The following is a 72,089-nucleotide window of genomic DNA, read 5'->3' as shown; positions in this document are numbered from 1 at the left end:
TTCTCAACCCATCGTTGCCTTTCACTTTCTTCAAGCTCTTCCTCCCGATCCGTCTGCCTCTCTCCGCTGGTCCTTTCTACCTTTCTTTCTCCTTGTGTCGTCCCCTCTCTTCTTGTGTCTCCTTTCTAATTATATCTATTTTGCTTCTCCCTCTTCCGCCCCTGCAGCCTCACCTATTTATCTGATAGCTTAGTATACTTTTTGAGCCTCAGGCGATTAGTTAAACCGATATAAACTATGGACTGTTCGCGTTTCCTACAGCAGGCGTGTCACCTAGCAGGCCGAGCTACATTGCGCTTTTAGAGTAAGGGCCAATATTAATTTGCATAGACTGTAGTAAATTAAAAGCACTTGGTTTTTCGGAGAAAGAAAATGCACATTTACCTTCAGTGCTACTTTGCGTTACCGCGGGGCGTCTATAGCTTCAACGAGCTAGCACGTGAGGAAGAAGTAGGTCTGCCGGAGCGAGGTAATGGCTAGGAAGATAATGGCAACCCTTTGATTGTGGCAAGCACTAACAGTAGTCGCGGCTCGCTGGGGGGGGGGGTTGTGCGGGGTGGAGGCTGGGGGAGGGGGAGTTTTAAAATAAATTAAAAAATCCTACCTGAGTAGGTCTGCACCGCCTCGGGTCCGTTGGCGCCTACAGCAACGGAACAGCCGCATCACTGCTGGCAAATGGGTGGCAACCCCACTCAGCCAATCCTGGCGCTGCCAGCAGCGCCAGGATTGACTTACTGCACGGTTACTCTCCGCCCGCCTGCCCATTAGGAGACCAAGGTTTGAGCCTTTGCTCAACCCTCGCTCTCCTAATGGGCATCCGCCAGCCTGTGCAGACACTAGTTCGCATGATTAGGCATGGCGGAAAAATTCGCCGACCTTCCCCAGTCATGCGCACTTCTGGTGCTGCCTTCTGCCCCTGGTCTGACAATCATGTCAGTCAACATGACGTTGGACCGCCCACCCCCTTCAGACTAGTTTACTTAAGTTCAGAGACGCCGAGGGAGCTGAGGGCGCGGGCGGCTTGTGGGGCAACGCCCCAGCGCCCTAATGGACGCACCTCCCCTGCATATCGATTCAGTGCTAAGTAGTTTTTGCCCATAAGGTGCATCTCTTGCAAGAGTACTTTGTCTGGCGAGTGACTCTACAAATATTGTAATACTATAGCATGTTTTATTTTGTCCCCCAGACGTTCCAGGAGAGGATCTTCAACTTTCTAGCGTGTTGTGTGGCCATCTGACAAACCTACAAGTCTCTGTCCCTCGATCCACCCCCACCCACCAATCGGGGCCCACCTCCCTGCGCGCAGCAGAGCCAGGCCTATGGTCTCAAGACACAGACCACTTTTGACGGAGCGCATGTTGTGAAGCGTGAACAATCAAACTTGAAACATAGTAAATACAAATCCCAATATCAACCCCGCCCCCCTGTTACCCACATCCCAAATAGCAGAGAGCCTGTTGCCCGAAAATAGACAACTGATGAAGGGCTGACTTGCACCACCACTCAGAAAACCCTCCCCACAAGCCCACAAACCCATGCCAAAGTAGGTATCATAGCTGAAGCACTCGAATCTACATCTCCTCGAACAATGTTCACCCTTAGATGTCCAGTGAAGCCGGTCTCACCCACCCCTCAGTAGATTTGGTCAATGCTGCCTTGTAGGAACAACAGTACCCCTTACTTACTTTCCGGGATTCGTCTCGTCATTAGCGGGGCTCCTGGAACAAGAGCTCCTGGATCATGACTCTGACCTCTCATCCCATGCATGCCAGGTCGGTGATTCTAGATTGTGGTATCTACTGCACCTCCACTTTGTTTCTCTGCGGTGACTGTGTGGCCAGGGGTGCCCCTCCCTCCAACCATTGATGAACCTCCGCAGGCTTTGTTATTGTTTATAACCTTGAGCTTGGATGGAAAAAGCATTATACATTTTAGTCCTTTCTCCCTGAGGACGCGTTTCACACCATTGAATGTACGTCTCTCCTGTTGCACCTTCAGGGTGAAGTCTGGAAAGAATTGTATGACTGAATTCTTGTAGGGAAGATCACCTCGCACTCTAGCCGCTTGTAGGATTGCGTCCCGGTCCCTTCAGAATCCGAAATATAATTGTGCGGGGAGGATCCCCGGACTTTGGCATGGGGATCGCTGCCCTGTGCTCTCTTTCTACCGTAAAGAAGGTTGATAACCTCTTAGGCTTAAGATGATTCAGAATAATATCATCTATGAAGAGATCCATGCTCGGACCGTCCTCCCCTTTCCGGTACCCCAACGACCATGATCTTGTTGTGTTGGGCCCTCCCTTCGTGGTCTTCCAGCTTAAGGGCCTTTGATTATGTTGGTTAGTCAATTTTGGTACGCGTTCTTCCGATGTACACGTTTTAGATTGAAGTTCTCCTATGTTTGTTTCCGCTGTGGTGACGCGCCCCAAGTTCTTGTGCATGTTTTCTCTCATCCGATTTATTGCAATGGTGGCCTTGTCTATCTTCATCTCCAGGGTTGTACCTAGAGTTTGGATGGCCGACATGATTGCTCCAAGGGATGGCTCAGTCGCCCCCTCTTTATCGCCGGTCGCCCCTTCGGTCGTCAATTGGCGTGGGATCGCATATTTGTCTAGTTTGTTGGATTGCACCAAGGGAGGGGCAGCTTTTGGCTTCGTCATGGCTGCAGTTACGCTGGTGGTCGATACCGTTGTCCAGTTTGACTCCAAAAGTTCCAACCAGCTCCCTGGGGACTATTGAGGGATCGCCCGCGCGCTAGAGTCTCACAGCTGGGCGCAACACGACGAGATCGTCTCAGTCCGTGGCAGATTATGGCTGGGGCAAGGACCCTCCCAGACCACAAGAGCTTCAGCGAACAATGGGGCCTCTCTCGTCTTCAGCTCCCAGGGGGAACCCCAGGGCGAGGATCACACTTACTGCTTGCTAGTTCCGTGACAACGTCCCCAGGTCACACCAACACACGACCCTTCTGGAGAACCGGTCACCTCAAGCTCAAGACTGTCCCCCACTGAGGGTCATGCAGAGGATATCAACGTGATATTCCTGCTTGGCGCACCATTTATTCCGAAGATAGAACGTCCCTGCCATGGGATGTCAAGGGTGTTGGCCTCTGACTGGGCCAGCACGTTACTAGTGTCATAATATTGCAGGCCTAGGGAAGCGCCACGCTTTTCCCTCCTGGTGCACAGCTCCCAGCCACCTGTTGACGCTGGTGCAGGCCTCCACTAGAACCAGCACTGCACTTCTGCAGTAACCATGCAACTCAGCGGTATAGGGCCAGCAGCACTTTAAATGGCAACCCAAGGCTCAGCAATCACGCCTCCTCGGGCCATCTCAGCTGGCAGCTTTCTCCCGCTCTGCCGATGCCATCCGCCGCTCTTGCTCCAGCCTTTCCTTCCGGGGGTTGCGCTGATGCGTCTCACCTCCTTGCAGCAGTCTCGTCGATCACGTGCATCCTCCCTGGGCACTTGGGAACGATCCGGTGGCAGGCCGCGGAAGTCTCTGCCCCCCCAGTGGGAGGCCAAAGGGTCATATATATAGGCCGGCGCTGAGCCCAGCACTCCAGTTCTCTGTTTTGCACTCCCCAGGCTGTGCGCACTGGGCCCAGGCACTCCAACTACGGGACAGTGCTATGGGGTCTGCGTGAGCCGTTTTGAAGCTCCAGCCACAGGATAAAGGACGGATCTTGCAGGCTTTTTGTTCGGGCTCGGGCAGAGCACTCAGACTACACTGCCATCTTGGCTGGTGCCAAGCCAGTCCCCCCATCATGCAGACTTTTAGGCGCTGGCAAGTGCACCCACCCAGCCCCAATATACAAAATCCTGTCTGGGAGGTGGTCACACCTCTCTGTGTCAGGATGCCTATTGTTCTGCCTTCCCCTGCTTGAGCTTGGCTCAGCAGCAGGAGGGCAGAAATGTGTCTCTGGTCGGTAGCAACCATTTTGTGCTGTCCTGGACAAGAAGGCTGGTACCGGGAACACTGAGAGCTTAACGGAGGGCTCTCCCGGTGGGTGGAATCATACCTCCGGAATGGTTACCAGTGTGGGAGTATAATTCCAACATGTTTGACACCAAACAATTTGCAGCCGTTTTCGAGAAGGTCATCACGCAGTCGCATAATGCCCCTCTATATTAGTATATGGCTGCTTCACTGGAAACCCGTGAGAATGGACCCTGGAGGGGTGTCCCGCTCATGCAGGGGCACCGTCTCACTTAGAACCAAGCACCCTGCCTTCAGGATTGTTAATTGGACAGAAACAATGGCTCGTATGGCTTAATAACCAAAAATATAATACACAAAGCCCAATGGCAATAACAACAAAGGGTTAACGTGACGTCAGAAAGGAAAGCTGCCCACACACATTAGAAATTTGATAAAAAAACATTGTTCTCTATATTTACAATGAAAAAGTCTTAGGTGAAAACAATTTCACAATATACATTCCAAACAAAATGACAGTTTCTTTAAACAATTCTGAAAAGTGTCCCAGTGAAAAACAGTGAACAAACCCACAAAACAAAATTATAACAACAAAGTGTAACATAAAACGGTTTCAATTATTCATTGTATGGGCGACCAAAAAAGAAATTAATGGGATACAATTCATCAACACTTATTTGTCATAAGTATTGAATAGTGGTTCGCCTCATAAATCTCGTCAACGACGTTTCGACCCTTAGCCTCTCCCTTATTATACTCATTCGCTTGTGCTTACAAATATTCGTTGGGCAATTGAGAAACAAAACACCGACTGTGGAGTTGTTTCCTCCTAACCCTCGCAGGGGTAAGTGACAACATTTTGCACCTCCACACCTTTGCAAGCACCCGTTGTTTTGCGATTACTAATTTGTTTATATTTTACATCCACAGCACCTGGCTGGGTACTCTGTGAGTTATTTTGGTTCACTATTAGCACGGTGACACTCTTTTTGATGTGTTAGTCAGCATTACCACTATTCAGGTAGAAAGGACAGTTTACTCCAACTAAATATAACACAAAATCTTCTTCTCTAAATAATATCGCATACTGACGGTATTTTTATTTAATTTCTAGGTGTCTCTATATTAAATTGTCCTGAAGAGACCCTCTATTGCAAATAGGGTTGAAACGTCGTTGACGAGATTTATGAGGCGAACTACTATTCAATACTTATGACAAATAAGTGTTGATGAATTGTATCCCTATAATTTCTTTTTTGGTCGCCCATACAATGAATAATTGAAACCGTTTTATGTTACACTTTGTTGTTATAATTTTGTTTTGTAGGTTTGTTCACTGTTTTTCACCGGGACACTTTTCAGAATTGTTCAAAGAAACTGTCATTTTGTTTGGAATGTATATTGTGAAATTGTTTTTACCTAAGACTTTTTCATTGTAAATATAAAGAACAATGTTTTTATATCAAATTTCTAATGTGTGTGGGCAGCTTTCCTTTCTGACGTCACGTTAACCCTTTGTTGTTATTGCCATTGGGCTTTGTGTATTATATTTTTGGTTATTAAGCCATGCGAGCCATTGTTTCTGTCCAATAATCAATACCCAGGCTCTGTATGAGTAGGGTCCCCTTGTTTTTTGTTGAATCATTCAGGATTGTTAAGGCCTGCTAAAGGGGTGACTAATAGGTTTTAAGTGCAGTGGCCCTAAAAAATATAGTAAACCTATATCTTTAGTAAGTGGTGCATGCACCAACTTACACAGGCTGCAATGGCAGGCCTATAGTTCCATTTTAAATGGTCTCTTATGGGTGGAATGCTGCAGCCAATGGGAGACCTCTGGGATACCTATGCCCTGGGTACATGGGTATCATATATTAGGGACGGACAAGGGTACCCCAGTATCCAATCTGGGGTGTACCTAACTACATACCACAACAGTTGAAGGAGAAAGCAGATAGACTGGGGTCCTGATTAGCAGGATCCCAGTCAGACTAGTCAAAAAGAGTGTCACATCAAGCAAAAAGTGGGTTTAGCCATAAGAAGCAGATCCTACCTTCCTACACAACCTCTCCAAACATAAGGAGATGATATTAACCTTGCCCAGTTGAATCTTCATTTTCTAAGTGGAAATATCCCGAGAGTCCATCTGCATTGGCATGGTTACTTCCAGGTCTCTGTTCCACTGTATAGTCCACCCCCTGTGGGGAAATAGACCACCTCAAAAGTTTGGGGCTTTCACCATTCATCTGTTTTAGCCATAAGAGGGGCTCATGGTCTGTCTGAACAATGAAGTGAGTGCCAATCAAGTATGGCTTCAACCTTCTTCAGGGCCCAGACCACAGCAAAGACTTCCCTCTCTATAGCTGACCAAAGTTTCTCTCTGGGGGTCAACCTTCTGCTGATAAAAGCTACTGGTTGATCCTGGCCCTCTGCATTTAGTTGAGACAGCACAGCCTCTACCCCCAACTCAGATGCATCTATTTGGACAATAAATTGTTTAGAGTAGTCATGACTCTGCAGAATGGGAGCAGTGCACATGGCCTGCTTGAGATCATCAAATGCCTTCTGACAGCTAACTTTCCTCTGAACTTTCTTTGGCATTTTCTCGGAGGTGAGATCATTCAAGGGAGTCACTATAGACCCATATCCTTTTACAAATCTCCTGTAATACCCAGTCAGGCCCAAGAAAGCTCTGACCTGAGTCTGGGTAGTTGGAGCTACCCAGTCCATTATGGTCTGGATGTTGCTCTGAAATGGTTGAACCTGGCCTCTACCCACAAGGTGGCCCAGGTACACAACCTGACTCTGCCCACTCTGGCACTTAGTAGCCTTGATAGTGAGGCTAGCTTTCTGCAGAGCCTCCAAAACATTCTTCAGGTGGACCAGGTGATCCTCCCAGGTCGAGCTAAAGACAGCTATATCATCAAGATATGCTGCACTATAGGCTTCGAGACCTGTGAGAACTTTTTTTCACCAGCCTTTGGATTGTGGCAGGTTAATTTTCCAAACCAAAGGGCATTACCATCACCGCAAATTGGTAATGCCCAATGCCCACTAGAGGTTGAAAATGCTGTTTTTGGTTTGGCATCCTCAACTAGTCTGATTTGCCAATATCCAGCAGTCAGATCGAATGTGCTTAAGAACTTGGCTGAGGCCTAAGTGTCAATGAGCTTATTTGCCTTGGGAATTGGGTGACCATCAATCCTAGTGACTGCATTGAGTCCCCTGTAGTCAGCACAAAACCTCATCTCTCTCTTACCACCCTGGGTGTAAGGTTTTGGTACCAAGACCACTGGACCCGCCCAAGGGCTATCTGAGGGCTCAATTACTCCAGACTCTAGCATCTTTTGGACCTTTGTCCTGATGCAATCTCTGGCACGGTCAGGCTGCCTGTAGGTTTTATTCTTAACAGGTAGACTCCCACCTGTGTCCACTTCATGGGTACACCAGGTGGTTTGACTGGGTGCCAAAAAAAACATTTGCCTGTATTGATTGAGGACCTTCCTGCAATCAATCTGCTGTTGATCATTGAGACTGCCTGTCAAGGCTACACCATCAACTGACCCACCATCAGGGTTTTGTGAGAAGAGATCAGGGAGAGGGTCCCTCTCTTCCTCCTATCCCTCATCAGTTGCCATGAGCAAGCCCATGTCAGCCCTGTATACAAAAGGTTTGAGCCTGTTCACATGGAGCACCCTGTGGGGGCTCCTGGGAGTGCCAAGGACCACCAGATAGGTGACCTCATCTTTTTGCTCAATTATAGTGTGGGGTCCACTCCATTTATCTTGGAGAGCTGCTGGGGCCACAGGCTACAACACCCACACCTTCTGGCTTGGCTGGTAAACAGTCAGGGAAGCATTTTGGTCATGCCAAGCTTTTTGCAATTCTTGGCTGGCCTCCAGGTTCTTACAGGCCTTCTTCATGTACTCAGCCATCCCTGAGGGGAGACCAAGCACATAGTCCACTATGTCTTGTTTGGGAGGTTTGAGTGGTAACTCTCATCCCCCCTTCACCAAACACAAGGGACCTCTAACTTGATGCCCAAACAAAAGTTCAAAAGGGCTGTAGCCAACCCCCTTCTGAGGGACCTCTCTGTAGGCAAAGAGAAGGCAGGGCAAAAGAACATCCCATTTCTGCCTGAGCTTTTCTGGGAGGCCCATGATCATGCCCTTGAGGGTTTGTTGAATCTCTCAACTAACCCTTTGCATTGTGTGTGATAGGGTGTGGTGAACTTGTAGTTGACACCACACTCCTTCCACATTGCAGTAATATAACTTGCCATAAAGTTTGTACCTAAGTCAGTTAAGACCTCCTTAGGGAAACCCACTTTGGAAAAAATTCCTGAGGTGGTCCTGGCCACCACAGGAGCTGTAGTGGTCCTAAGGGGAATTGCCTCTGGGTACCTAGTGGCATGGTCCACCACTACTAGAATATAGCTGTGCCCAGATGCTGTAGGAGGGTTCATGGGACCAATGATGTCAATCCCACTGCTGCCACCAATCTGGTATATGATGTCCATTAATGTAAGTGGGCACCTTGCAGAAGCCCAGATGACCCTTATGATGATTTAAGAGGTCTCCGACAACCTTAGAAAGCTATCCAAGTGATAGCTGTGGAAAGTAGCCATCAGGCTTATTCTTGAAGGAGTGTAAAGCAGTTTGTTTTATCAGAATGCAATCTTATAGTCTAGATTAAATGAAAAAGAACCACAAAAGGTATTTAGAAAAATATGTATTTTTTATATAATACTCTCTAGTATGTTCTAGTAGCTCCTACACGGAGATATTAACAAAGCCCACAATACTATATCAAATAAATCACAGTAAATAGCATTAATACACAGTGGGCCCCGGGGGGGGAGGGGGGAAACCAAACCATATACTAAGAAGGTGGTATAAGAACCACGACTCGAGTCAGGATGATGTCGAGAGGATGTAGAATAACAGGGACCCCAAGGAACCACCCAAGATGAGTAGATAGGGACCCCACAGAAGACGGAGGCAGTGTGAGAACACGACCACTGGCTCCATACAAACAATTGAGTTGCGGTTGGATTTTTAAAGATTAAGGACCCTTCCCAGTGGACCCTGAAGAAACCCCGTGGTAGACAGAAGGTTGGAGAGCCAGCCCACCGATGGATACTGTGGTACCCAAGTTACCTACCCCAGAGAAGCTGGGTGCATAGGTGGGAAGTGGCGTCGGAAGCCGCCGTCGAACCCAATGGAGTACTTCAGGAAAGTGCTGCTGCTGGAAGAGGAGAAAGTGTCCAAGGGAAATCAAACGTGGATTACTGATGAAGAGTACCTGAAAGCAGAGGGGACAGAGTGTGGATCACTTGGCAGTGACCAGGGGCCCGGTAGATGAATGCCCACCGATGTCGGATGCTTCAGGATAGATGGCAACAACCTTGACTCGGCAGCTGTGGGGACCAGGTGACGCTGAGGATGACCAGGAGCCAAATTCGAGCTGTCCCACGAAGGATGTTGAGTGCTGAGGCGTCGGTGTCTGGTGGGAGCACCAACAAGCCTTGGCAAAAGCAACCCTCGCAGGAAGTCAGGAAGTTGCAGGTAGAGGAGCAGCAAGGTTCAGGGGACTGACCACAAGCAGCGGAATTAGGGCAAGTCCATAGCAATCAGGGGAGCCCAAAGAAGATGTAGTTGACCCTCCACAGAACCCACAGGCTGGAGGCACTGGAGTTGCAGGAGGACCGTGGACAGGTTTACATAACAGCAGACCACGGAGCATCCCGTGTGATGTGAAGATCTTTGCAGGAGAATTTGCCAGAGGTGAGGGCTACTTGGAGCCCAATGCACTTGTCACTAAATTGCCAACAAGCATATGCAATTGCAAAAGTATGTGGTGCACAGGGGTTCGGTTAATGCAGCCACCACGAGGGATTCGGACCTCAAACTCGGTGAGAGGGCAGCTCGGGCCTCTGGAGATGTAGATAGCCACCACCTGTGTTGTTAAACCCTTTGGAGTTGGCAGGAGCTCGGGATCAGCAGACCGGTCAGCAGTGTTGAGGTGCCTGCGAATGCAGGAGAGTGCCTTCTTCACTCCAAGGGAGATTATTTTCAGGTGTCTTGGATGCTCCACAGGCCCGACATGGATCCTGTATGGTGCACAGGCAGACGAGACAGCAGACTAAAAGGGAGACAAAGTCAGGCCCAAACAAAGTCCAGCGAAGTCCAGAGTGCCAAGACGGCAGAAGTGCTGTGGTTTCCTTTCTGAATATTGTCCACGACGAATCTAGGGACCTACACCCAGGTAAGCCCTTAAGTACCCTAAGGAGCGGGTTGGAAAGATTATGGGGACCCTCCCAGGGTAGAGTCTGAACAGGGGGGAGGTTACTCCCATGTCCTTTATCCAGTTTCGCACCATTGCGTGGTTTGAACTGGACTATGCACAGGGACACCAAATGTGCGCCTCATGCAGACTTTCAGAAGCTGGCAAGCACACCCACCCAGCCCCAATACACTATGGGCCAGATAAACGACTCACCAATTTGCAAGTCGCAAATTGCGTCGCATTTGTAATTTGCAATTTGCGACTCACAAATTGTGATGCACACCAGTGTCTGAGACTCTGTTTGCAATTCCCAATGGGGTCGCATATTGCATGCCTCATGCATATTAATGAGGCTGTCTCAATTTGGGATCCCATTGGGAATGGCTGGCACTCCTAGGGATGGTGGCCTGCTAGGGTAAGCAGACCACCATGTCTGGGACTGCTTTTAAATAAAGTAGTTTTTTTTTTAATGCAGCCCGTTTTCATTTAAAAACGGGATGCATTTAAAAAATAAAAATTCAACTTTTTAGTTTAATTTTTTAAGGGCAGGCAGTGGTCCCTGACTCACAAAGGGGATGAGGTATCCTGGGGCCCCTTCCGGTTTGTGAGTGGTTTACCACCATTCTGTGAAGGGTTGTAAACTGTGACTATTTTGCGACTGGAATACATAGCTTTAGGAGTCGCTATTAGGAAGGGACAACCTTGGAACGCCCCATCCTAAAAGCGAGTCGGTAATCCTATTTTGTGAGTCGCAAAATGGGATTAGTACATGGGCCACACGTTTTACGTGGTCGCAAACGGGTCTAAGACCCATTTGCGCCCTCAAAAAACGTTAGTACATCTGGCCCTAAATCCTGTCTGGGAGGTTGTCACATATGATACACAATTGTCTATTGTCTTAGGTTTTAGCGGGTTTTCAAGTACGCCATTCCTGATCGTATGGGTAGCTCTTCTCTAGTGATAGGTGCACATATTCCTTATGGTATGGTTTGTAGATTACTGGTTAATTCAATATTGGAGGGATCTATCGGAGTGTGCGAACTCGTGTCATCATCATCCACACAACAGGTCTTCCATCCATACAACCTCAAAAGTAATCAGAATGACCTAGTATCATTCTAGATTCACAGGTTCATTTCCGATTCATAAGTGGAACTGACTCCATGGTATCTCATCATTAAGTCCCTGGATGTGCGTTCCCAGACGGAACACCCCCCGTTGTTCTTTCTCGAAAAGGCCATTTTCTCCTTCCAGTCGTTCAATTACTGTCCACTGTAGGTCCTCCACTCCATGTGTTTTGGTTAAGTAGTGGTTGGACATCTTCGTGGTGCTCCTCCCACATCTGATATTGCTTCTGTGTTCCCCAATACGTATTGTAACTGGTCTAGTGGTCATGCCTACATACTCCAAACCACAGGGGCAAGTGATCAGGTACACTACATTCTTGCTGTTACAGTTGGTAAAGCTTCTCTGGTCCCATTCATTGCCATTCCTGAATTTGATATGTGTACTTCTGCTTGTAAGATGACATGTGCTACAATTCCCGCATGGGTAATGTCCCTGTACCGGTGGTAGTATACCTTCTGGTATATTTCTTGGTATTTTTCTTGGTCTGGTCCGGACGAGCATGTCTTTCAAATTTCTACCCCTCCTGTGCGCGAACATTGGTTTCGCGATGTTAAGGTTGCAACTGTTCAAGAGGCGCCAGTGTTTGTTCACAATTTTTGTGATCTGATTGGAATGTGTGTTATATGTAGTAACACATATGGGACTCTCTTCAATTCGTGTGTCCACTCTATCTTCTAATAGGGCTTCCCTATTGTTATTTCTCTCCCTCTTCAAGGCCTTGTCAATTATCTTCTCTGGGTAGTTTTGTTTTACCAGTTTGGTACGTAAATCAATAGCCTGTTTCTTAAATTCTCGCAGCTCGGTACAGTTCCTTCGGAGGCGGAGCAATTGTCCGTAGGGTAGGTTCTCTCTCAAATGGCGAGGGTGAAAACTATTAAACAGGAGAAGACCGTTCTTTGCAGTTGCCTTGAAATGTGTCGTGGTCTTCAATGTACCTTCTTCAGGGTAGATATTGAGATCCAAAAATACCAAATTCTCACGTGATGTTGTATGTGTAAATTTGAGAAACTCATTCTGTTGGTTGAGCCATGACATGAAGGATTCTGTTGAATCAGTATCACCTTCCCATATTACCAGGACATCATCGATGTACCTCTTCCAGTCTTTGATATGTTGAAGGAAAGGGTTGATCTCATTCAGAATGCTGTTTTCTTCCAGATGGTGCACATAGAGGCCAGCCAGACTAGGAGCAAAGGTGCTTCCCATGCTGGTCCCGTGTCTTTGTTCATAAAATTTATCAGCGTACATGAAAAAGTTCTTGGTAAGTCCCAGTGAAATGCACTCCATCACTACATTGCGAGGTGTTTGGTAATCCCAACGCATGGAGAACAGTACTTCCTCAATAATGGCCATGGTTTCATCATGAGGGAGGCTGGTGTACAGACTCTCCACATCGAGTCCCATGAGGAGGTTCTTGGTGGGGTCAAACTCAATATCCTTCAGTAGTTGTAAAACTGCCTTGGTGTCCCGTAAGTAAGTACTTGTAGCTTGCACCAACGGGCGGAGGAATGCATCCGCGAATTTGGATAATGGTTCCAGGATAGAGTTTACCCCAGAAACTATTGGTCGTCCAGGGGGATGATCAAGATTTTTATGGATCTTAGGTATGGTGTAAAAATAGAGGACCCTGGGACACCTATTAATAAGGAACTCGGCCTCTTTTTTAGAGATCCAATCGTGGGCTATCGCCTCTTCCACCATTGAGGTAATTCTGACCCTGATTGATTCTGTGGGGTCATCGTGAAGAATACCATAGTTTCTACGATCTTCCAGGAGTTTTCTGCACTCACTGTCATAGTTCTCTGCTGTTTGTAGTACAATTGCTCCACCCTTATCCGCGGGTTTTATTACGATGTCTTGGTTCCTAGACAGTTGGCGTATTGCCTCTTTTTCTTCCCTAGATGTATTCTGGAAGGTCGCGTCATTTTGTACTGAAAACCCCTGTATTTCTTCCATCACTGCCTTCTCAAAGGCCAATAGTTCCACAGGGAGTGTGGAATCAGGAGGGACGAAGGTAGATTTATTACGTAGGTCTGTATCCTTATTGTCCATTTCTATTGGTTGGTCTTTGAAAAATACCTTCAGTTTCAGTTTGCGAATGAACTCGGTCATTTCTGTACATGTTTTGAATTTATCAAAACGGTTCGTAGGTACGAAACCCAATCCTTTCTCAAGGACCTTATTCTGTGTGGATGTCAGTGTCTGGTTGGTTAGATTCACCACCAAATTCACTTCCGGCTGGTTGTTGGTAGGGAGGGCGTGCTGCTGGTCATGTTCCTGGTTGAAACTCGAGGGATTTCGACTTCCGGTGTGGACCAATGGACGTTGTAGGCCCCTCTGTTCCGACCCCTTCGTGGTCCCTGGCGTGCCCCTAAAAAAGGCGGTGGGGGCTGGCAGTTGTAATCATACTCTTGTGGGGGTGGTACCCAATGTGGGAAAGGTCCCCCCATGGGCGGTGGGCCGTACAGGTAGGGGGGTACGATGGTGGTCCTTGATAGCCATTCCATCCCCTCCCTCTTGGGTAGAAAGGACGCTGACTCTGATTGTCCCTTCCCCTGTTGTAACGTCTGCCACTTCCCCTACTGGAATTGGAATTATCAGAGCCGGTATCTGAGGTGTCCCCGTCAGAGTTGTAATCCTGATTCTTTGTAACATAGTCATCCCGCGTATAAGGATATACACGTTCATGACTAAAGCGTGCCGTATCCTTTTTTAGCTTGTTGTACTTACTCTGTTTAAGAGTCATCTCAAACTCCGTGATTTCTTGATTCAGTTCCTCCAGGCGTTTTTTGAGGACACTGGGGTAAATATAGGCTTTGAGTCGTACTTCCAAGTTCTGGATGTTAATCTTCAGGTCTTGTGTGAGTCTAGTGGCTGTTTTTATGATGAGGACCAACCAGTCCCGAGTGCAATGCCATGATATTAGTGACCAGTCACGTTTGAAAACCTTGTCCTGTTGGAAAATGTAAGGTTCATTTCAGACTATCAAACCTTGGGGGCCGCATTGGCCCGTAAATATTCTGTCATAAGTAGTCCATGGAGAGCAGTTTTTATTTGAGTCTTTCTTAGATTGGCTAATTCATCCCAGTCTGCATTGTTTGGACCAGGGTCGGTGTTACTTAAACCCTCAAAGGGGTTGATAGCTGCCAAGATCCTCTCCACTTCATCCTCTGCAAAGGTCAGGCCAATGTTTTCTGCCATTATACGTGGTTGTAATGTTGGTGTAGTCTTGCTGAAATGATGTGTGTGCTTTAGGAGTGTATTTTAGAAAAAGAATAGTCGAGGGTAAATGATCCCTATCAAAATACATACACAATACTCTGAATAAAGTACTGGGACCAGAAATCCTGGAAAAAGGGGGGAAAAGAAACTCCCACTGCTGCGCGCTGTCTATAATTCGAAAAGAACAAAATGGGGAGTAGAGAGGTACCACTCAGCATGAGTGGTGGAGGTGGATACGTCCTCCCAAGCTTTAATCAATAAACATAATGATCCACCCACAAATATATGTGTATGCCAGAATCTCCCAGAAAAAGGTATAAGTCCCCACAGTGGTGGAGAATACACACGAGTTGTTAAAATAACCCTCACACACCAAAAGGGCCCTTGGTGTCATGCTTCATCATAGGGGTCTTCCCGCCCCTCTACGGGACGGGGCGTGCTACGACCTACGTATGCGTGGGAGCACTGTTGTTATGAGACAACTATGTGCTATGTAGGGGTGTGAGAGGAAGGGTCTGGAGTGAATGGAAAAGGTGGGATAAAAAATACCTGGCTCGTTGGTCTAAAAAACTTTAATATACCTTTGAGCTGGTATTCGTAAAAAGTGGGTGGGGAAGAGGTGTATATGCCTCAATGAGCTGTGCCTCCTATGTCTGCCGACATATTTCGAACCTCCCCAGGCTTCTTCTTTAGGACCTTAAGGATCCCTCCCTATACTCACAGTGGCGTGTGATAACGTGAAAAACTAGTTATAAGCAAAAGAAAATGTGTGTGACAGGAAAAATGCCTTCCTGAAAATATATGGTGCCTCAATAGGTCTTTATGCCCTCCCTTGACCTAGATCCAGACACTTCCGGTTCCGGGTCTCTAACGGCAGAGCTAGCAGGGACTTCGGCTAACGCCACACACAGGTGCATCCACTCAGCCTTCGCGCCACCGTCATTGAAAACGGAAGCTCCAATTGAATCCAGTATTTAAACCGTACCTCACACCCAACTCAGTTAAACCAACGGAGCCGATTGGGGAGGTTGTATTCAGCAGGGCAGTGTACCCGGGAGTCGTAAGTACGGCATAGCCAATAGGGAATGCTCTCTTTTCAAACAGGCAGACTTCGTGAATTTTTTGACCAACCACCGCTGGAAATACTTGTTTTTTCCTTTTTCTAGATAGCCTATCAGGCACTCCAACCACCCGTTCAACAGGCTCATGACGCATTTTATTTTGCGAAGTTCAAGTATGTTTACCTTTGATTTCCTATCACAAAAAAATGCCCACAATATAGACTTTGGATAGTATGGACCTAGGGATTGGTGTCTCATTTGCATAGAGTGTGTGCTTTATGTTTTATGTGTGTTTTGTTGAATGTCATTGTCTTTTCACTTGTCTTACGTCACGCTAAGACACGTTACAATATCTAATTAATGATAAAAGAAGATTATTATCTCACTTCTTTGCAGGCCACTGAATGCTCACGATGAATTGAACATCTAGCAACGAATACATGTTTTTATCTCCCCTTTTGTGTTTTTTTGCAGGTATATTGGCCATAAAGACCTATTGAGGCACCATATATTTTCATGAAGGTATTTTTCCTGTCACACACATTTTCTTTTGCTTATAACTAGTTTTTCACGTTATCACACGCCACTGTGAGTATAGGGAGGGATCCTTAAGGTCCTGAAGAAGAAGCCTGGGGAGCTTCGAAACATGTCGGCAGAGGGGAACAACCTTTACAACGCAACTTTTACAACGCACTACCTTTACAACCCATTTTTTACAACGCATAATCCATTACAACGCATGACATTACAACGCATGACACTACAACGCATTTTTAAAAACTACCTTTACAACGCATTCCATTACAACGCATACTACCATTACAACGCATACCATTACAACGCATAATATTACACTACACTATCCAACACTTACCCTACTGTTGCACCCCCTGGAGTTAGAATAGTAATTTTTACCCCTATACTATCCAACACTTACCCTACTGATGCACCCCCTGGAGTTAGAATAGTAATTTTTACCCCTATACTATCCAACACTTACCCTACTGTTGCACCCCCTGGAGTTAGAATAGTAATTTTTACCCCTATACTATCCAACACTTACCCTACTGTTGCACCCCCTGGAGTTAGAATAGTAATTTTTACCCCTATACTATCCAACACTTACCCTACTGATGCACCCCCTGGAGTTAGAATAGTAATTTTTACCCCTATACTATCCAACACTTACCCTACTGTTGCACCCCCTGGAGTTAGAATAGTAATTTTTACCCCTATACTATCCAACACTTACCCTACTGTTGCACCCCCTGGAGTTAGAATAGTAATTTTTACCCCTATACTATCCAACACTTACCCTACTGTTGCACCCCCTGGAGTTAGAATAGTAATTTTTACCCCTATACTATCCAACACTTACCCTACTGTTGCACCCCCTGGAGTTAGAATAGTAATTTTTACCCCTATACTATCCAACACTTACCCTACTGTTGCACCCCCTGGAGTTAGAATAGTAATGTTTACCTCTACACTATCCAACACTTACCCTACTGTTGCACCCCCTGGAGTTAGAATAGTAATTTTTACCCCTACACTATCCAACACTTACCCTACTGTTGCACCCCCTGGAGTTAGAATAGTAATTTTTACCCCTATACTATCCAACACTTCCCCTACTGTTGCACCCCCTGGAGTTAGAATAGTAATTTTTACCCCTACACTATCCAACACTTACCCTACTGTTGCACCCCCTGGAGTTAGAATAGTAATTTTTACCCCTACACTATCCAACACTTACCCTACTGTTGCACCCCCTGGAGTTAGAATAGTAATTTTTACCCCTATACTATCCAACACTTACCCCACTGTTGCACCCCCTGGAGTTAGAATAGTAATTTTTACCCCTATACTATCCAACACTTACCCTACTGTTGCACCCCCTGGAGTTAGAAAAGTAACTTTTACCCCTATACTATCTAATACTTACCTTAAATGTAATTTAATATTATGCGTTGTAATGGTATGCGTTGGAAAGGTAGTATGCGTTGTAATGGAAATGCGTTGTAAAGGTATTTTTTAAAAATGCGTTGTAGTGTCATGCGTTGTAATGTCATGCGTTGTAATGGATTATGCGTTGTAAAAAATGCGTTGTAAGTGCATGCGTTGTAAAAGTGTGCGTTGTAACATCATACATCCGTCGGCAGACATAGGTGGCACAGGTCATTGAGGCATATACACCTCTCTCCCCCCCCCACTTTTTACGAATACCAGCTCAAAGGTATATTAAAGTTTTTTAGACCAACGAGCCAGGTATTTTTTATCCCACCTTTTCCATTCACTCCAGACCCTTCCTCTCACACCCCTGCATAACACATAGTTGTCTCATAACAACAGTGCTCCCACGCATACGTAGGTCGTAGCACGCCCCGTCCCGTCGAGGGGCGGGAAGACCCCTATGATGAAGCATGACACCAAGGGCCCTTTTGGTGTGTGAGGGGTATTTTAACAACTAGTGTGTATTCTCCACCACTGTGGGGACTTATACCTTTTTCTGGGAGATTCTGGCATACACATATATTTGTGGGTGGATCATTATGTTTATTGATAGTCAGAAACAGTGTCACATGAAGAAAAAACAGGGGTAACCATAAGAAGCAGATCCTACTTTCCTACATATGTATTTGCTCCTTTCCTTAGTGTGTGTTCCAGTCAAACTAGACCTAGCTTCAAAGAGTAGCAGAGCTCTTTCAAAAGAATCTCATATTCTCACAGTGACATCTGACATTTGAGGCACAGAATCCTCTTATCTGTAAGTGGAGTCTGTTTGAGACCAGATAGCAGGAAACTAGAATGGCCCTGATCAACACAATTGCATTATTTGGTAATATACCCAGTAATACTCATAGAACAGATATGAGTAATTCTTGAATGCAGCATTATACTAGGGCCACACATGATCTACAAAAGGTCCCATCTGAAATGGGTAATTGAATTCAGAAATCGATGTTACTTCGCCGATTTCCGCATGATATTCCAGAGTTGAGGAATATTTAAGTTTGACCGGATAGAATTGTCCCCAGGATCAACTGCAGGAATACCACGTGAGTTGTTATGGTGTGTGGTATTACAACATCCTGTATACAAACGATTGGGCAGAAAATCCTGTTTCCATCCAAAACCATTTGGAAAATGGACCTATATGATGTGGTTAACATGTAATTGGGGCAGTAATTTTATTTTTACGTGACTATTTTTATACAACTGGAAAGGCATCGAAATAAAGTGATTTCCCGAAACTCAGGCCTCCTGTGTGCTCACCCTATGACTTGTGTGAAAAATCACCTGACTTCAAGGTCAGCAACTTGGCTTGGCTTCTGAGCACTAGACATCTCAAGACCTTCAGATAAAACTTCGCCCCCTTTAGTATCTGTGATTTTTGAGAGGCCTTTGTTAGCAGGGTCTTAAAGGGAAAAGAGTGGTACACACTAATTGTAAATTCTTCGATTTATGTATAAATTGCTCTTAAAAGTGTCACAATCGTGCTTTCAGTTACTTTAAAGCACTATATTGTCATCTGCCATTGCTTCCAAACTGCAAGAATCCTTCGGTCCCTCGGGATACCTCAGTGTAGGACACATGTTCCAGGCGTATCCTCTGTGTGTTCATCTTTTCCAATGAATGTGTCGCACCGCGTGCACTTCAAAGTGGTTGCAGTAAACGGTCTATTAATGCTCCTTGCATGCAAATGAATCGATAAGAAGAGAGGGCAGTGCTTTAATGAAATAAGATCACAGAAATAAAACAATTAAAGTAAATGCTTAGCATTCCCTGCCCGCTTTATCTTGATTCATAATTTGATGAGAACTGGATATGCTGAACAAGGCCTGAATATTAATTAATCACACCTATATTAATTAGAGGGAGAGTCTGACCTTCAAACAAAACCGCATATTTAGCAGTTTACTCTTAGAAATGAAACACCCACTAGGGTTTGTATAAAGGCTCAAACATACAGCCATGGCACCAGCCCCCTCCACCCTCCACTCTCCTCCTCAGTGCCTCTCTACAGGGTGAGCAGTCCTTCTGGAGCAGCATGTCTTACCTCCATCATAGTGCTGGTTCCAGCCGGGCTTCAACAGCTGGTGGTGGGGCCAGCTTTGGAGGCTTCCAAGGCAGTGTTGGAGGAGGCGTAAGTTTCCAAGGGGTCTTTAAGAATGAAGTTATCGGGAGCCAACCCAGCAACGAGGGCCTCCTATATGCTGGGGAGAAGCAGACCATGCAAAACCTCAATGACCGTCTTGCTAGCTACCTGGAGAAAGTCAAACAACTGGAATGTGCCAACCTGGAGCTTGAGAACAAAATCAAGGACTGGTATGCAAAGCACCCCGCGCCAGTGGCTCGCGACTACAGCAAATATTATGCCATAATCGCAGAGCTGGAAAAAAAGGTAGGAAAATGATCAACCATTATAAACTTGGCCTCAGGATGTACATGATTATGTCATTCCTTGCTAGTGATGGTATGTGTAATGCAGAAATTGACTGTTACTTTCTAAGTGTATGGAGCGGAGGGTTTGTCTCTCATAGTCTCGGGTAGGGTTTACACAGAGAACAGGACTCTTTCTTCTCTTGATGTGTAAAGAAGGGCGCTCTTTGTCCGTATTTCATCACTGCAGTTACTTGCCAACACGCCCTATTTATGAACCCACAACGTCCTTGAATGAAACTGTGACCAATCTCTAGTAAACACCGGATTATTAAAAGTTCCCATGCTGTCTGAAAGACTGCTTCCCTGCTGTAAATATCTGTAGTTCCTTTTGTGATCATCAGAGATAAATTACAGGCAAATCCGTTCTCGAGGTGGCTGTTAGGTCATCGATTGGGCCGTTCAGCCATGTTTTGTGGGTACCACGTGATTCCATGCTGTCTGAGGCTTTATTTTAGCACATGTTGATTTAATGCACACTTGAAATTGGAACCGGCGATAATTATCGCTAAGCGCACTTAGCGCTAGGATAATTATCGCCAGATAGCGTTGATTTTTATCGCTGAGATAGCGTGCTATTAGCAACGCTTATCTCAATAGCGATAAAAATCCTCACGCTAAGTGGCTAACGTGAGATTATCGCTGGAAACCCAACGATAATCTCACGTTAGCTTGTTGATAGGGACAGACAAACTTAGCCATGATATCCACCTTACATAGGATATCATGGCTTAGTCAGAAAAATACCAGACGTAAAAAAGCAGCGTTAACCTAGGTTAGCGCTGCTTTTTTTGTCTCTAACAGGGTTAGCGATATTCTAGATAATAAGAGAAATGTCGCTTATCGACATTTCTCCTATTATTTTACTCTGGAACGCCCCCTTTGCATCTCATTAGAGATTCAAGGGGAAGCGTAGAGTAAAAGGGTGCTAACATGCGAATTTGCATGTTAGCACCCTGTTGTTGATAGGGTGCTAGTTTTATCTCTGCTTTTTTGTCTTTTAAAGCCAAAAAAGCAGAGATAAAGCCCTTGTTGATATGCCCCTTAGTTTTCTTAAATACGGTCATTTCAATGATATTGGTTGTGTAAAGGGATCAGAGGAGACAATGTCGCATTGCGACCAGAGCGGCCGACTTTGGAAATGAAAACCAGGTTCGAGTCCCAGCATTAGCTCAACATCCTATGATAGATATCTGGGCCAATAATGTCATCTCCCGGAGCCTAAACGATGCATGTGATCTTGTGCAATGTAACTGGTGCTCATTTAAAGCGCTCGCATACATTCGGGTCGAGCTTGCGTCCTCGAGCAATATAAAACTGCAACAATAGCTGAAAGATGGTTTTCTAAGTTATGAAGCCACAGGGTGTCTCTATGGATAGTGCAAGATGGTGCCTGGAATATTAATTACAAGAGGGAACGGGGGAACTGGATACTATGTGCATGCACCAGATGTCTGTGCAGATACTCACTGAACCGCCAGAAATGCTCAATCAAAAGTGTAAATGTCAATCATTATTTTTTTAGAAGAATTATTGACTTTTGTTTTTGAAGGTCAGAATATTTCCCCTTTTGGAAATGACGCTCCACCCGCTGCACCATGACCTTCCACTGTGACCATCTGTTGTCTTCCAGATCATTGCCGCATCTATTGATAATGCCAGGATCGTCCTGCAAATCGACAATGCCAGACTGGCTGCTGAAGACTTCAAACTTAAGTAAGTCTGCCATTTCCCCCATCAGGGGCAATGACTTAGCAACGAGACAGAGTCATCCAAATGCTAAAATACCCTTGACTGTCTTCACCTTCCTTTCCTCACCGCCAATTCATCCGCACAGCCTTGCCTAGAGTCGACTAGATCACTGGATCACTTTCATTCGGTGTTGCAATACTTGCTCGCCCCTTCATAAGGATATCACCATTACCACATGGACTCTTTCTAACATTGCCGGGCACACCAGGACCACCGCTTGTCAATAAAAGGATAAACAAGTATCCAAGAAGCACTGATCCCTCTCATAAATACCTCTTAAATCTTGAAATCTTAGGGCCTGATTTAGACCCTCACTGATGGACCACATTCCATCAGGGTGGGTGGGGACATCTCCTCCACCCCCTTGACCATGACCTTGTGAGTCACAGAGAATTTGGCTCGTCAGACAAGGTCTCTCAAACATTCAAATGTACCTCTCTTTTTCCACTCTTTACCTCACCCTTTTGCCTCACAAAGGTCACTTAATTTCTGCATGTCTTCTTATCTCAGTGACTACTTTCCACCTCACCCACCTTCTTCATTATATCCCCACCTAATACCCATTCAAATACATTTCAGAACAATAAATAGAGCAATTATGTTTACTTTGAACCTATATATTTTCTTTAAAATGAATTGTCTTTAAATTACATTTTCTTGTCTTTCCACTTGTGAAATAATCCTTCTTCAAGAGATAAGTACAAGATTAGGGTTCGCTCACTGAAACTACACACAGGTGGATTACATGCTTGAATTATTCTCAATAACTGCGATCACTTCAAAATATATACCGATGACTCCTATGTGGATAGTGTGGATGGAATGCATTGCACCGACTGCACTGGATAGCTATGCTGTGCTGCCCAATTATATACTCATGTGGAGAGTGTGGATGGAATGCATTGCACCGACTGCCGTGGTTAGCTATGCTGTGCTGCCCAATTATATACTCATGTGGAGAGTGTGGATGGAATGCATTGCACCGACTGCCATGGATAGCTATGCTGTGCTGCCCAATTATATACTCATGTGGAGAGTGTGGATGGAATGCATTGCACCGATTTCCGTGGATAGCTATGCTGTGCTGCACAATTATATACTCATGTGGAGAGTGTGGATGGAATGCATTGCACCGACTTCACCGGATAGCTATGCAGTGCTGCACAATTATATACTCATGTGGAGAGTGTGGATGGAATGCATTGCACCGACTTCACCGGATAGCTATGCTGTGCTGCACAATTATATACTCATGTGGAGAGTGTGGATGGAATGCATTGCACCGACTGCCATGGATAGCTATGCTGTGCTGCCCAATTATATACTCATGTGGAGAGTGTGAAAGGAATGCATTGCACCGACTGCCGTGGTTAGCTATGCTGTGCTGCCCAATTATATACTCATGTGGAGAGTGTGGATGGAATGCATTGCACCGACTTCCGTGGATAGCTATGCTGTGCTGCACAATTATATACTCATGTGGAGAGTGTGGATGGAATGCATTGCACCGACTTCACCGGATAGCTATGCAGTGCTGCACAATTATATACTCATGTGGAGAGTGTGGATGGAATGCATTGCACCGACTTCACCGGATAGCTATGCTGTGCTGCACAATTATATACTCATGTGGAGAGTGTGGATGGAATGCATTGCACCGACTGCCATGGATAGCTATGCTGTGCTGCCCAATTATATACTCATGTGGAGAGTGTGGAAGGAATGCATTGCACCGACTGCCATGGATAGCTATGCTGTGCTGCCCAATTATATACTCATGTGGAGAGTGTGGATGGAATGCATTGCACCGACTTCCGTGGATAGCTATGCTGTGCTGCACAATTATATACTCATGTGGAGAGTGTGGATGGAATGCATTGCACCGACTTCACCGGATAGCTATGCAGTGCTGCACAATTATATACTCATGTGGAGAGTGTGGATGGAATGCATTGCACCGACTGCCATGGATAGCTATGCTGTGCTGCCCAATTATATACTCATGTGGAGAGTGTGGATGGAATGCATTGCACCGATTTCCGTGGATAGCTATGCTGTGCTGCACAATTATATACTCATGTGGAGAGTGTGGATGGAATGCATTGCACCGACTTCACCGGATAGCTATGCAGTGCTGCACAATTATATACTCATGTGGAGAGTGTGGATGGAATGCATTGCACCGACTTCACCGGATAGCTATGCTGTGCTGCACAATTATATACTCATGTGGAGAGTGTGGATGGAATGCATTGCACCGACTGCCATGGATAGCTATGCTGTGCTGCCCAATTATATACTCATGTGGAGAGTGTGAAAGGAATGCATTGCACCGACTGCCGTGGTTAGCTATGCTGTGCTGCCCAATTATATACTCATGTGGAGAGTGTGGATGGAATGCATTGCACCGACTTCCGTGGATAGCTATGCTGTGCTGCACAATTATATACTCATGTGGAGAGTGTGGATGGAATGCATTGCACCAACTTCACCGGATAGCTATGCAGTGCTGCACAATTATATACTCATGTGGAGAGTGTGGATGGAATGCATTGCACCGACTTCACCGGATAGCTATGCTGTGCTGCACAATTATATACTCATGTGGAGAGTGTGGATGGAATGCATTGCACCGACTGCCATGGATAGCTATGCTGTGCTGCCCAATTATATACTCATGTGGAGAGTGTGGAAGGAATGCATTGCACCGACTGCCATGGATAGCTATGCTGTGCTGCCCAATTATATACTCATGTGGAGAGTGTGGATGGAATGCATTGCACCGACTTCCGTGGATAGCTATGCTGTGCTGCACAATTATATACTCATGTGGAGAGTGTGGATGGAATGCATTGCACCGACTTCACCGGATAGCTATGCAGTGCTGCACAATTATATACTCATGTGGAGAGTGTGGATGGAATGCATTGCACCGACTTCACCGGATAGCTATGCTGTGCTCCACAATTATATACTCATGTGGAGAGTGTGGATGGAATGCATTGCACCGACTGCCGTGGTTAGCTATGCTGTGCTGCACAATTATATACTCATGTGGAGAGTGTGGATGGAATGCATTGCACCGACTTCACCGGATAGCTATGCTGTGCTGCACAATTATATACTCATGTGGAGAGTGTGGATGGAATGCATTGGACCGACTGCCGTGGTTAGCTATGCTGTGCTGCACAATTATATACTCATGTGGAGAGTATGGATGGAATGCATTGCACCGACTTCACCGGATAGCTATGCTGTGCTGCACAATTATATACTCATTTGGAAAGTGTGTGTGGAATGCATTGCACCGACTGCCGTGGTTAGCTATGCTGTGCTGCACAATTATATACTCATGTGGAGAGTGTGGATGGAATGCATTGCACCGACTTCTGTGGATAGCTATGCTGTGCTGCACAATTATATACTCATGTGGAGAGTGTGGATGGAATGCATTGCACCGGCTTCACTGGATAGCTATGCTGTGCTGCACAATTATATACTCATGTGGAGAGTGTGGATCGAATGCGTTGCACCGACTTCACTGGATAGCTATGCTGTGCTGCACAATTATATACTCATGTGGAGAGTGTGGATGGAATGCATTGCACCGACTGCCTTGGTTAGCTATGCTGTGCTGCACAATTATATACTCATGTGGAGAGTGTGGATGGAATGCATTGCACCGACTTCACCGGATAGCTATGCTGTGCTGCACAATTATATACTCATGTGGAGAGTGTGGATGGAATGCATTGCACCGACTGCCGTGGTTAGCTATGCTGTGCTGCACAATTATATACTCATGTGGAGAGTGTGGATGGAATGCATTGCACCGACTGCTGTGGTTAGCTATGCTGTGCTGCACAATTATATACTCATGTGGAGAGTGTGGATGGAATGCATTGCACCGACTTCACCGGATAGCTATGCTGTGCTGCACAATTATATACTCATGTGCAGAGTGTGGATGGAATGCATTGCACCGACTGCCGTGGTTAGCTATGCTGTGCTGCACAATTATATACTCATGTGGAGAGTGTGGATGGAATGCATTGCACCGACTTCACCGGATAGCTATGCTGTGCTGCACAATTATATACTCATGTGGAGAATGTGGATGGAATGCATTGCACCGACTGCCGTGGTTAGCTATGCTGTGCTGCACAATTATATACTCATGTGGAGAGTGTGGATGGAATGCATTGCACCGACTGCCGTGGTTAGCTATGCTGTGCTGCACAATTATATACTCATGTGGAGAGTGTGGATGGAATGCATTGCACCGACTTCACCGGATAGCTATGCTGTGCTGCACAATTATATACTCATGTGGAGAGTGTGGATGGAATGCATTGCACCGACTGCCGTGGTTAGCTATGCTGTGCTGCACAATTATATACTCATGTGGAGAGTGTGGATGGAATGCATTGCACCGACTGCCGTGGTTAGCTATGCTGTGCTGCACAATTATATACTCATGTGGAGAGTGTGGATGGAATGTATTGCACTGACGTACGTGGTTAGCTATGCTGTGCTGCACAAGTATATACTCATGTGGAGAGCGTGGATGGAATGTATTGCACTGACGTACGTGGTTAGCTATGCTGTGCTGCCCAATTAAAAACTCATGTGGAGAGTGTGGATGGAATGCATTGCACCGACTGCCGTGGTTAGCTATGCTGTGCTGCACAATTATATACTCATGTGGAGAGTGTGGATGGAATGCATTGCACCGACTACCGTGGATAGCTATGCTGTGCTGCACAATTATATACTCATGTGGAGAGTGTGGATGGAATGCATTGCACCGACTGCCGTGGATAGCTATGCTATGCTGCACAATTATATACTCATGTGGAGAGTGTGGATGGAATGCATTGCACCGACTGCCGTGGATAGCTATGCTGTGCTGCACAATTATATACTCATGTGGATAGTGTGGAAGGAATGCATTGCACCGACTTCACTGGATAGCTATGCTGTGCTGCACAATTATATACTCATGTGGAGAGTGTGGATGGAATGCATTGCACCGGCTTCACTGGATAGCTATGCTGTGCTGCACAATTATATACTCATGTGGAGAGTGTGGATGGAATGCATTGCACCGACTGCCATGGATAGCTATGCTGTGCTGCACAATTATATACTCATGTGGAGAGTGTGGATGGAATGCATTGCACCGACTTCACCGGATAGCTATGCTGTGCTGCACAATTATATACTCATGTGGAGAGTGTGGATGGAATGCATTGCACCGACTGCCGTGGTTAGCAATGCTGTGCTGCACAATTATATACTCATGTGGAGAGTATGGATGGAATGCATTGCACCGACTTCCGTGAATAGCTATGCTGTGCTGCACAATTATATACTCATGTGGAGAGTGTGGATGGAATGCATTGCACTGACTTCACTGGATAGCTATGCTGTGCTGCACAATTATATACTCATGTGGAGAGTGTGGATGGAATGCATTGCACCGACTGCCTTGGTTAGCTATGCTGTGCTGCACAATTATATACTCATGTGGAGAGTGTGGATGGAATGCATTGCACCGACTTCACCGGATAGCTATGCTGTGCTGCACAATTATATACTCATGTGGAGAGTGTGGATGGAATGCATTGCACCGACTGCCGTGGTTAGCTATGCTGTGCTGCACAATTATATACTCATGTGGAGAGTGTGGATGGAATGCATTGCACCGACTGCTGTGGTTAGCTATGCTGTGCTGCACAATTATATACTCATGTGGAGAGTGTGGATGGAATGCATTGCACCGACTTCACCGGATAGCTATGCTGTGCTGCACAATTATATACTCATGTGCAGAGTGTGGATGGAATGCATTGCACCGACTGCCGTGGTTAGCTATGCTGTGCTGCACAATTATATACTCATGTGGAGAGTGTGGATGGAATGCATTGCACCGACTTCACCGGATAGCTATGCTGTGCTGCACAATTATATACTCATGTGGAGAGTGTGGATGGAATGCATTGCACCGACTTCACCGGATAGCTATGCTGTGCTGCACAATTATATACTCATGTGGAGAGTGTGGATGGAATGCATTGCACCGACTGCCGTGGTTAGCAATGCTGTGCTGCACAATTATATACTCATGTGGAGAGTATGGATGGAATGCATTGCACCGACTTCCGTGAATAGCTATGCTGTGCTGCACAATTATATACTCATGTGGAGAGTGTGGATGGAATGCATTGCACCGACTTCACTGGATAGCTATGCTGTGCTGCACAATTATATACTCATGTGGAGAGTGTGGATGGAATGCATTGCACCGACTACCTTGGTTAGCTATGCTGTGCTGCACAATTATATACTCATGTGGAGAGTGTGGATGGAATGCATTGCACCGACTTCACCGGATAGCTATGCTGTGCTGCACAATTATATACTCATGTGGAGAGTGTGGATGGAATGCATTGCACCGACTGCCGTGGTTAGCTATGCTGTGCTTCACAATTATATACTCATGTGGAGAGTGTGGATGGAATGCATTGCACCGACTGCTGTGGTTAGCTATGCTGTGCTGCACAATTATATACTCATGTGGAGAGTGTGGATGGAATGCATTGCACCGACTTCACCGGATAGCTATGCTGTGCTGCACAATTATATACTCATGTGCAGAGTGTGGATGGAATGCATTGCACCGACTGCCGTGGTTAGCTATGCTGTGCTGCACAATTATATACTCATGTGGAGAGTGTGGATGGAATGCATTGCACCGACTTCACCGGATAGCTATGCTGTGCTGCACAATTATATACTCATGTGGAGAGTGTGGATGGAATGCATTGCACCGACTGCCGTGGTTAGCTATGCTGTGCTGCACAATTATATACTCATGTGGAGAGTGTGGATGGAATGCATTGCACCGACTGCCGTGGTTAGCTATGCTGTGCTGCACAATTATATACTCATGTGGAGAGTGTGGATGGAATGCATTGCACCGACTTCACCGGATAGCTATGCTGTGCTGCACAATTATATACTCATGTGGAGAGTGTGGATGGAATGCATTGCACCGACTGCCGTGGTTAGCTATGCTGTGCTGCACAATTATATACTCATGTGGAGAGTGTGGATGGAATGCATTGCACCGACTGCCGTGGTTAGCTATGCTGTGCTGCACAATTATATACTCATGTGGAGAGTGTGGATGGAATGTATTGCACTGATGTACGTGGTTAGCTATGCTGTGCTGCACAAGTATATACTCATGTGGAGAGTGTGGATGGAATGTATTGCACTGATGTACGTGGTTAGCTATGCTGTGCTGCCCAATTAAAAACTCATGTGGAGAGTGTGGATGGAATGCATTGCACCGACTGCCGTGGTTAGCTATGCTGTGCTGCACAATTATATACTCATGTGGAGAGTGTGGATGGAATGCATTGCACTGACTACCGTGGATAGCTATGCTGTGCTGCACAATTATATACTCATGTGGAGAGTGTGGATGGAATGCATTGCACCGACTGCCGTGGATAGCTATGCTGTGCTGCACAATTATATACTCATGTGGAGAGTGTGGATGGAATGCATTGCACCGACTGCCGTGGATAGCTATGCTGTGCTGCACAATTATATACTCATGTGGATAGTGTGGAAGGAATGCATTGCACCGACTTCACTGGATAGCTATGCTGTGCTGCACAATTATATACTCATGTGGAGAGTGTGGATGGAATGCATTGCACCGGCTTCACTGGATAGCTATGCTGTGCTGCACAATTATATACTCATGTGGAGAGTGTGGATGGAATGCATTGCACCGACTGCCATGGATAGCTATGCTGTGCTGCACAATTATATACTCATGTGGAGAGTGTGGATGGAATGCATTGCACCGACTTCACCGGATAGCTATGCTGTGCTGCACAATTATATACTCATGTGGAGAGTGTGGATGGAATGCATTGCACCGACTGCCGTGGTTAGCAATGCTGTGCTGCACAATTATATACTCATGTGGAGAGTATGGATGGAATGCATTGCACCGACTTCCGTGAATAGCTATGCTGTGCTGCACAATTATATACTCATGTGGAGAGTGTGGATGGAATGCATTGCACCGACTTCACCGGATAGCTATGCTGTGCTGCACAATTATATACTCATGTGGAGAGTGTGGATGGAATGCATTGCACCGACTGCCGTGGTTAGCTATGCTGTGCTGCACAATTATATACTCATGTGGAGAGTATGGATGGAATGCATTGCACCGACTTCCGTGAATAGCTATGCTGTGCTGCACAATTATATACTCATGTGGAGAGTGTGGATGGAATGCATTGCACCGGCTTCACTGGATAGCTATGCTGTGCTGCACAATTATATACTCATGTGGAGAGTGTGGATGGAATGCATTGCACCGACTTCACTGGATAGCTATGCAGTGCTGCACAATTATATACTCATGTGGAGAGTGTGGATGGAATGCATTGCACCGACTTCACCGGATAGCTATGCTGTGCTGCACAATTATATACTCATGTGGAGAGTGTGGATGGAATGCATTGCACCGACTGCCGTGGTTAGCTATGCTGTGCTGCCCAATTATATACTCATGTGGAGAGTATGGATGGAATGCATTGCACCGACTTCCGTGAATAGCTATGCTGTGCTGCACAATTATATACTCATGTGGAGAGTGTAGATGGAATGCATTGCACCGACTTCACCGGATAGCTATGCTGTGCTGCACAATTATATACTCATGTGGAGAGTGTGGATGGAATGCATTGCACCGACTGCCGTGGTTAGCTATGCTGTGCTGCACAATTATATACTCATGTGGAGAGTATGGATGGAATGCATTGCACCGACTTCCGTGGATAGCTATGCTGTGCTGCACAATTATATACTCATGTGGAGAGTGTGGATGGAATGCATTGCACCGACTGCCGTGGTTAGCTATGCTGTGCTGCCCAATTATATACTCATGTGGAGAGTAGGGATGGAATGCATTGCACCGACTTCCGTGAATAGCTATGCTGTGCTGCACAATTATATACTCATGTGGAGAGTGTAGATGGAATGCATTGCACCGGCTTCACTGGATAGCTATGCTGTGCTGCACAATTATATACTCATGTGGAGAGTGTGGATGGAATGCATTGCACCGACTTCCGTGGATAGCTATGCTGTGCTGCACAATTATATACTCATGTGGAGAGTGTGGATGGAATGCATTGCACCGACTTCCGTGGATAGCTATGCTGTGCTGCACAATTATATACTCATGTGGAGAGTGTGGATGGAATGCATTGCACCGACTGCCGTGGTTAGCTATGCTGTGCTGCACAATTATATACTCATGTGGAGAGTGTGGATGGAATGCATTGCACCGACTGCCGTGGTTAGCTATGCTGTGCTGCACAATTATATACTCATGTGGAGAGTGTGGATGGAATGCATTGCACCGACTGCCGTGGTTAGCTATGCTGTGCTGCCCAATTATATACTCATGTGGAGAGTATGGATGGAATGCATTGCACCGACTTCCGTGAATAGCTATGCTGTGCTGCACAATTCTTTGCTGTAGGGAGGTCTTCTGAACGGGAAAGAGTTTCCTCGTGGTTAAGATTTGAAGAATATCACAACTCAGTTACCTTGATTCTTTCGCATTAACGATGTCCCTTTTACTGTCAGATGAGTAGCACAGCATTCAGACCCTTAACCCTTTAGAATAACGATCGGAAGAATCCTAAATGCTCAGACTTTTCCCTGCATATTTGGAATTCAGGCCACATAGCGCCCACTACAAACTCCATCCTTCTAGGAGATATCAGCAGGCGCTAGCTAGTAAGCAATGCAATGTGAATGGTTTCTTTCCTATTTGGTCTTTTCTTAGCTAACAGAAAATATCAGAAGTGCAAAAACCATACGATCCGTCTAAACCGTGTTCTTGTATTTGCTGCAGCAATGGTCATATTTGACTAGGGTGGTGGGAGGTCTGTAAGACACTAATCTCGCATTCAAAGTCCAAAACAAACTGAAGGATATTTAAAGAGAAATTACATATTTCTTCAATGAAGACATTTCTTTGTTATAGATGTCTTCCACAATATTGTACTTGTACATCTTTTATAAAAGCACGCAGACTTAGTTGCACCTTTAAGTGTCACAGGGCTTCTGGCAATGTGCTGTCGCAAACTTTCATTAACGCGCTTGGACCCTCAGATGTTAGAACTTGCTGCTTCAGATGTGTTTTTCCTTGGCTGTTATTCACCTCTCGTTACTTTCTTTTCCAGGTATGAGAATGAGCTGTCCCTGCGCCAGAGCGTGGAGGCGGACACCAACGGGTTGCGCAAGGTGCTCGATGAGTTGATCATTGCCAAGTGTGACCTTGAGGGAGAGGTGGAGAACCTGACGGAGGAGCTGGCTTGCCTCAAGAGGAACCACGAAGAAGTAAGAGCAATGTGGCATGAAAGTGCTGGTATTGACATAGATGGAATCCTATAACGTGTTACACGCCTTTGAAACGCGCTTTCTGATTTATTAAAGTTGTCTTAGAGTTGTGTCCGACAATTTACCTACGGCCATTGCACTGACATGCAGCTTATCGTCTACGGTTTGCATGGCACGTCAGAAACACCTAAGCAGTGGAAAGCATCCCATCTTTTCTCCTAGTCTTGCTCTAAGAAGAATATATATTGTGGTGCTCTCCGGAAAATTAGCTGTGGCAGCACTGTTGTTTCTTAACCTGTTGCATTCCTAGACAGGTTTCAGGTGTTTAATGTTAGGTTAGTTGATGGTGGAGAGAGGATATCTTTAGAGGATGGACTAACATTGACCTGAATATTCCAATCATTTTTGGAAGCCAGGGAAAGAATCAGATGGACAAACAAGGAAGTGTAAATGCATTACATTGGAAAATATTAATATATATGATTCAGGTGTCAACAGCATGGGGACTCAGGACTGAGTGATTTGGGCACTTCAGACAGGAGTGCTCAGCAATGGAGTGGAAACTCATTCATTTGAACTCAGAGCCCTGGTTACTGAACCACGACTGTTTGCGAGGGCACGTGTCATTCTTCTTCTTAGGCGATGTCTTCTTTCTGTCAGCTATGTATCCTTATAATTGAGCTCATCCCCTGCCATGTATTTTTTGAGTAATCCACATTGCCTTTTTTCTGCTGGACCATATATCTTTCACACAAGACAACAAATCTTTATTTTAGCTAGTCTAGATTTCCATTTTTTGCGATACCACAGTGTGTTCTTCTTGGTAGACCACATTGCCTTCCTAGTAGGATATTTCCTTCTGCTAGACAAGATCACATTTTCCTGTTAAACCTTTCCTCCTAAGCCACATCTGCTTCATTTTGTCTGGATACATCTCCTCTGAGCGAATCGTCTTCATGTTAGGATAGATCTCCTTCCTATACCATATCTCCGTTTTCCAGACCACAGCTCCCTCTCCCAATGATAGACCATATCTGCTACATTCCGTTTGTTCACATTTCCTACGGGTAGATGAAATCTCTCTTTGATAGATATACATTCCTGCTAGATCATAACCCCTCCAAGCCACATTTTTTTCATACTAGACCATAGATCCTCCCGGCCTGTGACAGGTCTTTTTATTCACGACTATACTGTTTTCTAATACAGCATCAGTTTTTCACTTACACTGTGTAGCCTTCTCTCAGACCACACATTCATATACGCTCCAATAATAACCAGTCTTTAAAGCACTTCAAACTAGGCGGTGCTATTACTAGTAGATACCATTTCCAAATGTAATGATACTCAATTGAGTAACTTCAAAAGAGTGAAACACAGAGTTGGGACTGTGAAGGATTTAGAACCTGTGACTTTCAAGCTATGCCAGATCTCAGCAGCAATCAATTAACCCAACCAATCTGCCTGGGACTAGACTGGGTCTCCTTACCAGCACAACTCAAAACCTTCTCGCCAACCAACACCACTTCCCATATCTAGACTACAACCTGCCTGCAATTGTGTCTATTAAATCAAACACAACAATTCATCTGCTGCTGTCAAAGAACTAAAAATATGCACTGAGGATAATGCCCAAGGTGGCACTTAAAATAACAAAAGCAGTGTTATAATTTAAAAGTGTATCTACTGATATCCCCTTTGGAGACGTAGATGCAACTATAAAGTACATCAACGGGGCTTTGCTGATAGTGGTGTTTGATGTGTGATGATACGCAGTAGCCAACGAGGTTATGATTTGTTTAGTGAAAGTGACCAAGCATGTGAATTAGTAGTGGCAGGAGGAATAACAGCTGCAACCACTAACATAACCTTTGGTACCTCTGGCACTGCTCCTGGCATCACTGTCAGGGATCACAGGAGACTGGGAGAAACAAAGTAAATATAGTTCAAAGAGCCATACTTCTGCTTGTAATGTACAATCATTGATCCTTGTCTCCCACCTCACAAGCCAATCAGAAGCGCTTGAGGGGCCAAGGCAGGGCCACTGGTCAAACCTGAGCTGGTACTGGGATCACATGATGCATGATGTCACTTCTGCTGCCTCTGCTCTGGAAATTTGGTGAACTGACTTATACAAAAGCAACGATAACAAGAGCAGAAAAAGGCACCCTTGTATTCTTGCCTATGGTGAACCCTTAATAATGCCCATGACATACTGCTACTCTTCCTGCAGGAAATGAAGGGACTCCTGGGAGCTGAAGGGCACCTCAGCGTAGAGATGAATGCCGTGCCAGGCATCAACCTGCTGAAGCTCCTCGGCGACATGCGAGGCCAGTACGAGGAGATGGCAGACAAGAATCGCCGGGATGCCGAAGCAAAGTTCCTGGAAGCGGTGAGGAAGGAATGAATGTCCTGTGGGCTGTGGGATAAGAAGGACTGAATTATGGAAAACCGAGATATTTTCAAAGAAACTATTGCCCCCTGAAATACCCATAAGGCTGTTCCGAAGTCAGTCTCATCCCAGACCCTACATAATATGTCACTGACTATGGCTTATCACCCACACAGAGTCCCCACAGATCAGTCTGGGAGGAAGTGCGTTTTAAATGTGCAATTTGCATATATTTTTCTCCTGACTGTAAAGACATAGACTATTTAAAAAGACAGGAATGGAATATGCCCGAGTAATTTCCTGTGGCTGGGATAAATTCAAGAAGTCCATCCCTTTTTGTAGTGTCTAAATATGTGACTTTACTCATTGCCATGCTGTCTCTTAGAGCACTGCCCTCAAACAAGAGATCTCCGCTGGGGCTGAGGAGGTCCAGACGAGCAAGAGAGAGATCTATGACTTGAAGCGCTCCCTGCAAGCCTTGGAAATTGATCTGCAGGCATCTCTCATAATGGTAAGTTGTCTCAATGACTCCAGTTCTTTCTACATGGACCTCGCTGGTGAGAAATCTTTCCAAGCATGTTAGATCCCCCATTCCCTGGGGAAGGTCTTGAAGAACCCACGACCATGCTGGAAACACCACTTATATAGCACATAGGTCTCTCTCCTTAGTGTGAATACACTTATATAACTGCCAAGATTCCTAGGTCCACGCGTCGGTATCTGTCCCAGTCCAGTTTATTTCTTCGTTTTCTAGAACTCGTAGTATTGGTTTTTCAATGGGATAAAATATACCTAAAGCCCCGGAATGCAAAGACTAAATCTGGACTCGAGCAGCCGGTCAGGCATGGACTCACGAAACTTGTAAGAGCGGCATTTATTTATATTAGTCAGTCTCTGTAGCTGAATGGGCTTGAATTCTACTGTTGGTAATCTCAGAAAGAAGGAATATAAATGTGACTTTTGAAGTGTGTGTTGACCCTTCAATCTGAATGTTACTCATAGTCACTTACTATTGAGTCTTCCCTTTAGCAGCGCCAAGAGGCACTTTGGTTTCTAATGCATTCCTTGGAAGTTATCTTTGCCACATTCCTTGTGTATGGAAGTCAAGTTCATCTATAAACTACCATGGGCAATACTCATATATTTTTACTTAATCTCAGAAATGTCACAGATTAATACAAATACCATCTGGGTGGGCAGGAGGCGTTGACAGTGTTGAGGGCCCTTGCTAAGGCAGAGAGAGTGGAGCTGGAGAAGGGTTGCACATTCAGTGGGGAGGCTTTAACATACACACAGCTGCATCCGCAGCTTGGAGTGGTGGTAGTAAGTGCACTGCGTACATACCATGAACCAGTATGAAGACTATTCCAAGGCTGCAGTCACAATGGGAACGAAAAGAAAGCATGAAGCATGTGGGCGTCGTCCCAGCATCTCCCCTCTAATAATTCCTCCATGCAGCCTTAAAGGCATACTGGACCCCTCTTGGCATGAATGAGAGAGGATGCCCCGACACTGCTAACAAATCCTGCATGTGCTTAGTTGGCAAATGCCTATTTTCTGATAAAAATGCAAAGAAAGGCTTGGTAAAGTGTCACACGTAAATGGACTTGACCGCAGTATATTATTCTGGACTTGGGGGAAGGGATGTAGGCTAGAGCCATTTTTCATCACTTTTGGCCCATTGAAAGCTAGAACACATTCCGTCACGTTGTTTCAGGTGTACCTCTTGTCTTTATTAAACACAGAAAAAATCTCTTGAAGCCAACTTGGCAGAAACAGAAGGGACCTACTGTGCCCAGCTGGCACACCTTCAAGAGAAGATCAGTCATATAGAGGAGGAACTTGAAGGAATCAAGGACGAGATGGAGGACAACATGGCAGAGTACGAGCAACTCCTGGACATCAAGAGCCGGCTGGAGAGGGAGATCGAGACCTACCGGTGCCTGCTGGAGGGTCAGGGCAGGTAAGACGATGGCAAGTCCTGAACACCTACACTTTAGCAATACTTAGGTTCCGAGCAAAGTTCTTCACCTGGGGTACCACTGCAGTGAAGAAAGGAGCCCTAAATTACCCAAAGAAGTAACATTGGTAACCCTTTGGTAAACCCTCACTTGAAACCTATCTTGTCAGCAGACATCAAGCATTGCGTATAGAATTAAACGACACTCTTAGTCATGTGTATGTAATATGCATGTCATTTCCTTTCAGTTTCAAAGTCGACCAAAAGGCCAAGAGTCATGGCACTCAGTCATCAAGAGGTAAGCGTCCCTCTTTCTGTTAGCTTTGTTATAAGGCTCGTAAATCACAGTGGTGGGTTCTTGCGCCCTTCTCCCATGTGTCTGTTTGAAGTCCATTGCACGCGCCTTTAGAGGGACTGTCTCAGCAGGGCTAGGTAAGCTAACTATGGGCACTATTAATCATGTGTGTCACCAGCCTTATTCCGGGTGGGACCTTTAACAGGCATAATGTGATTACCTTGGATGCCCCTTAGAGATGGGACTTTATTTCAATTATCTTTATTTCAATGTTGGGTGTCTCGTGTCTGTTAACTTTTTAATTCTTCTTCTATTTGACTAGAACCAATGTGCACACAGCTGTGGCACATCATGAGGCATCAAGTTTTACTGAAGTCCATATGTTCGGTTTATTTGTGTTTTTCTTTCCTAGGTATTAATCATGAGCGGCATCCACCATACAGCTGTTGCCATACTGAGGGTACACAAGTTGCTGTTCCGCCCTGATTGAGAAAGAGGGTATTTTATCTCATTGACACTGTTCACGTGCACTTCACTTACCTGAATTATGAATTTTTATGGTCCTGAAGAAGCGCTAATGACCCTGGTTGGGCGAGATAAGCGCGAAACATGTCGACCTATGACACCCAGGTATAGTGAGCCTTTGGGGCAATGTTTTTATTGAGCGGTTTTCGGACTGCGAAGGGTACAACAGTTACATTGCCGCTGCATGTTGACCCTTTTACTCGTTATCTATTTTGAACGCCCATTCTCTTTTTCACCCTCATTTGAACCCACTCCCCACACACCCTCATGCACCATCCGGCAGTCCTAAAAGATCTCCGACAAAGCGACCCTTCAGGGGACCCGTAGGGAATTGCAGCGCCGGCCCTACGAGGAGCAACTGCCCGATGATGAAGCATGACACCTCTTGGGGTGTGTGAGGGCATCAGAGGACAAAAAGTTTTTTTCCCCTCACTTGTGGGTACCTCTTACCTAAGGTTTCTTTGTTCACATCTTTTTCTGTTAAATGCACGGGTGACTTTTTGCACCCGTAAGTATGGGTGACTTTTTGCATCCTGCTTTAGGAACAGTGTCCTTCGTTGGTTAAAATGTATGCATCAGGAGCATGGACACTGGACCTTTAATAGCTCCTAGGTCCCCCCCTCTTTTTTGTTTTACATATATTGCACGGCGGTTCAGCCGAGGGACCTTACTATCCTTGTCTGTCCTTTCCTTTCTCAGACACATGAGTACCCGTTTATTGACACTGGGAGTGGTTGTCCCACTCCTCCTTGACTTCCTTGTGACAACTGAGATTTCGCCCCCGTATCTTTAACTGAGATCAATAAGGCTAGTGGCCTTAGGGTAATTCAGAGGTTACTACCCAGGTCTGTCTCAGGTTTATTTTCATTTAATATTACCGGTGTTATTGGGTCTCTGGTACTTCTAATTTAAATATAGTTGTCTGGTGTTTTTGGCAATAATCTTATTTACAATTGCTTTAATGCTTGTTCATTTTTATACAAAAATTGGGAGCATACACCTCCCTATCACCAGCCCCTTTTACCAAAATGACGCGGTGCCATCATATTTCCATTAACGGCATACGCTATGTAAGGGGAGGTGCTAGAGGAACATAGCCATCAGCAGCTATATGCCAATTATTTTTGCGCGCATGTACTGGGGATTAGTTTCCCCGTGTTATGCACATGCGCACCCTGTTTTCTGTCACAGCGCATGCGCTATCGGTCAGAATTCCGGAGGTCGATTCGGCACAAGAAATCTCTCAGACCCCTTTAATTTACTATTACCAATCCCGGCACCTCATTACCTGTTTCTGCTACAGCGCATGCGGCTTGTCAGAATTCCGGAGGCCAAGCCGGAAAAGGAAACCACCCTTCCCTCTCCATTAAATTACCACTAGTCCCGGCACCTTATTACCGGCGAACGTAATGGAGGGGTAGGTGTGGAGGAGGTAGCCCGCGTTTCGACGCGTAAGTAGATGAACTATGTTACTGGCTTTTCTGAGCCAATTAGCTCAGCGTTACTTGTACCCGGGACCTTCACCCCTCATTTTAATTCAGTTTATTTTTGGTTTGCTTGTTTTTTCAGCCCGACCATGTGCGGGCTTCCATTGCACGCTCCTTTAGAGGGACTGTCTCAGCAGGGCTAGGTAAGCTAACTATGGGCACTATTAATCATGTGTGTCACCAGCCTTATTCCGGGTGGGACCTTTAACAGGCATAATGTGATTACCTTGGATGCCCCTTAGAGATGGGACTTTATTTCAATTATCTTTATTTCAATGTTGGGTGTCTTGTGTGTCTGTTAACTTTTTAATTCTTCTTCTATTTGACTAGAACCAATGTGCACACAGCTGTGGCACATCATGAGGCATCAAGTTTTACTGAAGTCCATATGTTCGGTTTATTTGTGTTTTTCTTTCCTAGGTATTAATCATGAGCGGCATCCACCATACAGCTGTTGCCATACTGAGGGTACACAAGTTGCTGTTCCGCCCTGATTGAGAAAGAGGGTATTTTATCTCATTGACACTGTTCACGTGCACTTCACTTACCTGAATTATGAATTTTTATGGTCCTGAAGAAGCGCTAATGACCCTGGTTGGGCGAGATAAGCGCGAAACATGTCGACCTATGACACCCAGGCATAGTGAGCCTTTGGGGCAATGTTTTTATTGAGCAGTTTTCGGACTGCGAAGGGTACAACAGTTACATTGCCGCTGCATGTGGACCCTTTTACTCGTTATCTATTTTGAATGCACATTCTCTTTTTCACCCTCATTTGAACCCACTCCCCACACACCCTCATGCACCATCCGGCAGTCCTAAAAGATCTCCGACAAAGCGACCCTTCGGGGGACCCGTAGGGAATTGCAGCGCCGGCCCTACGAGGAGCAACTGCCCGATGATGAAGCATGACACCTCTTGGGGTGTGTGAGGGCATCAGAGGACAAAAAGTTTTTTTCCCCTCACTTGTGGGTACCTCTTACCTAAGGTTTCTTTGTTCACATCTTTTTCTGTTAAATGCACGGGTGACTTTTTGCACCCGTAAGTATGGGTGACTTTTTACATCCTGCTTTAGGAACAGTGTCCTTCGTTGGTTAATATGTAATATGCATGTCATTTCCTTTCAGTTTCAAAGTCGACCAAAAGGCCAAGAGTCATGGCTCTCAGTCATCAAGAGGTAAGCGTCCCTCTTTCTGTTAGCTTTGTTATAAGGCTCGTAAATCACAGTGGTGGGTTCTTGCGCCCTTCTCCCATGTGTCTGTTTGAAGTACTGTCTAGTATAATAAACCCTAGACACCAAGTGGTTCCTATGGGACATATCGTTTCAAGTTGGTAACAGTAGTGCATGTCATGCCACCAGATAAGGGGAGCGCTGGCCTTTGAAAGATTCTAACCTCCACTGCTCAACTTCTCTGTGTGGATTATTAAGAACAGAGATGACTGTGCTCAGCAGGTCCAATACGATGAGGGATTTAAAGGTGGAGTTAAGCCCATCACATTTCTAGGGCATGACATGCCCCACAAAACAAAACACTAGAAACATCTTTTTAGTTTTAGTTTTTCCAGTGTAACTACTGGCACCTTTTTCCAACTTAAAAAGCTAAAGTTAACATTGGTGGCGGCCATCTTGTTCTCTCTTTCCTTTGCTCTGATGGCGCTAACGAGGTGTGTGTGTGGGCGTGAGTGCTCCATATTAAGTATCAGAATAAATGTGCTTCACCTGTACTTGAGATGTGACAGTGAACACCAAGGATGGAGAAGGATGAAAGTAATACAATGACTGTAATTACACTGGGATTTCGTTTTATGTGCCATTCAATGCCCCATAAATATGTCAGGTTCATTTCTTCTTTAAAGCATGAACATTTCTTTTACATGAACCATAAGTGACACTTAAAACAGGATTTGCATTATATTTCTGCCTGATTAAAAATAACCCTTTTAGCAATGATAATTGCTTTTTTCGACATAAATTATTGAATTAGTCTCAACTTCCAAATGTTTGTAATGAAGCACACCTAGTTATCCGGAGCACTGGACTCCATACATCTGATGTGGTGGGGGCCCCACGCTATCTCAACTTCATTTGTCATATACAAGGTACCTCCTCCCTCAAGCACACACTCACTCCTGATGCCACTGAGTGGCTTCGCTGTGGGATGAATGTGGAGATGACCTTTAGGCTACCTACGACTCCTACGTTGACTGGGTTATGTAAAGACGGTCATCTAAGTCTAGGCATGTTAGAGCCAGAGAGGTCAGGATGGCCCATCAGGAGAACCTTCTCACAAGTCACTTGCATCACTGTTAACGTGTTCTCCTGCACCATTATTAACATGTTAAGATGAGGGGCTCTCATTATAAGTAGAACATTCCCACATGGTGCTTGCACCAACTAGAGCATTAACATAAGTCACCAATCAGAATACTTCCATGAGACACATACACCAAATTTAGGGCCTTATTTAGATCTTGACGGTCGAGGGACTCCATCACAGCGGTGACTGATATCCGCCTACTGAATATCCTATAGGATATATTAGGATTTATATTTCAGTGGACGGGATATCCCTCGAAGTTGTGACGGAGTAACCCGTCCGTCGATATCTAAATCAGGCCCTTAGTCTTAACGTGATGCACATGCACCAGCGACAATGGTCACATGGCAACCATGCACTAACTAGTCTATTCTCATGAGGTACATGCACCACGCAGACTCTTCACATGAGGCACTTGCACTAGCTAGTCTATTCTCATGAGGCGCATGCACCACGCAGACTCTTCACATGAGGCACCTGCACTAACTAGTCTATTCTCATGAGGCGCATGCACCACGCAGACTCTTCACATGAGGCACTTGCACTAACTAGTCTATTCTCATGAGGCATGTGCACCACGCAGACTCTTCACATGAGGCACTTGCACTAGCTAGTCTAGTCTCATGAGGCGCATGCACCACGCAGACTCTTCGCATGAGGCACTTGCACTAACTAGTCTATTCTCATGAGGCGCATGCACCACGTAGACTCTTCACATGAGGCACCTGTACTAACTAGTCTATTCTCAAGAGGCGCATGCACCACGCAGACTCTTCACATGAGGCACCTGCACTAACTAGTCTATTCTCATGAGACACATGCACCACGCAGACTCTTCACATGAGGCACTTGCACTGACTAGTCTATTCTCATGAGGCATGTGCACCACGCAGACTCTTCACATGAGGCACTTGCACTAGCTAGTCTAGTCTCATGAGGCGCATGCACCACGCAGACTCTTCACATGAGGCACTTGCACTAACTAGTCTATTCTCATGAGGCGCATGCACCACGTAGACTCTTCACATGAGGCACCTGTACTAACTAGTCTATTCTCAAGAGGCGCATGCACCACGCAGACTCTTCACATGAGGCACCTGCACTAACTAGTCTATTCTCATGAGACACATGCACCACGCAGACTCTTCACATGAGGCACTTGCACTAACTAGTCTATTCTCATGAGACACATGCACCACGCAGACTCTTCACATGAGGCACTTGCACTAACTAGTCTATTCTCACGAGGCGCTTGCACCACGCAGACTCTTCACATGAGGCACTTGCACTAACTAGTCTATTATCACAAGGCGCATTATCACAAGGCGCATGCACCACGCAGACTCTTCACATGAAGCACTTGCACTAACTAGACTATTATCATGAGGCGCAAGCACCACGCAGACTCTTCACATGAGGCACTTGCACTAGCTAGTCTATTCTCATGAGGTGCATGCACCACGCAGACTCTTCACATGAGGCACTTGCACTAGCTAGTCTATTCTCATGAGGCGCATGCACCACGCAGACTCTTCACATGAGGCACCTGCACTAACTAGTCTATTCTCATGAGGCGCATGCACCACGCAGACTCTTCTAATGAGGCACTTGCACTAGCTAGTCTATTCTCATGAGGCGCATGCACCACGCAGACTCTTCACATGAGGCACCTGCACTAACTAGTCTATTCTCATGAGGCGCATGCACCACGCAGACTCTTCACATGAGGCACTTGCACTAACTAGTCTATTCTCATGAGGCATGTGCACCACGCAGACTCTTCACATGAGGCACTTGCACTAGCTAGTCTAGTCTCATGAGGCGCATGCACCACGCAGACTCTTCACATGAGGCACTTGCACTAACTAGTCTATTCTCATGAGACGCATGCACCACGTAGACTCTTCACATGAGGCACCTGTACTAACTAGTCTATTCTCAAGAGGCGCATGCACCACGCAGACTCTTCACATGAGGCACCTGCACTAACTAGTCTATTCTCATGAGACACATGCACCACGCAGACTCTTCACATGAGGCACTTGCACTAACTAGTCTATTCTCATGAGACACATGCACCACGCAGACTCTTCACATGAGGCACTTGCACTAACTAGTCTATTCTCATGAGGCGCATGCACCACGCAGACTCTTCACATGAGGCACCTGCACTAACTAGTCTATTCTCATGAGGCGCATGCACCACGCAGACTCTTCACATGAGGCACTTGCACTAACTAGTCTATTCTCATGAGGCATGTGCACCACGCAGACTCTTCACATGAGGCACTTGCACTAGCTAGTCTAGTCTCATGAGGCGCATGCACCACGCAGACTCTTCACATGAGGCACTTGCACTAACTAGTCTATTCTCATGAGGCGCATGCACCACGTAGACTCTTCACATGAGGCACCTGTACTAACTAGTCTATTCTCAAGAGGCGCATGCACCACGCAGACTCTTCACATGAGGCACCTGCACTAACTAGTCTATTCTCATGAGACACATGCACCACGCAGACTCTTCACATGAGGCACTTGCACTAACTAGTCTATTCTCATGAGACACATGCACCACGCAGACTCTTCACATGAGGCACTTGCACTAACTAGTCTATTCTCACGAGGCGCTTGCACCACGCAGACTCTTCACATGAGGCACTTACACTAACTAGTCTATTATCACAAGGCGCATTATCACAAGGCGCATGCACCACGCAGACTCTTCACATGAAGCACTTGCACTAACTAGACTATTATCATGAGGCGCAAGCACCACGCAGACTCTTCACATGAGGCACTTGCACTAGCTAGTCTATTCTCATGAGGTGCATGCACCACGCAGACTCTTCACATGAGGCACTTGCACTACCTAGTCTATTCTCATGAGGCGCATGCACCACGCAGACTCTTCACATGAGGCACCTGCACTAACTAGTCTATTCTCATGAGGAGCATGCACCACGCAGACTCTTCTAATGAGGCACTTGCACTAGCTAGTCTATTCTCATGAGGCGCATGCACCACGCAGACTCTTCACATGAGGCACCTGCACTAACTAGTCTATTCTCATGAGGCGCATGCACCACGCAGACTCTTAACATGAGGCACTTGCACTAACTAGTCTATTCTCATGAGGCATGTGCACCACGCAGACTCTTCACATGAGGCACTTGCACTAGCTAGTCTAGTCTCATGAGGCGCATGCACCACGCAGACTCTTCACATGAGGCACTTGCACTAACTAGTCTATTCTCATGAGGTGCATGCACCACGTAGACTCTTCACATGAGGCACCTGTACTAACTAGTCTATTCTCAAGAGGCGCATGCACCACGCAGACTCTTCACATGAGGCACCTGCACTAACTAGTCTATTCTCATGAGACACATGCACCACGCAGACTCTTCACATGAGGCACTTGCACTAACTAGTCTATTCTCATGAGACACATGCACCACGCAGACTCTTCACATGAGGCACTTGCACTAACTAGTCTATTCTCATGAGGCGCATGCACCACGCAGACTCTTCACATGAGGCACCTGCACTAACTAGTCTATTCTCATGAGGCGCATGCACCACGCAGACTCTTCACATGAGGCAGTTGCACTAACTAGTCTATTCTCATGAGGCATGTGCACCACGCAGACTCTTCACATGAGGCACTTGCACTAGCTAGTCTAGTCTCATGAGGCGCATGCACCACGCAGACTCTTCACATGAGGCACTTGCACTAACTAGTCTATTCTCATGAGGCGCATGCACCACGTAGACTCTTCACATGAGGCACCTGTACTAACTAGTCTATCTCAAGAGGCGCATGCACCACGCAGACTCTTCACATGAGGCACCTGCACTAACTAGTCTATTCTCATGAGACACATGCACCACGCAGACTCTTCACATGAGGCACTTGCACTAACTAGTCTATTCTCACGAGGCGCTTGCACCACGCAGACTCTTCACATGAGGCACTTGCACTAACTAGTCTATTCTCATGAGACACATGCACCACGCAGACTCTTCACATGAGGCACTTGCACTAACTAGTCTATTATCACAAGGCGCATTATCACAAGGCGCATGCACCACGCAGACTCTTCACATGAAGCACTTGCACTAACTAGACTATTATCATGAGGCGCAAGCACCACGCAGACTCTTCACATGAGGCACTTGCACTAGCTAGTCTATTCTCATGAGGTGCATGCACCACGCAGACTCTTCACATGAGGCACTTGCACTAGCTAGTCTATTCTCATGAGGCGCATGCACCACGCAGACTCTTCACATGAGGCACCTGCACTAACTAGTCTATTCTCATGAGGCGCATGCACCACGCAGACTCTTCACATGAGGCACTTGCACTAACTAGTCTATTCTCATGAGGCACATGCACCACGCAGACTCTTCACATGAGGCACTTGCACTAACTAGTCTATTCTCATGAGACACATTTACCATGCAGACTCTTCACATGAGGCACTTGCACTAACTAGTCTATTCTCATGAGGCACGTGCACCACGCAGACTCTTCACATGAGGCACTTGCACTAACTAGCCTATTCTCATGAGGCGCATGCACCACGCAGACTCTTCACATGAGGCACCTGCACTAACTAGTCTATTCTCATGAGACACATGCACCACGCAGACTCTTCACATGAGGCACTTGCACTAACTAGTCTATTCTCATGAGACACATGCACCACGCAGACTCTTCACATGAGGCACTTGCACTAACTAGTCTATTCTCATGAGGCACGTGCACCACGCAGACTCTTCACATGAGGCACCTGCACTAACTAGTCTATTCTCATGAGGCGCATGCACCACGCAGACTCTTCACATGAGGCACTTGCACTAACTAGTCTATTCTCATGAGGCACGTGCACCATGCAGACTCTTCACATGAGGCACTTGCACTAACTAGTCTATTCTCATGAGGCGCATGCACCACGCAGACTCTTCACATGAGGCACCTGTACTAACTAGTGTATACTTATGAGGCACGTCCAGCATGCAGACTCTTCACATGAGGCACTTGCACTAACTAGTCTATTCTCATGAGACACATGCACCATGCAGACTCTTCACATGAGGCACTTGCACTAACTAGTCTATTCTCATGAGGCACGTGCACCACGCAGACTCTTCACATGAGGCACTTGCACTAACTAGCCTATTCTCATGAGGCGCATGCACCACGCAGACTCTTCACATGAGGCACCTGCACTAACTAGTCTATTCTCATGAGACACATGCACCACGCAGACTCTTCACATGAGGCACTTGCACTAACTAGTCTATTCTCATGAGACACATGCACCACGCAGACTCTTCACATGAGGCACTTGCACTAACTAGTATATTCTCATGAGGCACGTGCACCACGCAGACTCTTCATATGAGGCACCTGCACTAACTAGTCTATTCTCATGAGGCGCATGCACCACGCAGACTCTTCACATGAGGCACTTGCACTAACTAGTCTATTCTCATGAGGCACGTGCACCATGCAGACTCTTCACATGAGGCACTTGCACTAACTAGTCTATTCTCATGAGGCACATGCACCACGCAGACTCTTCACATGAGGCACTTGCACTAACTAGTCTATTCTCACGAGGCGCTTGCACCACGCAGACTCTTCACATGAGGCACTTGCACTAACTAGTCTATTCTCATGAGACACATGCACCACGCAGACTCTTCACATGAGGCACTTGCACTAACTAGTCTATTATCACAAGGCGCATCCACCACGCAGACTCTTCACATGAAGCACTTGCACTAACTAGTCTATTATCATGAGGCGCAAGCACCACGCAGACTCTTCACATGAGGCACCTGCACTAACTAGTCTATTCTCATGAGACACATGCACCACGCAGACTCTTCACATGAGGCACTTGCACTAACTAGTCTATTCTCATGAGACACATGCACCACGCAGACTCTTCACATGAGGCACTTGCACTAACTAGTCTATTCTCACGAGGCGCTTGCACCACGCAGACTCTTCACATGAGGCACTTGCACTAACTAGTCTATTATCACAAGGCACATTATCACAAGGCGCATGCACCACGCAGACTCTTCACATGAAGCACTTGCACTAACTAGACTATTATCATGAGGCGCAAGCACCACGCAGACTCTTCACATGAGGCACTTGCACTAGCTAGTCTATTCTCATGAGATGCATGCACCACGCAGACTCTTCACATGAGGCACTTGCACTAGCTAGTCTATTCTCATGAGGCGCATGCACCACGCAGACTCTTCACATGAGGCACCTGCACTAACTAGTCTATTCTCATGAGGAGCATGCACCACGCAGACTCTTCTAATGAGGCACTTGCACTAGCTAGTCTATTCTCATGAGGCGCATGCACCACGCAGACTCTTCACATGAGGCACCTGCACTAACTAGTCTATTCTCATGAGGCGCATGCACCACGCAGACTCTTCACATGAGGCACTTGCACTAACTAGTCTATTCTCATGAGGCATGTGCACCACGCAGACTCTTCACATGAGGCACTTGCACTAGCTAGTCTAGTCTCATGAGGCGCATGCACCACGCAGACTCTTCACATGAGGCACTTGCACTAACTAGTCTATTCTCATGAGGCGCATGCACCACGTAGACTCTTCACATGAGGCACCTGTACTAACTAGTCTATTCTCAAGAGGCGCATGCACCACGCAGACTCTTCACATGAGGCACCTGCACTAACTAGTCTATTCTCATGAGACACATGCACCACGCAGACTCTTCACATGAGGCACTTGCACTAACTAGTCTATTCTCATGAGACACATGCACCACACAGACTCTTCACATGAGGCACTTGCACTAACTAGTCTATTCTCATGAGGCGCATGCACCACGCAGACTCTTCACATGAGGCACCTGCACTAACTAGTCTATTCTCATGAGGCGCATGCACCACGCAGACTCTTCACATGAGGCAGTTGCACTAACTAGTCTATTCTCATGAGGCATGTGCACCACGCAGACTCTTCACATGAGGCACTTGCACTAGCTAGTCTAGTCTCATGAGGCGCATGCACCACGCAGACTCTTCACATGAGGCACTTGCACTAACTAGTCTATTCTCATGAGGCGCATGCACCACGTAGACTCTTCACATGAGGCACCTGTACTAACTAGTCTATTCTCAAGAGGCGCATGCACCACGCAGACTCTTCACATGAGGCACCTGCACTAACTAGTCTATTCTCATGAGACACATGCACCACGCAGACTCTTCACATGAGGCACTTGCACTAACTAGTCTATTCTCATGAGACACATGCACCACGCAGACTCTTCACATGAGGCACTTGCACTAACTAGTCTATTCTCACGAGGCGCTTGCACCACGCAGACTCTTCACATGAGGCACTTGCACTAACTAGTCTATTCTCATGAGACACATGCACCACGCAGACTCTTCACATGAGGCACTTGCACTAACTAGTCTATTATCACAAGGCGCATTATCACAAGGCGCATGCACCACGCAGACTCTTCACATGAAGCACTTGCACTAACTAGACTATTATCATGAGGCGCAAGCACCACGCAGACTCTTCACATGAGGCACTTGCACTAGCTAGTCTATTCTCATGAGGTGCATGCACCACGCAGACTCTTCACATGAGGCACTTGCACTAGCTAGTCTATTCTCATGAGGCGCATGCACCACGCAGACTCTTCACATGAGGCACCTGCACTAACTAGTCTATTCTCATGAGGCGCATGCACCACGCAGACTCTTCACATGAGGCACTTGCACTAACTAGTCTATTCTCATGAGGCACATGCACCACGCAGACTCTTCACATGAGGCACTTGCACTAACTAGTCTATTCTCATGAGGCACGTGCACCACGCAGACTCTTCACATGAGGCACTTGCACTAACTAGCCTATTCTCATGAGGCGCATGCACCACGCAGACTCTTCACATGAGGCACCTGCACTAACTAGTCTATTCTCATGAGACACATGCACCACGCAGACTCTTCACATGAGGCACTTGCACTAACTAGTCTATTCTCATGAGACACATGCACCACGCAGACTCTTCACATGAGGCACTTGCACTAACTAGTCTATTCTCATGAGGCACGTGCACCACGCAGACTCTTCACATGAGGCACCTGCACTAACTAGTCTATTCTCATGAGGCGCATGCACCACGCAGACTCTTCACATGAGGCACTTGCACTAACTAGTCTATTCTCATGAGGCACGTGCACCATGCAGACTCTTCACATGAGGCACTTGCACTAACTAGTCTATTCTCATGAGGCGCATGCACCACGCAGACTCTTCACATGAGGCACCTGTACTAACTAGTGTATACTTATGAGGCACGTCCAGCATGCAGACTCTTCACATGAGGCACTTGCACTAACTAGTCTATTCTCATGAGACACATGCACCATGCAGACTCTTCACATGAGGCACTTGCACTAACTAGTCTATTCTCATGAGGCACGTGCACCACGCAGACTCTTCACATGAGGCACTTGCACTAACTAGCCTATTCTCATGAGGCGCATGCACCACGCAGACTCTTCACATGAGGCACCTGCACTAACTAGTCTATTCTCATGAGACACATGCACCACGCAGACTCTTCACATGAGGCACTTGCACTTACTAGTCTATTCTCATGAGACACATGCACCACGCAGACTCTTCACATGAGGCACTTGCACTAACTAGTATATTCTCATGAGGCACGTGCACCACGCAGACTCTTCATATGAGGCACCTGCACTAACTAGTCTATTCTCATGAGGCGCATGCACCACGCAGACTCTTCACATGAGGCACTTGCACTAACTAGTCTATTCTCATGAGGCACGTGCACCATGCAGACTCTTCACATGAGGCACTTGCACTAACTAGTCTATTCTCATGAGGCACATGCACCACGCAGACTCTTCACATGAGGCACTTGCACTAACTAGTCTATTCTCACGAGGCGCTTGCACCACGCAGACTCTTCACATGAGGCACTTGCACTAACTAGTCTATTCTCATGAGACACATGCACCACGCAGACTCTTCACATGAGGCACTTGCACTAACTAGTCTATTATCACAAGGCGCATCCACCACGCAGACTCTTCACATGAAGCACTTGCACTAACTAGTCTATTATCATGAGGCGCAAGCACCACGCAGACTCTTCACATGAGGCACTTGCACTAACTAGTCTATTCTCATGAGGCGCATGCACCACGCAGACTCTTCACATGAGGCACTTGCACTAACCAGTCTATTCTCATGAGACACATGCACCACGCAGACTCTTCACATGAGGCACCTGCACTAACTAGTCAATTCTCATGAGGCACATGCACCACACAGACTCTTCACATGAGGCACTTGCACTAACTAGTCTATTCTCATGAGGCGTATGAACCACGCAGACTTTTCACATGAGGCACTTGCACTAACTAGTGTATTCTGATGAGGCGCGTGCACCACGCAGACTCTTCACATGAGGCACTTGCACTAACTAGTCTATTCTGATGAGGCGCATGCACCACGCAGACTCTTCACATGAGGCACTTGCACTAACTAGTCTATTCTGATGAGGCGCATGCACCACGCAGACTCTTCACATGAGGCACTTGCACTAACTAGTGTATTCTGATGAGGCGCGTGCACCACGCAGACTCTTCACATGAGGCACTTGCACTAACTAGTCTATTCTCATGAGACGCATGCACCATGCAGACTCTTCACATGAGGCACCTGCACTAACTAGCCTATTCTCATGAGGCGCATGCACCACGCAGACTCTTCACATGAGGCACTTGCACTAACTAGTCTATTCTCATGAGACGCATGCACCACACAGACTCTTCACATGAGGCACTTGCACTAACTAGTCTATTCTCATGAGGCGCATGCACCACGCAGACTTTTCACATGAGGCACTTGCACTAACTAGTCTATTCTGATGAGGCACGTGCACCATGCAGACTCTTCACATGAGGCACTTGCACTAACTAGTCTATTCTGATGAGGCGCGTGCACCACGCAGACTCTTCACATGAGGCACTTGCACTAACTAGTCTATTCTCATGAGACGCATGCACCATGCAGACTCTTCACATGAGGCACCTGCACTAACTAGCCTATTCTCATGAGGCGCATGCACCACGCAGACTCTTCACATGAGGCACTTGCACTAACTAGTCTATTCTCATGAGACGCATGCACCACACAGACTCTTCACATGAGGCACTTGCACTAACTAGTCTATTCTCATGAGGCGCATGCACCACGTAGACTCTTCACATGAGGCACCTGTACTAACTAGTCTATTCTCAAGAGGCGCATGCACCACGCAGACTCTTCACATGAGGCACCTGCACTAACTAGTCTATTCTCATGAGACACATGCACCACGCAGACTCTTCACATGAGGCACTTGCACTAACTAGTCTATTCTCATGAGACGCATGCACCACACAGACTCTTCACATGAGGCATTTGCACTAACTAGTCTATTCTCATGAGGCGCATGCACCACGCAGACTTTTCACATGAGGCACTTGCACTAACTAGTCTATTCTGATGAGGCACGTGCACCATGCAGACTCTTCACATGAGGCACTTGCACTAACTAGTCTATTCTGATGAGGCGCGTGCACCACGCAGACTCTTCACATGAGGCACTTGCACTAACTAGTCTATTCTCATGAGACGCATGCACCATGCAGACTCTTCACATGAGGCACCTGCACTAACTAGTCTATTCTCATGAGGCGCATGCACCATGCAGACTCTTCACATGAGGCACTTGCACTAACTAGTCTATTCTCAAGAGGCGCATGCACCACGCAGACTCTTCACATGAGGCACCTGCACTAACTAGTCTATTCTCATGAGACACATGCACCACGCAGACTCTTCACATGAGGCACTTGCACTAACTAGTCTATTCTCATGAGACACATGCACCACGCAGACTCTTCACATGAGGCACTTGCACTAACTAGTCTATTCTCACGAGGCGCTTGCACCACGCAGACTCTTCACATGAGGCACTTGCACTAACTAGTCTATTCTCATGAGACACATGCACCACGCAGACTCTTCACATGAGGCACTTGCACTAACTAGTCTATTATCACAAGGCGCATTATCACAAGGCGCATGCACCACGCAGACTCTTCACATGAAGCACTTGCACTAACTAGACTATTATCATGAGGCGCAAGCACCACGCAGACTCTTCACATGAGGCACTTGCACTAGCTAGTCTATTCTCATGAGGTGCATGCACCACGCAGACTCTTCATATGAGGCACTTGCACTAGCTAGTCTATTCTCATGAGGCGCATGCACCACGCAGACTCTTCACATGAGGCACCTGCACTAACTAGTCTATTCTCATGAGGCGCATGCACCACGCAGACTCTTCACATGAGGCACTTGCACTAACTAGTCTATTCTCATGAGGCACATGCACCACGCAGACTCTTCACATGAGGCACTTGCACTAACTAGTCTATTCTCATGAGACACATGCACCATGCAGACTCTTCACATGAGGCACTTGCACTAACTAGTCTATTCTCATGAGGCGCGTGCACCACGCAGACTCTTCACATGAGGCACTTGCACTAACTAGCCTATTCTCATGAGGCGCATGCACCACGCAGACTCTTCACATGAGGCACCTGCACTAACTAGTCTATTCTCATGAGACACATGCACCACGCAGACTCTTCACATGAGGCACTTGCACTAACTAGTCTATTCTCATGAGACACATGCACCACGCAGACTCTTCACATGAGGCACTTGCACTAACTAGTCTATTCTCATGAGGCACGTGCACCACGCAGACTCTTCACATGAGGCACCTGCACTAACTAGTCTATTCTCATGAGGCGCATGCACCACGCAGACTCTTCACATGAGGCACTTGCACTAACTAGTCTATTCCCATGAGGCACGTGCACCATGCAGACTCTTCACATGAGGCACTTGCACTAACTAGTCTATTCTCATGAGGCGCATGCACCACGCAGACTCTTCACATGAGGCACCTGTACTAACTAGTGTATATTTATGAGGCACGTCCAGCATGCAGACTCTTCACATGAGGCACTTGCACTAACTAGTCTATTCTCATGAGACACATGCACCATGCAGACTCTTCACATGAGGCACTTGCACTAACTAGTCTATTCTCATGAGGCACATGCACCACGCAGACTCTTCACATGAGGCACTTGCACTAACTAGCCTATTCTCATGAGGCGCATGCACCACGCAGACTCTTCACATGAGGCACCTGCACTAACTAGTCTATTCTCATGAGACACATGCACCACGCAGACTCTTCACATGAGGCACTTGCACTAACTAGTCTATTCTCATGAGACACATGCACCACGCAGACTCTTCACATGAGGCACTTGCACTAACTAGTCTATTCTCATGAGGCACGTGCACCACGCAGACTCTTCACATGAGGCACCTGCACTAACTAGTCTATTCTCATGAGGCGCATGCACCACGCAGACTCTTCACATGAGGCACTTGCACTAACTAGTCTATTCTCATGAGGCACGTGCACCATGCAGACTCTTCACATGAGGCACTTGCACTAACTAGTCTATTCTCATGAGGCACATGCACCACGCAGACTCTTCACATGAGGCACTTGCACTAACTAGTCTATTCTCACGAGGCGCTTGCACCACGCAGACTCTTCACATGAGGCACTTGCACTAACTAGTCTATTCTCATGAGACACATGCACCACGCAGACTCTTCACATGAGGCACTTGCACTAACTAGTCTATTATCACAAGGCGCATGCACCACGCAGACTCTTCACATGAAGCACTTGCACTAACTAGTCTATTATCATGAGGCGCAAGCACCACGCAGACTCTTCACATGAGGCACTTGCACTAACTAGTCTATTCTCATGAGGCGCATGCACCACGCAGACTCTTCACATGAGGCACTTGCACTAACCAGTCTATTCTCATGAGACACATGCACCACGCAGACTCTTCACATGAGGCACCTGCACTAACTAGTCAATTCTCATGAGGCACATGCACCACACAGACTCTTCACATGAGGCACTTGCACTAACTAGTCTATTCTCATGAGGCGTATGAACCACGCAGACTTTTCACATGAGGCACTTGCACTAACTAGTGTATTCTGATGAGGCGCGTGCACCACGCAGACTCTTCACATGAGGCACTTGCACTAACTAGTCTATTCTGATGAGGCGCATGCACCACGCAGACTCTTCACATGAGGCACTTGCACTAACTAGTGTATTCTGATGAGGCGCGTGCACCACGCAGACTCTTCACATGAGGCACCTGCACTAACTAGTCTATTCTCATGAGACGCATGCACCATGCAGACTCTTCACATGAGGCACGTGCACTAACTAGCCTATTCTCATGAGGCGCATGCACCACGCAGACTCTTCACATGAGGCACTTGCACTAACTAGTCTATTCTCATGAGACGCATGCACCACACAGACTCTTCACATGAGGCACTTGCACTAACTAGTCTATTCTCATGAGGCGCATGCACCACGCAGACTTTTCACATGAGGCACTTGCACTAACTAGTCTATTCTGATGAGGCACGTGCACCATGCAGACTCTTCACATGAGGCACTTGCACTAACTAGTCTATTCTGATGAGGCGCGTGCACCACGCAGACTCTTCACATGAGGCACTTGCACTAACTAGTCTATTCTCATGAGGCACGTGCACCACGCAGACTCTTCACATGAGGCACTTGCACTAACTAGTCTATTCTCATGAGGCACGTGTACCACGCAGACTGTTCACATGAGGCACTTGCACTAACCAGTCTATTCTCATGAGGCACGTGCACCACGCAAACTCTTCACATGAGGCACTTGCACTAACTAGTCTATTCTCATGAGGCGCATGCATCAATGTAAACTTATTCGCATGAGGAACATGCGCTAATATCAGCATGTCCAAATGAGTGGCTAGTGACAATATTAGAATGAATATTAGAATATTCGAATGATCCGACGAGGTGCCACCTCAGCACAGCAAACATTCCAATGAAGCACATGCACCAGTGCTCACATGAGGTAGATGCAGCAGTTACAATGTTCACACGAGGCAGATGTATACGACTTTGAATGTTCACGAGAGGCATGTACATACACTATGAAGAATGTTCACCTCAGGTCACTGCACTCACGTTAGCAAGTTTACACAAGGGTTAAAAACACAATGAACCATTCACCGGAGGCGCTGATGTCACCGTGAATAAGAGAAATGCAGCCGCATAATAACAGCAATAGTGAACAAGCACAACATTAGCATGCTGAAACGTGAGCAAACGCCAATTTGTACATGATCACATAAGAACCATGCACTATTCTAAAAGTGCTGACATGGGAGACATCTGTGAATGTTCAAGTTAGGGGCGTGTGTCTAGAATGAATGGTTCAAAGAACAGAGATGGGAAAAGGAGATTGCAGTTCTGTCATTAGAATGTTTATATGAGGTACATGTGCATTGTTAAACTATTCACAAAATACATGCTCCAAAATGGGCCCCGTTTGGAAAGCTATTTGCCTACCTGAGTTTAATTTAGGTAACAAAATAATTAATTAATTGGAGAGGGTAACATCCAATTCCTGATTCATAAAGTGAACGCAGAATCCCAAACTTTATCCAACATGTCCACGAGCTTCTCTGTCATTAAGCACATCATCTGTTCTCTCAATATATCCTGCCTGCATTCTTTTGTTCACCTCTTCATTTCTTGTTTCAGCCCCGGAGCCAGTTAGAAGCCGAGTTGTGAAGACCATCGTCCAGGAAGTGATTGATGGCAAAGTGGTTTCGCAAGAGGAGAAACACAGTGAACAGAAAATATAGACAGAAGCTGGGTCTCTGCTTATGGAACCGCTGATCTACCGGTAAACCGACAACATGATGCACAACCCGGGAGGAGGAACCCCTTCCACAATCCTACCCCACCCCCCTCTTCTGCTTCTCCTATGGAGTTTTCAACTCTTCGAACATAACCGCAGAATCTTCTGGACAATTGAATGCACTGAGCGCCACAACAGCAGTCCCCGTGCATACGGGCAAACCAGAAGACACCCAAAATGAGTGAGCGAACACCTAAGAAAACGAGAGGGCGTCCAAGATGTTCATCACGTGGCTTGGTATTGACCAAGGAAGAGTGTTCTTGTTTGGACACTAAATGAATCATCGGTAAACAGCATTCTGAAACTTAGGCCAACTGAGAGCATTTTAAATGCCACACTGGTTGTAAATCTACTTCTGAAGACCTCACAAATCGACACCTCGGCAGGGGCACCAGCTGGGATGTGTGGCTATTCACTGTATCAAGGCTCCTCCTTTGCCCTTAAATCTCTTCCTCTTTGCCTTTCTTTACCACAAGATGCTAATCTTTGTTTCTGTGACATTTTAATTCAATAAACTATTTCTGAATGCAAGATAAAAGGGTGTATTTTGTGACATTTCCCCAATTTTGCTTTTTATCTATTGAGAAATATCATATGACTCAAATGTATGGAAGTTAGAATGCACTGAATCAAAATCGGTACTGAATTTAGTGGTAGACAAAGCGTTTGAAGAACATATGCTCAGAACAGGAGGACATGTGACAGCAGTGCTCTTAAACAGTGGCGTTTCTTAAAGTGATATTTAGGTATGCATATACAGGACCATGGATAAAACTGAGCTGCGGGTGCAAAGATTAAAGTAACGTTATAGTTAGGTGAATATGTCAGTGACAACATTGATGTTTGAACTAAAAAGAACAACAGGAAACCACCAGTTATAGTTAGCAAACCTCCGCCATGCCCTGCTTATGACCTTACATATTATATCAATCATGACATGTTCGATCACATCATTTAAGATAACTAATGATATCTCAAACACAAAGTTCGGCCTTGGCAGTGGTCGTCCTAGGGCATTTACTGGCTCGGGGAGGGGAGCAGCGTGCCCTCCCTCCCCTTAAATAAACATTGAAGCCTCGGGGTTGGGCTCCCTGTGGCCTTTAATTAAAGATTAAGGCCCCAGCTGCCAATTGTGTTTTGATCCTGAGGGAGTCCTACGAGATCGCAGAAGAAACTATTGATGTTTTGGGGATTTTGGCCTGGGGGGAGGTCCCTCTGTGTCCCCCCATGAGGCCTAGGGGGCAGAGTATCCCTACCTTGCCCCCTTATATTTTATTTAATTTCCTACTGCAGAGCATGAGACAAAGTCCCCGAGTTGTGTGACGGTTGCAAGCAACATTTTTATGATGTGGCTGGCAGTCAATCAGTATGACTGCTGCGAGAGCGAATAGGCCCAAAGGAAATAAAGCTCCCTGGGTCAATTGGAATGCTCTGTTTTTAAATTGGCGCTCCAGCAAGAGTATCTCGAGCTTCTCACAGACCCAACAGTCCAGATATACAATTATTTTTTACTCTTAATTTTTAATAAAAACCTACCAAATGGATTTACACCAAATCACAAAAAGCGCAATCTGCGTACCATCAGGTGTTTGTTAAGCGCGACTACTCACCCGGAAGGGTCTCAAGGCGCTAGGGTTTGTGGGGGGGGGGGGTTCGCAAGTTCCAGTCCATCAAGGAGGGGGTCTGTCGAAGATCCAGGTTTTGAGGTTTCTTGCGAAGATGGAGAGCAATGTTATCTGTCTGAGGTGGAGCGAAAGGTAGTTCCAGGCTCTGGCCGCGCTGAAGGAGAAGGAGCGGTCTCATGATCTGGTCGTTCTTGTGCGGGGGACCACGGCGTACGAGAGTTGGGCTGATCGTAGGGTCCTTTGGGGTGCGTGGAATTTGAGTCGGCTATTTAGGTATGCTGGTCCGGTGTCGTGGAGGGCCTTGTGAGCGTGGGTTATCATCTTGAAGGTGACTCTAGCTTTAATGGGGAGCCAGTGGAGTGTGCGCAGGTGCTGGGAGATGTGGCAGTGTCTTGGCAGGTTGAGGACCAGTCTTGCAGCAGCGTTTTGGATGTTCTGTAGCTTACGGGTAAGGTTTTTGTTTATTCAGGCATAGAGTGCGTTACCGTAGTTGAGCCTGCTGGTGACCAGGGCATAAGTGACGGTCTTTCTGTGTTTGAGGGGGATCCATTTGAAGGTCTTACATAGGAGGCAGAGGGTGTGGAAGCAGGAGGACGAGACAGAGTTGATCTAGCGGTCAATTTTGAGCTCTGAGTCCAGGAGGATTCCCAGGTTGCGTGCGTGGTCCGTGGGGGTGGGCGGGCTTCCGAGGGTGGGGGCCACCAGGTGTCTTTCCAGGCTTCAGGGTTTGGGCCCATGATGAGGACTTCCGTTTTGTTGGTGTTTAGTTGTAGGCAGCTGTTTTTCATCCATTTGGCGACGGCTTCCATGCCTTCTCGAAAGTTGTGTCTGGCGGTGTTGGGTTTGTTGGATAGGGAGAGGATGAGTTGAGTGTCGTCTGCGTGTGACACAATGTTGAGTCCGTAAGTTCTGACGATGGGGGCAAGCGGAGTGTACCAAGATCTAATTACCTTCCAAATTTGGCGTAATTCTGTTGAGCAATTTTTGCTGCAGCCCTTCTAAAAGATGTCAATAGAAACTGTATGGGGATTTTGCGTTTTGGGACATCACTGATGACATCACGCAAGCTTCATTTTCCCACATGTAAATTACTATGGCATTAAAGTTCTGACAGTAAGTACAAAAGAGAAGATCAGGCATCATTGCTACCAACACAGAAACAACTACCTTAGGTGTTGAAAACAAGCATTATGTGCAACATTGACTCTATAACCTATACTTTACAGGTTGCATAGTTCACATTAGCAATCAACCACAGGCATATGGGAAACTCTCATTGAGTACGGTGTTCAATCTGTATACAACTGTTCGGAGAAAGCCAAAATAGTGAATGCAAATTCCAAGGCAAATGCCCTACTACGTACAGCTTTCATATGTATCAAACCCCTGACACACACCAAGGTGTAGATTCCGATCCTGGAAAAACCGGGTACGAACCGTCGGTCGGAGCGTTTTCTCCGTCCGACTCGTACCCGGTAAAAACACCCTACGAATTTGCAAGTACGATTCGTACGGAAACACCATGTCGGTAACGATTCGTAAAAAACACCGACCAAGGGAAAAATACATACCAATGTGATCCGGGACACCTCCGACGTGACGTCGGTACGCACTCAGGCTGCGTTTCATGAACCAGGAAGTACGAATCGTACCCACAGCAGTCTGGACGGCAATATTTTTGCGGCACCCAAAAAGTGCCGGGAAAGCGAAGTACGCCGCGAAACGAGCAGATTAGGGGGCCCGGTATGTGTCGTACCCCCCCCCAGCCCCCATAAGTACACGCCAAACACCCCCAGCCCCCCCGCGGATGTCTGCTCCGTACCCCCAGCCCCCCCCCTGCGAATGTACGGTGCGAACCCCCACCCCACCAGTGTAGGTACGGTGCGTACCCCCACCAGTGTAGGTACGGTGCGTACCCCCACCAGTGTAGGTACGGTGCGAACCCCCAGCGCTCCGCGCTGGAGGTACGCACCGTACCTACACTGGTGAGGGTACGCACCGTACCTACACTGGTGGGGTTACGCACCGTACCTACACTGGTGGGGGTTCGCACCGTACATCCGCGGGGGGGGGCTGGGGAGGGTTCGGCGCGTATGCGGCTACATGTCTCCATGGTTGCTATTGCTGTTCGCTCCGTACGGTGTTTTTTCCATACGGTTGTGCAATCGGACAGACGGGACGGATCGTACTTGCGCGGTCGGACTTGAGTTTTCCGATTCGTACAGAAAAACGTCCGGGGACGTGTTGGACACCTTTTTCCGACCCGAGGACGTGTGGGGGAATTTTCCCAATGCGATTCGTATGGACTTTTTCCCATACGAATCGTACTTGGCAGTTTGTACGGTACTTGTACGATTCGTACGGGAAAAAATCTGGATACGGATCGGAATCGGCACCTAAGCCTACATTAAGAAATGAAGCTGATAACGAAGTATGGTAAACAGTGTTTACTCTATGGAGAGAGTTCACTCTACACCACACTGTTTGCAAACAGTGACATTCTCATGAGAAATACACCACATTCTCTAAACATACACCACGCAGCTAAATTTGTTTTTCACTGCAGTGAGGCCTACTCCTTCCATAGGCTAGACTTGGAGTTCCTTAAAACACCTTTTAAGATGTAATTCATGATTGGAAAGGAGTATCTTCTTCATGTTTAATATGTTTGGAATGGTGGTGATAAATCCTCTTTAATGGTAAAGCTGGATTTAACAGTACCATTTGAGAAAAGCCACTTTTAGAAAGTGGACATTTCTCTGCTCTCACTGCTCTGTGTGCCTTGCAGTCTGTCTACAGTACAGGTCTGGGCTGGGTGACACCTACACTTTGTGCATTCCCTCTAGACAGGCACAATACAAGAAGGGCTGGGTGGAGACAGGAGATTCATCTGTATTCATCTGCATACTGATAGCCTTCCTGGGCAAGAAGGGGAAATGGTGGCTCACGCTTACATCTAAATAGGTTGTGTCCTGCCCTCACACCAAGCGGTGATTTCTCCCCTATTGGTAGTCTGGAGCCATGGTTGGGCTGAAAGGGATTCCTGTGCACTTCAGAGAGTTCCTTTGAAGTCACACCCTACATCAAAGGCACTTTTGAGTATAAGTACCAGGGCTGTGGCCCTATCAAATCAATATACTACTGGACCTGGGAAAAGCTCTGCTGGAGTAAACACTGCTATGCTGTAAGGATTGCCCCTTTGCTGTGGCTGACTTTTCTGAGGAACTGCTTCTCTGCGTTCCTGTCCTGTTCTGCTGCCTGCTGATCTCTGACCTGCTGAGGACAAGGACTGAACCCATCACACTTGAACGCCAAGGACTTGTTGGCTTGCCTCCTGTAGTCTGGAGTCTCAGGAACACAAACAACTTCCTGTAATCCTGCTAGTGCTGCTGGCCTCTGCCATCTGATAGTCACACCCTTGCCTGCCTGAGGTGCCCCCTTTTTTTTCTACCTCGACATTTACGCATCGCTTTCAACACCGAAGCAGCGGATGCTGAAAGACAGTAATTCTACAGCCGATGCGGCTTGATGCTGATGGACCATGCAGCTCGACATCAATGCAGCGCCTGTATCACAATTGGGTTGAACACTGTAGCTTCCATTGAAAGCGTGCATCAGCGCCAACCGTCGCCCTCCATCTTTGGATCAACGACAACGCAACTCCTCCTCGACACCTCACCTCGAGTCTTCAACATTGACCAAAGCTCCATCCAAGGTATTTCTTCACAGGACCTGCCTGGGTCCTACAGCTGGTCCGCTGTAGATTGCGGTCGGCTTCAATTTTGACTTTGCACTGGTTCCTCGCGACCTTAAGTAACCTCTTGACTGACAGTGACTTCTAAGCACCTTTTTCACATCTAATATTTAAAAATGCATAGCTCGACTTCTACTGGTTTGATGTTTGTCTTCCTGGTCTTGTTTTAATCATATAAATATTCTCTATTTCTAAACCTGTGTGGAGTCTTTCTGTGGTGTTTACATTGAGTTACTGTATTTTAAGTGTTTCACAAATACTCAACAACTTGCCTATTACGTTAAACGTAACTGCTCTGTGCCAAGCTACTAGAGGTAAAGCATAGGTTAATTTAGGGTGTGTATCTGCCTTACCCCGGAAGTCAGATATACACCGATGTCATAGCTCCCACCAAGCATAAGCAAACAGTTATCTCCTTAGGGTGGGTACCTCAGGAGAAAAGCTGGAGCCAGCCCTGGGGGTGGCAGTTCCCAGGGTCCTATATGGCCAGGAAGGGGGCTGCATGGCCCCCTCCTGTCTACTGCACGGGTCGGTCCGAGGAGGTGGTGGTCTCTTGGGCCATATATGGCCCTTGAGAGGGGCCACACAGCCCCCCTTTTTAATGTTTATTTTAGCCCCGGGAGGTGGTGGTTGTTGGCTCCCAATAACCCCAACCAGTTGTGAACCAGGAGGGGTGTTTGCAGAGTGGTGGAGGAAGGGGGCTTGTCCTCCCACAACCTCTCAGCATTTCCGCTGTGTAGAACTTACTGGAGGTAACAAGAGGGGTAGTTGGCCAAGGGCTCTCAGTAGCCAAGGAGACTTCATCTCCCAACTAGTAGCGTGCCAGGAGGCACGTTTGCAGAGTGCTGGTGAAAGGGGTGGGTCACCTGCGACTTGCCAGCAACCATTTTTTTCTTTCATTAGGGGAGGGGAGTTTGTGGCTTCCCTTTCCTGGGCCGATTTGTCCCCGGGGACCCCATGACCTCATCCACTGTGGCCAGGCATTTTTTTAAATGTGGGAGGGAAAACGAGCGGCCCCTCTTCCAGGCCAATTTCGGCCCCAAGGACCCCATCCCTGGGGCCCGGCTCCTACTGTGTGTGCCCTGGTCCGACCCAGGGCACCCACTCGCATCTTTTGGGGCCTTCAGGGGGAGCCTCAAGGCCTCCGCGGTCTGTGCCGGCTCCCCGCATCCTGCGGGAGCAGGCATTGCTTTTAGACAAGGGAGCAGCTGTAAAGGTAGCTCCCTGTGTCTAAAAGCCGTTATTTCCATAATAAAGCTTTATTTTAGCAATTGCCATAAAATCAAACACAATAACTTAAAAATGTATAATCATGCAGTAACAAAACACTTAAAAACATGAAATATAAAATAATTAAAATACCCACAGTTAAAACTAGCAGGATAAAGGGGGAACATCACAACAATTTTTAAGATGTGAAATTAAATTTCATCCAACATCTCCTATACTTGTTATCTTTTTATTATTATTATTATTATTATTATTTATATGGCGCACAAATCATCCCCGAAGGGATCTCTCGGCGCCTTGGGAGGCAGGTTTCTAGGAGCAGAGCGAATCAGTTGAATAACCAGGTTTTTAGGTGCTTCTTAAAAATGGTCAGGGTGGGGCATGAATGCAGATCTAGGGGCAGCGTATTCCAGTGTTTGGGAGCGAGATAGGAAAAGGCACGGCCTCCCATCTTAACTTTTTTAATTCTCGGCATTTGGAGAAGCTTTTGGCTACCGGATCTTAACAGTCGTGCCGGAGTATACCATACCAACTTCTTTGTAAGGTATATAGGTCCTTGTCCGAAAAGTGCTTTAAAAACTAGGCACAAAAGTTTGAAAAGTGCCCTCTTTCTTATCGGCAGCCAATGTAGCTCTCTTAGTAGCGGTAAAGCTGGCGTAAGCGGGGGTTTATTTAAGGCTAGACGGGCAGCCGTGTTTTGCACGACTTGTAGCCTAGAGAGCAGGTTCTCCCTCAACCCCACTAGGAGAGCATTCCCGTAATCCAGTCTGCTGACTAGCAGTGCCTGGATCAAAACCCTTCTAACGGAGAGAGGAATCCACTGGAAGACTTTCTTTAAAGTGCGTATCAGTCAAAAACATTTACCCGATAAGGGTTTTAACATGTTCTTCCATGGATAAATTGTTATCCATTAAGATGCCCAGATTTTTTACCCATTTTTTGAGGGAGGCGGGTGATCCTAGTTCCCCCGGCCACCACTCGTCTGTCCACAAATCCTCCGCTTTACCAAACAATAAGATCTCCGTCTTGTTGGAATTAAGTTGGAAATAGTTGTTTTTCATCCATGTGGATATTTTCATCATACAGCTCTTAAATCTGTCTCTGGTCGCCGTGTGGTCCTTCTCTATGGGGATTATCACCTGAGTGTCATCCGCATAGGAGAAGGTTTGGAATCCACAGGATTTTACAATGGTGGCCAGAGATGCCACATAGATGTTGAACAGGATGGGGCTTAAAATGGAGCCCTGAGGAACCCCCTTATCCATGACTGTGGTCTGAGAGACAAATGTGTCTAACTGAACACATTGAGATCCGTCCGATAAAAAACTCTGCAGCCACTCTAATACCATTCCAGTGACACCAATCTCTCGCAGTCTATCCAGCAGAATTCTGTGAGAGATGGTGTCAAAGGCTGCTTAAAGATCAACAAGGACCAGCGCCGCCGGATTCCCTTCATCCAATAGCAGCCTGATAGTGTCTGTTACCTCTACCAGAGCGGACTCCGTGCTGTAACCAGCGCGGAAGCCCGACTGCGAGGAATCCAGAAGGCCGTGCTGTTCCAAATGATTTGAAAGTTGGTGATTGATCAGAGTTTCCATTACTTTAGAGCAGCCCGGGAGGAGAGAAATAGGTCTATAGTTCTGTAAATTGGCACAGTCTGTAGATGGTTTCTTGGGCAGGGGTTTAATAAAGGCCTTTTTCCATCTAGCCGGAAAAGAGGAGGTTGCTAAAGATAAGTTACATATTTCCGCTATGGGGTTTACTAGCTCCATTGCTAAATCCGACAACATATAAGGGGGGGCTATATCAGACGAGGAGCCTGACTTGATGCCTTTCAGAAGTAGTAGCACCTGCTCCCTAGTGATGGTTGCAAAAGTCTCCAATCTCACCAGGGAGGGGTTATCTGTGAGTAGGATTCTTTCCCTGTTATCTGATACCTGCTCGAAAGAGTCATAAATGTTATCTATCTTGTTTTTAAAATGCATAGCAAGCTTATCGCAGAGTTCCTGTGTAGGGGGGCAGGTAGAATTGACTACTCTAGGAGCAGTAAATTCCTTAAGAATCCTAAAAAGTTCTTTTGATGAACCCTTTGCCACCTCTATACGAATGGCCAAGAATGTTCGTCTTGCTGTATTGCAGTTCATGAGATACATCCTATGTACTATATTGTAGGCCAGTCTATCTACCTCAGATTTTGTTTTCCTCCATTTTCGTTCCTTTACCCTGTAGGCAGCCTTCTCTGTCTTTAAACTATCAGAATACCAGGGAGCCGGACTTTTTCTGTCATAGATTGTAGCTGTTTTGCTCGGGCGATCTTGTCGAAAGCCCTCATGACCTCCGACTCCAATTTACATAAAGCTACGTTGATGTCCTGACATTCATTGAACATAGGAGGGGAAAATACTTTACAAAACGTCTTAGGTGTTATTTTCCTCCATCGTCTACGTATGACTTTCTGCCCTTGTGGTTTTTCCAGACCTTTAGGAGCCAAAAAAGAGAAACTGAGGGCCATATGGTCCGACCAACTAACTACTTGAGGTGGTTCTGTGCTCAAGCTGGGGATATTGGTAAAAATATTATCTAGCGTATAGCCTGCTACATGAGTTGGAAAAACTACTTTAGGCAACAGGTCTAACGATTCCATAGCTGCTAGCAGATCAGCAGTGTCAGTATTAGAATCCATGTCAAAATGAAAATTAAAATCTCCTAAAAGAAAAAAATCCTTCGTTTGCAGAACGTATGGGGCAAGTATTTCTAATAGGGAGGTGCAAAAGGCCTTCTTATTTTCCCCTGGAGGGTGATACACAACTGCTCCTATTACTTTGTGGCCATGGACCGGTTCAATAGATGTAATCATCAGCTCCATCTTAGGAGACGATATTGTATCCAGCACTTTTGAATTTAGGGTGGAACAGGTCGCAATGGCCAGCCCTCCACCCCTTTTTCCAATTCTATCCAGCCTTAATACCGTGTAGTCGGAGGGAAAGGCGATAGCTAGAGAGGGAGAGGAATGTGTGTGTAGCCATGTCTCAGTAAAAAAACATATGTCAGGTTTTTGATCATCTAAAAGATCCCAGATTTCCGTGGCATGCTTGGATATAGACCTGGCATTAATGTATAGCGCTTGGAAAATGACGTCTGGCCTCTTATCTTTATTTAAGTCTTCCTTAGGGGTCGTATTAGTAATTGCTTGCAGCCCTGGGGGCCAATTTTTATTCCAACGACCAGCTGCTTTCTGGGGCTGACTAACTGGCCATTTGCAACAAGGGCGATAGTTTTTAAAGGCTCCAGTATCCAGGCAAAACCTACCCTCGCATTTCAGGCAAAACCTATTTGTCCCCAGCTCCAACAGCTCCTCCCTTGAATAGATTAGAGGCGACATTGTTGTGGGCGCGAGGTATAGCAGAGTTTTCTGGCGGTGTTCTGGCGCGGACGGACGCAGACGGGCTTGCCTTAGGCATGCCTTTGGCGCGCCAGTGGCGCGCCCGTGAGTAACGTGACTTTAAATGACTCAGCGGTGGATCACTAGAGCGCTAACCTCCCAAAATGGCGCCCGCTTAGTGCCCCTCTGGCCATGGGTTTCCTCTCTCCACTCAATCGGTCATGAACAAGACCGTGGTGGACCAGAGAGACCCTTGTGGCAAATAACAACGAATGTGCCCCACAAAATTACAATATTAAAATCACTGACCCCCAGAGGTGCAGTGTCGCAGAATGCACTCGCCAACACCACAAGAGCTACATGTTCACCAAGCTGGTAAAACAAGGTCTAGCAAGAAGACAGAGAGACAGAACACACAAAGGCAACTCTGACATTAAGAACCATGGACATTGCCTGCGTAATCTCGTAGCGGCACAAACTGTCAAAGTGATCTACGCATTAATGTGACATTCGGAGAACGCCTAGAGCTGGGAGAAGTCCCGGTATGGGTTGTAGTGCTTGGGAGAAATCAGGACCTGTTTGCAGTGTCTCCTTACTTTTTGCTCCCATTTTGACTACTAGGTGCTGGTTTTCTGACTCGATTGTGCCTTGGGCTCTGCTGACCTGACCGAGGGCCTGAGCTCTGTTTAAATGTACATGGTTAGGTATAATTATAATTGGCAATGAGAGACCCCTGTAAGTCCCTCGTATATAAAAAGGCAAGGGGGATTCAAGCTACCTATAGGTCCCTAGTATAAAATAGGGCCGGGAGGTGTAGCAGCCCAATTGATTTCCTACACTAGAGTGTGCACTACTGTGGGGCTGGCTGTCAATTTAAAAGCCAGCCCTGCTTAGCAGGCTACTTTTAGATTGCAATTATGTGTGAACTCGACTTCAGAACCAAAGGTACTTCCAAAGTAGTAATCTACCTTATGTTTCCATATAAGTCACCCCAAAGGTCTCCTCTAGGTGCGCCAGGGGTAGGGCTCAATGTAACTATAAGCAAGGACATTATCAAAGATATTTTGTTATTTCTACATCATGGACTACATAGTCTGTCTATTTATTTATTCTACTAACAAGTTGCATTTATACACAAAAAGCGGGAACACTGTACAAAATATCCAAATACTGTTTGGCAAGAAAATGAAGAGTGTTACATCTGTGCCAAGAGTTTAACAGGGCTTGCGAGTGTCTAGAAGAAGATGGAGTCTGTGCCTCGTAGTCAGCAGCTTGTTGTGGGATGGTGCACAGGTGTTGCAGTGGTCGACAACATCCCTACGAGTGTTCCTTAATGAGTACAACATGTCCACCTCAAAGGGTGGTGAAGGGTGCTGCCGACTGCTGTACTGGGCTACAGATGGTGATATTGGAATTTGCAAGCCAACAGGAAAGGGCTCGAACAAGCCTTATGAGCTGCACTTACTGAGACAATGGTCAATTCCGAAAATGTGCCTGGGATTCCGAATCTAAGACAAACTTGTTGTTTTTGCTGTGGCATCAATTCATTTTTTTATCATATAGAGGGAGGCATTTATGAGTGATAGATGAGATGGAAGCATTAGTCTCCTTATTTTTCAGTGTATTCATCACCGCTTTGCTACAGATTTAGTCCAAGATTTTTTTCCTTTCCTTTTTGGATTTTCCTTTAGATCACCTGCTGGATGTCTTTGCTTGACTATTTCCTATTCCCCAATATGACAGAGAGATTGGCAAATTCCTATGAATTTCTTCAGTAGTGTTCATCTTCAACCAAGAACTTCAAGACTGTCAAGGTTTTTTGCCATTTCTTCCGAATTGGGAATTACGTCAGTGGATAATTAAAATGTTTCTAAGGGTTCAGGGAGTTAAGACACAAGAAGTTAATTGCTTTTTGTCGCACCATTGAGTAAATGAAACAGGTGTAATATTTAAAATCAGACAGAGAAGAAATTGAGAAAACCTAGAAGCTGGTTCCAGTGATGGTGACAAAAGTAGATTAAAAGGGAGAAAGTGTGAGGCAGTGCATGGAGGTTTAGGACTAGCAGTAAGGTTTAGGTATTCAGATCTTAGATTGCATGGTGACAAGGACATAGTATTCATCTGAATTGGGAATTTAGGAGATATCCCATTAATGGTTTGACAACGAGGGTGAAACGTTGGCATAATGTTATGTGGGACACTTTTTTTTGCGTGCCCGGGCCGATTTTTAATCCGAATCCAGCCTTTATGCTTTCCCTTCCTTAATCCTCTGGAATGATGTGGCTGACAAGACGAACATGTCTAGCATCAAATAGGAGATTGAAACTGAAAATATTTTTAGTCATGGAATAGAGGCACAAAATCCATTGCTTTTACATTTGATTGTTTAATATGTTGGGTAATTTTGATCTGCAACTTTTGTACATTTTTCGCCAATTTATAACCAGGATAGCTGGCTAGCTTTAAAGAAATGGGTCCAAGATGTCGATGGCACAGGGAAAGTAATTAAGCCAAAGGAAAAAATAAGTTACAAGGAAAGATAAAATACACAGTTTGCACACACATTTACATTTAAGTGATAGTTTTTCATGTGAGCAAATATTCACTTGTATATCTGGTGAGATCAAAATAAGGTTCAGAAAAGTTTGTTTTTACCCCTCCAGGATGTTGTAAATCTGTACCCATATAATGCTTAGCTCTTCAGGTGTAGATTTATGACTTTTGTTTAAGAAGCAGATCCTTTGTTACTAAGCTTCAAGTTATGTTATATTGTCACTATGTTAGGGCGACCTATGTTAACCTCTAACATAACGCTGGTGTCCCTGTGGGTGTTCCTAGGTGTACGGAGAGGGACGCATCTTGAGGCAAGTGTGAATACAGGGGTCCCTGAACCCCCTCCTCCTATGGAACATTAAAGACCCTATGTCGGGGTACGTTAGAACACCGGCATTAGGTTAGAGGTTGGCAAATGTCACCCGAACATAGTGGCGATATCTAAAGTCATATTGGCAAGACAGGAGCCCAATTCTCATTCTGAAGAATGACGCCGTCTTATTCGAGTAAATGGCAAAAACACGTTGACGACAATAGTGGTGATGGGGTAATAGTTCCCCTAATCCCCACATTCCAGCTTTTAATACCAAATAATACCCTATGATTAAATGTGATTTGGGGTAGTACATTGGTTTTTAAATCCCTTTTTGCACGGGCCCCCACTTAAATGATTAGAAGTGCCTCCTTATCTTCAGGTGCAGGCCCCTCTCTATCAATCCCTGTTTTTAGAGAGTGAGGACTGCCTATGCTGAAGCATGACACCTGGCGGTGTGTGAGGACAGTCCTTCACAATTTTTGAGATGCCCAGCACTCCATCTATATACTGCTTGTAGGCATACGGTTTCGTCACATAAGTGACTACAACACTGGGGTAGCTTCCACAGTGTGTATATACTCAAAGTACAGTTTGGGCGCCACATGCAGCCCTCCTAACCTTTAATTGCTGCCCCCTGGTGAACAGCAGCACTGGGTTGCTGCTCACTTGACAGAGAAGGAACATTCAGAAAGCTGTGAAATAAACGGGGCATCATTTATTTACACGTTAACTAAATTAACGGTATAGAAGAACAGAAGGTGTTCTAGACAACTTATCTTTAGGAACACCTTTAGTTTTAAAGATATCTTGCACTAAACATGGGAAAACATAATAAACTCTCTTGAAACTTCAAAAAGGTGTATTTTATTAACATGCATGAGCGTTTAGATTAGATTATATTACTACATCGAGAAGCATTTATTAGCAGTTTTCAAATATGATCTTAGAAACATTAATGCTGCCCCCATTCTGAAAACAACGCCAATAGTGAACCAAGAGGCGAGTCATTTGTCAGGTGCACCTTGTGTGTAGCCTCGGTTGTTATATAATTGAAACAACATTATAGTTTATTTAATAAAAAACAAGAGACGGTTTTGCAAAGCACACCTTCTGAACTTGTATATTTTAAGGAGCTCTCATATGTGGTAATGAAGAAATAGGAGGCAAAGTGAAATTAAACATCTGCCAAGGATTACCCAATTTCGTCAGAACTGATGCCAGGTTTTCTGGTTTCACATTTTGCAATTTTGCAATTTAGCCTACAGATGAGTATCTCTTACCCTCTCACGTTTTACATTAGAAGTTAATGCTTTGACTTTAATTCTTGGTGCGTGAGAATACAGCGTCGGTGGCAGACAGAAGTTATGTGAAGGCTCGGTTTGTTATTCACATCATACATCTGCTTCGCTTCCCCTTATGCCCAACTTTCATCACCCCGATCCTCGCATTGCTGGCATTGGTGCGGCCCTTGGGCATGCCACAAACAGTACTGTGCAGCCCGCAGGGGAAATGTTTGCGGGCACCCATATCATAGGTGAAGGGCATTAATAAATCCAACAATTTGCTATTGTTGAATGTATCCTAACTTGTACAGAAAAGAAATTATAAGACTTTCTTGTCTGTAAGGCAACATTCAGCCTTCCTGCAGTCTTCCCTGATTGGTCAGAGTTAACAGCATTAGCCAGGCTGCTTTCATGAAGTGATAAGTGGCTTACCCCGGGAGAGGCTATCTGCTGGAGAGAGCTCTGCTACATAGGAATGCCAGAGCACAGGGGAAGGGTTGTAAAGCATGAGACTTCAAGGAGGGAACTGGACAGGCAGGAAAGGCCAGGTCTGCCTACCCTTACCCCCTTTGTCCCAACCAGATAGGAGGCCAAAGGAAGGAATCTACAGATGTTAGGGGGTGGAAAGCTATGGAAATGAGCCGTACTGAGAGTTGGTTTAGTTTGCTCTTTTTGCTCTGCTGAGATTTCTGCCATGATGAAGTTTTGAGGAATAGTGCTTTCTTGGAGCAGATTTTGTCACACTTTGGAGTAAGTGGTCATACTCTGGTGTGTTGCCTTGCACCTCATTGGAAAGGGGTGCTCTCTTTCTTGACCCCAAAGAACACTGAATAAATATGTGAGAGGTGCAAAGCCTCTCAGACCTGCTGCTTGAACTTTAAGAGAAGAAGAAGGATTGCCATGCTGGAAACATGATTTACACACCAGGCCCTACATTCTGACTGACTGCGCCTGCTGTACTATCTGGAACTACAGCCCTGTGGATGTACCTTGCTTCTAAAGGATTAAAGAGTGGACTTCCTGCAAGCAACAGGTTAACAGAGCTCACCTGTATCATCACCACCAAGAGTCCATTACCTGGAGTGTGTCCAGAGGACTTTTAAGGGTTTGGTCCAGGTGTATTGTGGGAATTGTGGTCCCAAACTTTCAAGGACCATCTTGGAGCTTCTAGACCCTTGGACAGTGTGTTGAACCTATTGGACCCTCAAAAGGAACTTCAGGAAGAAGTTCTTGAAGTTTGGAGCAACTTTGGAAAAAAGCTCCATGAGGTGACCGACTCGACTGCGAGAACCAAGACAGCCACATTCAACTGCAAACCGGAGTCCAGGTTTGTGCCGCTGAAGAGCTCCAGAGGTCCAACTTCCGGAGTTTCACCAGGAGCTTCCTGAAAGCCAAGCTGACGAACCCTCACCGAATCCGGACAGGTGAAGAACAGCGAGGGACCTCAGAAGAAAAAGCTCCAGAAATGTCTCCTGTTGAGTGTATCCGAGCAGGGCTCCATTGCGGTAGGCCTGAAAGTTTGACTTTGTCCCAGTCAAGTGCAACCAGATGTCCCAGAGTGGTGCTATAGGTTTCTAAGTGCTAGAAAGTGTTTAATCTTTAAAAATTCAGATCTCAATTTCTCTAAATTTGATTTTTGTTATTTTGGTGTCATTTTAAAGATAAAAATATTTCCTATTT

General features: G+C 46.2%; 1 protein-coding gene across 5 annotated transcripts; it reads left to right on the top strand.

The window, feature by feature from the left end:
- The first annotated feature begins 19,603 nt into the window (after positions 1-19,603).
- On the top strand, positions 19,604-56,800 carry LOC146869478 (keratin, type I cytoskeletal 12-like). 5 transcript variants are annotated; one of them, XR_014959938.1, is made up of 11 exons: positions 19,604-20,039; positions 21,711-21,793; positions 32,119-32,275; positions 34,509-34,667; positions 35,053-35,178; positions 36,413-36,630; positions 36,876-36,925; positions 37,335-37,420; positions 39,355-39,440; positions 40,062-40,111; positions 56,107-56,190. XR_014959938.1 is itself a non-coding variant. In XM_085599871.1 (8 exons), exons 1-8 carry the CDS (start codon positions 19,686-19,688, stop codon positions 56,208-56,210), a joined length of 1,251 nt encoding a protein of 416 aa, XP_085455997.1. In that variant the 5' UTR covers positions 19,605-19,685; the 3' UTR covers positions 56,211-56,800. The 5 variants fall into 5 exon arrangements, 2 of the variants coding, with proteins under 2 accessions (XP_085455997.1, XP_085455996.1); XR_014959933.1 differs by having other exon boundaries at positions 37,335-37,552; XR_014959927.1 differs by having other exon boundaries at positions 37,335-39,440; positions 56,107-56,795.
- Positions 56,801-72,089: the final 15,289 nt, after the last annotated feature.

Source organism: Triturus cristatus, chromosome 1_1 (assembly GCF_964204655.1).
Source record: "Triturus cristatus chromosome 1_1, aTriCri1.1, whole genome shotgun sequence".
Taxonomy (NCBI): Eukaryota; Metazoa; Chordata; class Amphibia; order Caudata; family Salamandridae; genus Triturus; species Triturus cristatus.
The sequence above is the reverse complement of the archived record's forward strand: the minus strand, read 5'-3'. Positions and strand labels throughout refer to the sequence as shown.

Coding starts and splice junctions, on each gene's coding strand:
- LOC146869478 (XM_085599871.1), top strand. CDS start 19,686: ATGTCTTACCTCCATCATAGTGCTGGTTCCAGCCGGGCTTCAACAGCT. Junction 32,276..34,508: donor TCAAGAGGAACCACGAAGAA/GTAAGAGCAATG, acceptor CTCTTCCTGCAG/GAAATGAAGGGACTCCTGGG. Junction 40,112..56,106: donor TGGCTCTCAGTCATCAAGAG/GTAAGCGTCCCT, acceptor TTCTTGTTTCAG/CCCCGGAGCCAGTTAGAAGC.